The sequence below is a fragment of the Pseudophryne corroboree genome, chromosome 1 (assembly GCF_028390025.1).
Source record: "Pseudophryne corroboree isolate aPseCor3 chromosome 1, aPseCor3.hap2, whole genome shotgun sequence".
NCBI lineage: Eukaryota > Metazoa > Chordata > Amphibia > Anura > Myobatrachidae > Pseudophryne > Pseudophryne corroboree.
This window is the reverse complement of record NC_086444.1, coordinates 976870191-976942279: the sequence shown is the minus strand read 5'-3', so window position 1 is coordinate 976942279 and position 72089 is coordinate 976870191. Positions and strand designations below refer to the sequence as shown.

The window sequence follows — 72089 nt, the reverse complement described above, 5'->3', positions numbered from 1 at the left end:
GCATCTCTCTCTCCCTCACTCCCTGACAGAGATTTTGGAGCCATCTTCACTACTAGCTGGGCTGATCTCCGGGACTGCAGGGCTCTGGTGGTCATTCCGAGTTGATCGCTCGCTAGCAGTTTTTAGCAGACATGCAAACGCTAGGCCGCCGCCCACTGGTAGTGTATTTTAGCTTAGCAGAAGTGCGAACGAAAGGATCGCAGATCTGCTACAAAGTTTTTTGTGCAATTTCAGAGTAGCTCAAAACCTACTCAGTGCTTGCGATCACTTCACACTGTTCAGTTCCTATTTTGACGTCACAAACCCGCCCAGCCACACCTGCGTTTTTACTGGCACGCCTGCGTTTTTTCGAACACTCCCTGAAAACGGTCAGTTGACACCCAGAAACGCCCACTTCATGTCAATCACTCTGCGTCCACCAGTGCGACTGAAATGCTTCGCTAGACCCTGTGCAAAACTACTTCGTTCAGGTATGCCCGTTTAGCCTGATCGCTGCGCTGCAAACAAATGCAGCTAGCGATCAACTTGGAATGACCCCCTCTGTCTACTCTGTAAAGCCACCTGTCTCATCAGCGCTGTGCTTTTACAGACACTTAAGTATTCTACATGTCATTTTAGACAGTGGGGCAGATGTATTAACCTTGAGAAGGGATAAAGAAGTGATAAACCAGTGATAAGCGCAAGGTGATAACGCACCAGCCAATCATTACGGATTTGAAAAATGACAGGAGCTGACTGGCTGGTGCGTTATCACCTTGCACTTATCACTGCTTTATCACTTCTTTATCCCTTCTCCAGGCTTAATACATCTGCCCCAGTGTTAGCTAAGAACAAATGTACTGCTAGCTGAATATTTGGTACAAGTATTCTGTGATATACATCCAGTATCTACTGTGTATTGTTATATCTATACTCACACATAGTTATATGTAAATTACTAGTCCAGTGCAGTTTTACTGTTTATATGTAATAACTTCTGCATTGTACATGTGACCGAGTGTGCCTATTGCTGTTGTGTGGGATTCCATTCTCCTGTATCACATATTGCTATCACTATATTCTGTACTCTGAGGGGCTAGGTGCATCAGTGTCCCATATATATATATATATATATAAGATTCCAATATTGGATACCTATGCAGGCAGACCTATAGGACAACTGCTGGAAAATTAAAGGGATATTTTTATCCTAAGTTTACAAGTGGATCCCTTCTGTTGGACTTCACTGATACTTTGAAAAACTGAGGAAATGCCAACCCAATGAGCCAAGAAAAATGAATGAAATATATATCTACATGCTGGAGAAGAATATAATTCATTAGGTGGCCTATAATAAGGAATCCCAATAAACGCTATCATATTCTGGGAATAATTTTCTTCAACTTTTTTTCAACTTGGTAATAAATATTTTTCAGTACAACTTTGGTTCAATTAGAACTTCATACCTTTTGAATACTACAGTTATTCCAATATAAACAGAGAGCTGTTATTTAGAAAACACCCCTGAAGAAGTCGATATAGACTAAACGCGTTGGGTGAAAGCTCATTATATTGTTGTTTTTTTCCTTATACAAATAATGTTGAAATATACAATTGTATCTCCAATGTAAAAGAAAAGGAAAAGTTTTATGATAAGTTTTAAATCAAAATCTTTTAATAAAGAGATATATGTGATTCTAATATGGGTGTATAAATGTGTAAGGTCATCCTCTCTTTATATAACATCCACCAACAGTCATCTAATTATATCAGATTATAGAATAAGAGCGCTCCATAGAGATATTTCTTCTTTTATCTATTTTTGATCCTTACCGACAAAGGATTCTCTCTGTGTTGAAGCTTGCTTTCCCGTTTGGAAATATAATAGTATTTATGTTAGTAAACTCAGACACTAACTGACATAAAGTAATTAGACATTTCAGTAGTGTATAATAAGAGCGCACTAAGGGAACATACTAATATATATATATATATATATATGTATGTATGTATGTAGTGTTGCACAGAATATACAATTTGGTATTTTTACTGTGTGTTTCAGTGACCTCATATTGCTTAAATCCTCTGTTTTGTGTCCTGTGTTTACTGTCACATAACATACTGTAGGTTTTTTTTTTTTTTGCAGATATTGGGTTTGTCTGGCTATATTGTACCATTACGCCCTACGGCTACATTCCCTATAATGTCTGCTACACAGGGCGGGAACTCCACGGACGCTTTTGTATCCTGCATTACTGGCGCCACGGATTTACCTGAGGGGGAAGTTTTGGTTGCTGGTTCAGGCGCTGAGTGCCATACACCCAGTCTACCTGCAGTACCTGTGGCCAATCAAGACCCACCTTGGGCAGCGTTCTCAAGTATGCTGAGTCCACTTGTGACACGTCTTGCGCCCCCTGTGGGACCTCCTGTGCCATTGCAGCCTCATATTGTCCCTGTAGTTAATCCGCCCTGGGCGGATACTCTGTCTACCCAGTTACAACAATTAAAGCAATCCTTGGTTAGACAAAAGTCTACCCCACACCCCTCTGGGGCCAAGGGGTCATCTAAAAGGGCCATTTCTTCCTCACAATACACTAATATTTTGGATAATTCTTCTGATAAGGATGGGGAATATACTGATCCGTCAGACGCTGATACAGTTGCTTCTGATGAGGAATCTACAACCCAGGTTGATGTTCCTGACCTGGTAGAGGCTATTAAGTTAATTCTTCAAATAGATGATGTCATTGAGCCTACTACTGCATCTAAGACAGCTGATAAGTTCAAACGTCAGAAGGTTGCTAAGGTAGTCTTACCACATTCTGACCACTTAATTGACATACGTCAGGAATCCTGGTCGTCGCCAGGAAAGACATTTTCCCTGTCTAAAAAGATGCTAGCTCGTTATCTTATCCCTGCGGAGTTGAGTAACAAGTGGAAACTCCACCGGCGGTGGACTCTCATGTCTTGTAATGTCATCTACTCTGCCTGTCACCACCGTCACCTCACTGAAGGAACCAACGGATAAGCTCGTGGAGGGATGCCTGAAGTCTATTTACTCCCTCACTGGTGCTGTACATAGTCCCACTATGGCAGCCTCCTGGGCTGCAAAAGGTATTGAAGCATGGGTTCAGGCAACTGAGGATGAGCTGCCTCAGGATTCTTCTGACACTGCCAGACAATATCTGTCTTATATTACCACAGCCTCCCACTATATTCAGGAGGCGGCCTCTGATGCAGGTGTAATGGCGGCCAAGGCATCTACTACGTCCATCCTGGCTCGTCGAATTATGTGGTTGAGGTCCTGGAAGGTGGACCTGGACTCAAAAAAGACCTTGGAGGTGCTCCCTTTTAAGGGAAACATCCTATTTGGGGAGGATCTGAACAAGATTGTAACTGACTTGCCAAGACTGCGTGTCTCCCAAATACTAATCCTTCTGTTCCGAAGGCTAAAAGTACCATCTTTCGTTCCTTTTCGACCTCCAGGAAAAGCAAAGTATCAGGCGTATCAGCGACAGGCTCGTGCTTCCAAAACCACTAAGCCTAAATCTAAACAATCCTGGGCCGCTCATCAGCCTGCTTCCAAACAAAACAAGCCTGCTGCATTATGGGGACCCCAGGGTGGGAGGCCAACTTCTGCAGTTCACCCAGGCCTGGTTAATGACCACTTCAGACGCCTGGGTGCGAGAAGTTGTCTCTCACGGGTACGCAATCTCTTTCAAGAAACGTCCCCCTCGCCAGTTTTGCACAACGGTTATCCCTGCGGGTCCGTTAATAGCGCAAGCTCTACACTTGGTTGTACAATCCCTCCTGGATACAGGAGTGGTAGTTCCGGTACCTCTGTCTCAGAGAGGCAGGGGATACTATTCGACCCTGTTTCTAGTTCCGAAGCCAAATGGGTCCTTTCAGCCTATACTCAACCTCAAAACCTTGAACAAGTTTGTGAGAGTATCCAAATTCCATATGGAAACTCTGCGCTCTATAGTGCTGGCCATGGAACCCAAAGACTATATGGTATCACTGGACATACAGGATGCTTACCTGCACATACCTATTGCCATGTTGCATCAGCAATACCTGTGGTTTGCTATTGGCAACCTACATTATCAATTCCAGGCACTGCCTTTTGGATTGGCTATGGCCCCTCGGATCTTCACCAAGGTCATGGCCGTAATGACGGCTCTTCTCCGCCGTTGGGGAATCAGGATCCTGCCGTATCTGGACGACTTGCTAATCCTGGCGAACTCCCAAGAGGTTCTCCTTATTCATCTGCAACGGACGGTCCAATTCCTACAAGCCCACGGGTGGCTCATCGACTGGAAAAAGTCCTCGCTGGTCCCGGCTCGGAGCATGGTGCACCTGGGGGCACTACTGGACACACACAACCAACAATTTTTTTTTTCTCCAGAGAAAGTCCTGAACTTCAGGACAGGATCAGATATTTCCTCTCTCGCCGAAGAGTGTTGATACACTCAGCGATGCAAGTACTAGGCCTCATGGTGTCGGCTTTCGACATGGTAGAGTGGGCTCAATTTCATTCCCGCCCTACGCAGAGGTTAATCCTTTCCAAGTGGGACGGCCTGCCTCATCGGATCAGGTCTCAAATGATCTCCTTGACTCCGGAGGTTTGTCTATCACTGAGCTGTTGGCTACAGGACCAACAGTTGAGCAGGGGCCGTCCCTTCTTGATCTCCAACTGGGTCCTCCTGACAACGGATGCCAGTCTGCAGGATTGGGGGCGCTGTGTTGGAGCAACACTCTCTCCAAGGTCGGTGGACCAGGGAGGAATCTCTCCTCCCGATAGATAAACATTCTGGAATTGCGGGCAGTGTTATATGCGTTGACACTGGCCCTGCCTCTAGTACAGAACTGTTCAAGTACAGTCAGACAACGCCACCACGGTGGCGTACATAAATCATCAAGGTGGCACTCGAAGCCGCATGGCAATGACGGAAGTATCAAAGATCCTCCATTGGGCGGAACGCCATCTGCCAGCAATATCAGCAGTATTCATTCCCGGTGTCCTCAACTGGGAAGCGGATTTCCTCAGTCGTCAGGACGTTCACGCCAGAGAGTGGAGTCTTCATCCGGAAGTCTTTCAACTCCTAGTGCACAAGTGGGGCATACCAGATGTAGACCTGATGGTGTCTCAACACAATCACAAGGTACCGGTCTTTGGATCAAGGACAAGCTATCCTCAAGCAGCGTTCGTGGATGCACTGGCAATTCCATGTAATTTTTGGCTGCCATACGTGTTCCCTCCAGTGTCACTCCTGCGCAAGGTACTGCGGAAGTCCAATCAAGAAAGAGGAATACTTCTTCTAGTCGCTCCAGCTTGGCCCAGACGGCATTGCTTCTCAGACATGCAGGGTCTCTCGACAGAGCGTCCTCTTCTACTTCCTCAACGCCCAGATCTCCTCGTTCAGGGCCCTTGTGCCTACCCAGACTTAGCCAGACTGGCTTTGACGGTATGGCTCTTGAAGCTTCACTCCTGAGGGCCAAGGGATTCTCTGAGGCGGTTATTCAAACTATGTTGAAAGCCCATAAACCGGCTTCTGCATGTATTTATCATAGGGTCTGGAATTCTTAATTCACCTGGTGTGCTGGTAAGAATTTTGATGCATATACTTTCAAAACTTCCAGACTTTTGGCTTTTCTGCAACAGGGCCTGGACATAGGCCTTCGTCTGACCTCCCTCAAGGTTCATGTTTCTGCCTTGTCGGTATGGTTTCAGAGGAAAATGACGTCTATTCCTGACGTTCATACTTTCACTCAGGGTGTTTTAAGGTTTCAGCCTCCCTATGTCCCTCCTGTGGCTCCATGGGATCTGTCTGTTTTCTTAAATGCCCTGCAAGAGTCTCCATTCGAACCTCTTGAGTCTGTGGATCTTAAATGTTTTACACTTACGGTCGTGTTTTTATTGGCTATTGCCTCTGCTAGGGTGGTGTCGGACGCTTTGTCCTGTTGCCCACCCTTTCTGATTTTTCACCGTGACCGGGTTATCTCCCTAAGGTGATATCATCTTTTCAACTTAACCAAGAGTTTGTGGTTCCGGCCTTTATCTCTTCAGGTTTTTCCTCCAAAGAGCGTTCTTTGGATGTGGTACAGGCTCTCCGTATTTACGTAGAGAGGACTGCCTCCCTCAGGAGGTAAGATACCCTTTATGTACTTTTTGGTTTTCACAAACATGGCTGGTCTGCGAATAAGCAGACCTTGGCCATATGGATTAGAATGGTGATTGCACAAGCCTATGCGCAGGCTGGTCTCCCAGCTCCTGCTGCTATCAAAGCCCATTCTACTTGGTCTGTTGGACCTTCTTGGGCGGCCCACCGTGGCGCGTCTGCTGAACAATTGTGCGGCCCACCGTGGCGCGTCTGCTGAACAATTGTGCAAGGAGGCTACATGGTCCTCAGTTTACACGTTCATCTGGTTCTATGCCTTTGATACTTCCGCCTCCCAGGATGCTTCCTTTGGACGCAGGGTTCTTGTACCCGCTACAGTGCATCCCCTCCCATGAGGAACTGCTTTAGGACAGCCCCGATGTTATTCCCTGTGGAATACCAGTGTACCCCGCTACAGAAAAGGAGATTTATGGTAGACTTGCCATTGTTAAATCTCTTTCTGCAAGTCTCCTGTCATGAGAATGTGGGTCTATGTGACTAACATCTACCGTCTCTTTTTCCTGCTACTGCATTGGACTGGTTAATGAACTGAGCTCCAGTGCCTGGAGGCGGTGCAATGCATCCTGGGAACAGTCAAAGCTTTAACCTGTTTGTGCCTCGGCTCAAGATCCAACTCTACACCCTGATGTTATTCCCTGTGGAATCCAGTGTGCCTCGCAGAAAGAGATTTAACTATGGTAAGTCTACAAGAATTCTCCTTATATATCACACGGTATATCACAATGTAATTATTAGTATCTTTAATGACACCTCGTTTCTCACTTCCTGGTGCCCCTTCTACTACTCCTCTCCTGTAGTGAAATAACGCTCTTCTCTCCTCAATTACCAGAGACAGAGCACAAATACAGTAGGGAGTGGAATCTGAGGCGTGTGCGGTTCTGCCTCCTCTAATTAATATATCTATATCTATCTATCTATCTATCTATCTATATATATACACACACACATGTGTCTCTCTCTCTATACACACACACACACACACACACACACACACACACACACACACACACACACGGCAGTACGGGTGGTGTAATGGTTAGCATTACTGCCTCACAGCACTGAGGTCATGGGTTCGATTCTCACCTAACTGTGCGTGGGTTTCCTCCGGGTGCTCCGGTTTCCTCCCACAATCCAAAAATATACAGGTAGGTTAATTGGTTCCCAAAAAAAATTAACACTAGCATGAATGTGTCTGTGTGTACATGTGATAGGGAATATAGATTGTAAACTCCACTGGGGCAGGGACTGACGCAAATGACCAAATATTCTCTGTAAAGCGCTGCGGAATAGGTGTGCGCTATATAAATAACTGGTAGTAATAATATTAATAATAATATAGCATACAGTACATGCATATGCCCCCCAGCAAATATTGGCTGCTGCAGTCATCTATTGTAAAACCCACCCATCACGTACACATATTCACCCACCCTCCCCCTCTTTCCCCTAGCAAATATTATCTAACACAATCATTTATAATAGATACCACCACTCCTAACCCCCCCCCCTTTCACCCTCACCCCACACACACAGCAGCAACGTGCCTGGGCCAACGGCACCTCTGCATGCGCCATACAGAGTGCGAGCACCTCCTTACCTGTGGACCAGCATGGAGGAATTGAGTGTGTGTGTTGCACAGCTCTCAAAGCCCCATCCAAAGCAACTGTAGGAAAAGAGCTGCGCGCTGCCGCTTCGGCTCCTCCTGCAGTAGAATCAGCCAGCTACATGCGTTACATGAGGAGCGTCATTTATTCGTGGCAGCTCACTGGAGCTCTGTTTAAAAAAAATAAAAAATCGGCTGTGGCAACCACCCCCCCTCCACCTGCATGCGCGTATGCTGCCTTGTACGTGAGTGTGTCACCGGCAGCAGCATCTCCTCTTCCAACACCTACAATCACTGCAACCACGCACAATGGCCCTCATTCCGAGTTGATCGCAAGCTAGCTGCTTTTAGCAGCAGTGCAAACGCTAAGCCGCTGCCCTCTGGGAGTGTATATAAGCTTAGCAGAAGTGCGGACGAAAGGTTAGCAGAACAGTGCTGAAATTTTTTCAAGCAGTTTCAGAGTAGCTGCAGACCTACTCCTTCCTTGCGATCACTTCAGTCTGTTTAGTTCCTGCTTTGACGTCACAAACACGCCCTGCGTTCGGCCAGCCACTCCCCCGTTTCCCCAGGCACGCCTGCGTTTTCACCAGATACGCCTGCGTTTTTTAGCACACTTCCGGAAAACGGTCAGTTACCACCCAGAAACACCCACTTCCTGTCAATCACTCTCCGATCAACAGAGCGACGAAAAAGAGTCGCTAGACCTTGTGTAAAACTGCATAGTTTTGTGTGAAAGTATGTTGCGCGTGCGCACTGCGGCCCGTACGCATGCGCAGTTTTGCCGTTTTTTTTACCTGATCACTGCGCTGCGAAAATCGGCAGCGAGTGATCAACTCGGAATGAGGAACAATGTATGAGCGCTGGAGGGGATTTGTAGCCGATGGACTTACAGGCATGAGTCAGTCACTCTGACTCATTGCGGCCAGCACGGAGGCGAGGTGCCCCCTTGAAGTCAGGAGATCGGTGGCAGCCAACTCCGTTGCCTCCCGGAGTTACGCCACTGTTCTCCGGTGACTCGCTATTCCTTCTGCATCACTGCAATAAGCAGCCATGTAGAACATCTGTTAGCTCAGTGAACAGGGGCATGTGTTATGAACCCTCTAGGTGCTGGTTAAACCACAAGTCACAGATTGAAGCAGTGAACACAGTATGTTTATTGTGGGAAGTTACAATGGCAGGCGGATGCAGGTAAACTTGATATGCAGACAAACTTATCAAACACAGTTTACTGGAAACTGCATGAATACAGGAGATGTAGATACATAAGAAATGCAGATATATTTTACGAACTTGACAAGGCTGATGAACTTGATAAAGTAGACCTTGAAAATAGGATTTTAATTACCTACCGGTAAATCCTTTTCTCGTAGTCCATAGAGGATACTGGGGTCCATTTAGTACCATGGGGCATAGACGGGTCCACTAGGAGCCATGGGCACTTTAAGAATTTGATAGTGTGGGCTGGCTCCTCCCTCTATGCCCCTCATACCAGACTCAGTCTAGGAAACTGTGCCCGAGGAGACGGACATACTTCGAGAGAAGGATAGATAAGGATAGTGGTGAGATTCCGAACCAACACACAACAAGAGGAAAGCCAAGCTAACCAAACTTGGAACAGGAACAGCAACGGCTGAATCAACATTACTTAACCAAGTAACGGTTCAGGAAGAACGAAGCACTGGGCGGGCGCCCAGTATCCTATACGGACTACCGGTAGGTAATTAAAATCCTATTTTCTCTTACGTCCTAGAGGATACTGGGGTCCATTTAGTACCATGGGGATGTACCAAAGCTGCCAGACCGGGTGGGAGAGTACTGAGGTTCCTGCAGAACTGACTGACCAAACTGAAGGTCCTCAGAGGCCAAAGTATCAAACTTGTAGAACTTTGCAAACGTGTTCGAACCTGACCAAGTAGCTGCTCGGCAGAGCTGTAAAGCTGAGACAACCCGGGCAGCCGACCAGGAAGTACCCACCGACCTAGTAGAGTGGGCCTGTACAGATTTTGGACATGGCAAGCATGCCGTGGAATAAGCATGCTGGATAGTTAGTCTGCGTGCAATTGTCTGCTTTGAAGCAGGACACCCAATCTTATTGGGATCATAAAGAACAAACAGTGAGTCCGTCTTTCTGTGACAAGCTGTTTTTTTCCCATACACCTTCAAAGCCCTCACAACATCCAAAGACTTTGAAGTAGCAGAGGTGTCGGTGACAACCGGGACCACAATAGGTTGGTTCATGTGAAACGCAGACACCACCTTAGGAAGAAATTGCTGACGAGTTCGGAGTTCAGCTCTGTCCTCATGGAAAATTAAATAGCTCCGACACACGTCTTGCTGAAGCCAAGGCCAACAGTGTGACGGTCTTCCACGTAAGAAATTTTACGTCCACCTCCTGCAATGGCTCAAACCAGTCCGATTGGAGGAAATGCAGCACCACATCGAGATCCCAGGTGCCGTGGGAGGCACAAAGGGAGGTTGGATGTGCAGAATGCCTTTCAAGAACATCTGGACCTCAGAGAGAGAAGCCAATTGTTTCTGAAAGAGAATGGACAAGGCCGAAATCTGGACTTTTATGGAGCCCAGACGTAGGCCCACATCCACTCCTGCTTGTAGAAAAAGAAGGAAACGTCCTAGATGGAATTCCACCACAGAAAATGTTTTGTTCTCACACCAAGAGACGTATTTCTTCCAGATACGATGGTAATGCTTAGACGTTACCCCATTCCTGGCTTGGCTCATAGTCGGGATAACCTTGTTAGGGATCCCTCTCATGGCTAGAATCAGCCGTTCAACTTCCATGCCATCAAACGTAGCCGCGGTAAGTCCTGATAGACAAACGGGCCCTGTTGCAGAAGATCCTCGCAAAGAGGTAAAGGCCACGGATCTTCGAGGAGAATCTCCAGAAGGTCCGCATACCAGGCCCTTCTTGGCCAGTCCAGAGCAAATAGAATTGCTGGAACCTTTTCCCTTTTTATTCTCTTTAGAATTCTTGGGATCAGAGGAAGTGGAGGAAACACATACACCATCTGATAGACCCATGGAGTCGTTAGGGCTTCTACCGCCAGCGCCTGGAACAATATCGCTTGAGCTTCTTGTTGAGATGAGAGGCCATCTTGTCGTTCTGTGGATATCCCCATCGACTTGTCAAGCACCTGAACACTTCCGGGTGAAGTCCTTACTCCCCCGGGTGCAGGTCGTGTCTGCTGAGGAAGTCTGCGTCCCAGTTGTCTACTCCTGGAATGAAGACCGCTGACAACGCCACAGTGTTTCTCTCTGCCCAGAGGAGAATTCTTGACACCTCTGACATTGCTGCTCTGCTTTTCGTTCCGCCCTGTCGGTTTATGTATGTCACTGCTGTCACATTGTCCGACTGGACCTGAATGGCCCAATCTTGAAGAAGATGTGAGGCCTGCAGAAGGGCGTTGTATATGGCCCTGGGTTCCAGAATGTTGATTGGAAGGACGACTTCCTGACTTGACCATCTTCCATGAAACTGCACCCCCTGAGAGTGGCTGCTCCCCAACCTCTGAGGCTTGCATCTGTGGTTAGGAGAATCAAGTTCTGAATTCCGAACCTCCGACCCTCGACGAAGTGAGAAGTCTGTAGCCACCACAGAAGGAGATCCTGGCTTTTGGCGGCAGACGGATCCTCTGGTGCATGTGAAGATGTGATCCGGACCATTTGTCCAACAGATCGAGCTGGAAGGGTCTTGCGTGAAACCTTCCGTATTGAAGAGCCTCGTAAGAGGCGACCATTTCCCCCAGAAGGCGAATGCATAGAAGCACCGATATCCGGGTTGGCTTCAGGACATCCTGAACCATCGACTGGATTACTAATGCCTTTTCCAATGGAAGGAACACCTTCTGCAACTCTGTATCCAGTATCATTCCCAGGAATGGGAGCCTCCGTGTTGGCTCTAGGTGAGATTTCAGAAAATTCAGAATCCACCCATGATCCTGGAGAAGTTTGTTTGAGAGAGCAATGCTGTCCAGCAACCTTTCCCTGGACGGTGCTTTTATCAGGAGATCGTCCAGGTACGGAATTATGTTCACTCCCTGTTTGCGGAGTAGAAACATCATCTCTGCCATCACCTTTGTGAACACCCTCGGTGCCGTGGAGAGGCCAAATGGCAGGGCCTGGAACTGGTAGTGACAGTCCTGCAGTGTAAACCGTAGATAAGCCTGATGAGTCTGCCAGATCGGAATGTGAAGGTACGCATCCTTGATATCCAGAGACACTAGGACTTCCCCCTCCTCCAGACCTGAGATCACCTCTCTCAGAGACTCCATCTTGAATTTGAACACTCGCAAGTACGGGTTCAATGACTTGAGGTTCAAAATTTGTCTTACCGAACCATCCGGTTTCGGTGCTACAAACAAGTTGGAATAGTACCCCTTGTTTAGCTGATGAGGTGGAACTGAAACAATGACGTGAGTCTGTACCAGTTTGTGGATGGCATGTTGTAAAGTTATACTTGCCTGTTGTGAAACTGGCAAGCCTGATTTGAAGAATCTCTGAGGTGGGAGCTCTTGGAACTCCAGTCTGTAGCCCTGGGAAATAAGATTTATGGCACGAATTTGACCAGATTTGACTGAAGAATTGTAGGCGAGCTCCCACCTGACAGCCTTCCAGGCATTGCGGTCCACCGTCATGCTGAAGTCTTTGAGGAAGCAGACCCTGAGGTCTGTTCCTGAGCGGCAGCTGTCGCTGGTTTGCGTGGTTTACCTCTTGCGCCGCTGGAGGACGTAGAAGCACCTCTGGATTTGCCCTTGAACTTGGCCGTCCGAAAGGACTGTAACTTAGAAGCTGAATAAGTCTTCTTAGTTGGGGGGCTGCGGAATGAAGATACGTAGACTTACCCGCAGTAGCTGTGGAGATCCATGTGTCTAATTAATCTCCGAACAAGGCCTCTCCTGTGAATGGTAGGCCTTCCATGCCTTTCCTGGAGTCCGCGTCAGCAGTCCACTGGCGTAGCCACAAGCCTCTGCGTGCCAACAGTGGCATATCGGTGGTGCGTGCATTAAGCACGCCTATTTACTTTATGGCTTCCACCATAAAGTTTGCAGAGTCCTGTATATGCTGCAGGAGTAAGACAACTAACCCCTAGATAAGGAATCTAACCCCTCAATGAGGTTACCTGAACATTTCGCAATGGCTTTAGTGATCCACGCACATGCAATAGTTGGTCTTTTGGCCACCCCAGCAACTGTGTACAATGATTTGAGTGTAGTCTCAAATATTACGATCAGCCGTGTCTTTCAGGGAGGCTGCACCAGGAACAGGCAATACAATTTTACGTGACAGCCTAGTGACTGATGCGTCCACTAATGGTGGATTGTCCCATTTTTTCCTATCCTCCAGAGGAAAAGGAAAAGATGAGAGCAACCTTTTAGGAATCTGAAACTTCTTATCAGGATTAACCCATGGATCTTCAAACAGGGTATTCAATTCCTTTGACGCAGGAAAAGTTGCTGAGGACTTCTTTTTTACATTAAAATAAGATTCCTCAGACTCCTCTGACACCTTATCAGGAATATGCAGAACATCTCTGATAGCCTCTATAAGAGCCTCTATTCCCTGTGACAGAGCTACATCCCCCTCCCCCCTCTGAGTCCACCTCCCCCTCCTCCATGTCTGACCTGTCAGCGTCAGAGCCAGACTGCAGGTTACGGGCCAGAGATTGCTTTTGCGGACAAATGGGAGGGGATTGAGACGCTGTCTTGGGGACTGAGGGGGTCATTCCGAGTTGATCGCTAGCTGCTCTTGTTCGCTGCATAGCGATCAGTGAGAAAAATGGCTAATCTGCGCATGCGTATGCACCGCAATGTGCACGTGCGATGTACGGGTACAAAGAGCATTGTGGTTTTGCACAGGTTCTAGCGAAGCTTTCAGTCGCACAGCCGATCGCAAGGAGATAGACAGGAAGAGGGCGTTTCTGGGTGTCAACTGACCGTTTTCTGGGAGTGTTTGGAAAAACGCAAGCGTGGCCGGGCGTTTGCTGGCGGGTATCTGACGTCATTACCGTGTCACTCGCCGCAGCAATCATCGCACAGGATAAGTAACTACAGGGCTGGTCTTGTTTTGCACAAAATGTGTTTGCAGGCGCACTGCTGCACAGGCGTTCGCACTCCTGCAAAGCGAAAATACACTCCCCCGTGGACGGCGACTATGCGTTTGCGTGGCTTCTAAAAACTGCTAGCGAGCGAACAACTCGGAATGACCCCCTTAGTACACTAGTAATCGCTCCCCCCCTGCTATGACCCCCTGGTACCGCTGAGGTAATTTGGAGTCACACTGGAGGAGCTGCGCGTCCCTGTCAGTCAGTGCCTGTGTCCACTGCAGAGGGAAAATGGTGCTGGTGAGCTGCTGGATCCTCTCATAGTGAAGCCCGGCCCCTTCAATGGCACGTGGTGTTCCCGCTTTTTTATACTGGCTGAGGAATCTGGTGCTTAAAATGGAGAAAACCGTTTTAAGGCTGTGGCGCATATGGGTACTGTGTACAGTATACAGGGACACAGTTGTGTACTGTGTCCGGAGACGCATTCTGCCCCGTTTAGTAGCCGCGTGTCTCCGTACCCTCATGCAGCCATAATGGTCGGCGCCCCGCTAGCCGGGACGCCGGCTGAGTATTCACCACTTTTCATTCTTCTGGCTCTGTTAGGGGTGGCGGAGTGCTGCGGGACTGTACACTCGCCATGGTGGGCTTGCGAATAGGTCCCTCAGGAGCTCAGTGTCCAGTCAGTGGGGAACGGGGCCATTAACCCTTCAAGAGGTTGGGCCGTTCCACCCCCTAAGTCCCACGAAGCAGGCAGGCTGGTGCCATCCAGCCCTGCCTGAAAATAACAAACAAAATAAATGCAGAAAACTCTTCAGGAGCTTCCATGCGACGTGACCGGCTCCTCCGGGCACATTTTCTAAACTGAGTCTGGTAGGAGGGGTATAGAGGGAGGAGCCAGCCCACATTATCAAATTCTTAAAGTACCCATGGCTCCTAGTGGACCCGTCTATACCCCATGGTACTAAATGGACCCCAGTGTCCTCTAGAATGCAAGAGAAAACTTGAATAGTTATGACAGAATCAGAGTCCAGAAATAAAAAGCAGAATGGTAACCTGTTTAATGGCAGCCACAGAAGCTCACAGGAACAGGTATCCAGGAATCTTGGCAAAGCAAAACGTGAAACAAAAGTCCAAACAAATTTTTTTTGGCTTGGCAGAGCCAGAACCCACAAACCGATAACAATCAATATCAGTGAACATCAATGACTGAGTGCTGGAATTACACAGACTAAACAGGCAACTCCCAGGTGTAGTCAATGCCAGTAATGAAAACATCCATTATCCAACACCTGGGCGCAGAGTGCAAAGAGCAGTACTTCTGTTAATGAACAGTACTGCATTACAGTGTGGGGGCATAATATGGTGCAAGGGGCATTACTGTGTGGGGCATAATATGGTGATTTTTTTTTCTTTCCTGTGGTGGCCGAGGTCTGAGGGTGCAGGGTCAAAAACAGGGGTGTAAGGTAGTCTTTTCCTGCACGCCCACGCCGTGTCGTCCAAACATGGACGTTTTCTACTAAGAATTCTGCTGCTGAATACCCTACACTCCTTCAAAGAATACGCCTACTGCGGTGGTGTCGTGGTGCTAAACTCGGGACCTTATTGCTTGTTAAGTAGTTGCCCACCGCAGCACCTTTTGGAGGGTGAGAACGTTTATCAAATTTGGGATCAGTGCAATTCTTCTGCTGTACATGTTTTTTATGTCAATATTTTGTATCTTATCAGTGTGATAAAAAAAAAAAAAGATGTTATACTTTTACACTGTATTATTGCACCTTTGTTTTATGTGCACATATATTCTATATTGTTTACATTTCTGGTCTTTAGGAATGTGGTGTTCCCTTTTATATATGTGACGGGTGCCCTCAATACATTGCGCACCATCGATATATCTTTCTTTATTTAAGATGTATCTTTAAACCCCACATTTACTCTCTTTCCTGCACACTCACATAGAGGAATGTCCAATGCAATCCTTTGGAATCCATTTTTAATTCCTGCTCTGCAGGTTTAGCATTATACTCACCGACAGTGGAATCTTAACAGCTACCATTCTTTGTTCATTCTGTGTTTCTTAAAGGGGGCCTTATGGCCTAGACTAGAGGTATCACTTTGGTTAAAGTGATTACATATACAAACTACCTAGGGCCAAATTCAACCAGGCAGGTTAACCTATTAATGCAGGTAAATGCAACTAAATGAGGTTGGATGCACGTGTCTTGCTACAAGCCGCACGTTCCATTAGAAATAATGTGGCTTTTTGTTTGCAGCCAGTGTGCAGGTGAGCAAAATCCCTATTTTAAGGTAAAAATGTTGCAACTTGTTTTGGAACCCCTGGGATACCCCTCAACTATTAATGATTAAATAGATACTTAGATGTTTTTAATTAGCTTAATTCAGCAAATAATGATGCAATTTTTGAGTTGATATTCTGCAAATAGAGAAGGAGATGTGGGACAGGTGTAAAGGTTGTTGTATTGATGGGACAGGTGAGACTACTGGGATTATGCATGCACGTGGTTAGTGACATTACCACATCGTATGCAGTGCTCAATGTCAAGCTTCGGTGAACCAAGAATTTACAGCGAATAGAGAGCACGTTTTATGGCTAGATTTACCAACCCGCACTTTGTTGAAGCTGCCAATGTTGGGCGGCTTTGTAAGATTAACGGATAGTTAATATGCCCCTTAGTGCTTTATTAGTCTCAACATAGCAAACTTTGGGGGGGGGGGGATGGCGGCTGTCAAGTTGCTAGGCCACGCCATCACCATGTAAATGTCACGATGCTCAGATCCGCGGACAGGAATTAATGACGTAATTCACATTATTTAGCTCCACCTCTTCCATAAGGTGCTTGCAATTACGGTGCATTTTGTCCACTTACTGCTAGCTTCACTAGGAAGGGGTGCCTACTCTTCTGCATACCTCCCAACAGATCCTCTCCAGGAGGGACAAAATGCTCTGCTTCTGGACTTTTCTCTTAAGGCCCATACACACTTGCCGATAAAATGAGCAACGTCGCTCATTTTCCCCCTCCCTGTGCGACGTCGCTCATTTTATAGGCAAGTGTGTATGCCGCCAGCGACGACCGATGCGCGGCACGGCAACGATCGTCGCTGTCGGCAGTGCATACATGCTCGATCTGGACTGTAGTCCAGGAGCTGCATGCACGACCGGTGGAGGCGTGACATCACTGAGTGATATGAGCGGTCATATTGCTCAGTGTGTAAAGGCGGCCGACCGGCCATCCCGGGAGGGGGAAACACTAGACGTCTAATGTGTATGGACCTTTAGTTTGTGATTGCCAGCACCTGTTTTGAACAGATTAATGGATCAGAAAGGTGTTTCGGCACAGGTGCCGGCAAGTATACATTAAGAGGGAAGGGTATCCGGTCTCTAGGTTGACCACACTTAGGTCGACATGCATTAGGTCGACTACTATTGGTTGACATGAGTTTTTCAATTTTTTTTTACATTTTCATACTTTACGATCCACGTGGACTACAATTGGGAACGGAAACCTGTGCTGAGCGCATCGAGGCACCTTGCCCGAAGTATGGCGAGCTAAGCAAGCCATGCGAGGGGACACGGTGCACTAAATGGGGTTCCGGCTCACTCTACGAAGAAAACGACACCAAAAATTAAATAAAAACTCATGTCGACTTAATGCTTGTATCGACCTATTTTAGGTGTTGACTTAGTTACTGTCGACCACTAGTGGTCGACTGTATGAATCATACCCGAGGGAAATCCAGGAGCAGAGCATTCTGTCCCTCCTGGAGAGGGTCATTTTGGGAGGTACACAGTATGTTCTGGATGTGCGGGGGACTACCTGAAAAATCTGGAATTCCTACAACTTCCAGGAAAGTAAGCAAGTATGCCCCAGAGACAGCTGTCAGATTTACCAAGCTCTGGAATGCGAACAGCTCAAGAAGTGTCCTCAGCCCGAGCCTGGTCACTTAGCTGCTGCAGCCTTGTAACGTTTGCAAGGAAACAGGGTGCTATTCCCATTATGTTTCCTTGCAAACGCTCCCTTAAGGCTGTATGCCACATTAGGCACTAGATGGATTATCCATGGTGCTATAGTACTGTAACTATAGTTTACACATCTATACGTCGTAGTAATGCGGGAGACACTGCTACCTACTGTAGCAACGATTAGTGACTGGGACTGTGGGAGCCGGGAGCAGACATGTCACTAGTAGTCTAGATCCTGAGCGACAGACAGGAGACGCTGTCAGCCAGGGCCGGCCAGCGCCACCCAGCGGTGCAGGCGAGTGTCGACAGAGCCAGCAGCAGCTGCCGGGGCGCGTTCACACTCACACACACACAGCCCCACCACGTGTGCACGGGGCCCGCCCGCTCCTCCGCTGCTGACACCCGAGCACAGAGCGCCCGAGACACAGCAGCAGCAGGATGGTGGTGCTGCTTCTCCCTCACGGGGGCGGCCACTGCTGTGCGGCCACGGCCGTCAACATCATGCTGGGGGTCTTCCACGTCTTGCTGCCCTGCTTTCGACAGGGAGGGGGGCAAGGTGAGGGCAGTGCCAAGGGTTATGGATGCACAATGGAGCGTGTGGGTGCCCATTTCACAGTGCGTACTGCTGCTGCATGGGGCGTAGGAGGAGCCGCGCTGGGGAGGATGTGGGCCTCTCTCCGGGGCCACCATGGATGTGCTGTGGGCAGATAGAGTAGGCTCTGTGCTGTGCACCCCGTGTGTTGTGCTTTGTTCCTGTGCAGCGTGTGCATGGCAGTGACTCGGAGCTGGCATGCGTGGGCACTAGCACATGGGGGGAGGACTTGGGAAACCAGGTGTAAAGGAGTTTGTTATCCTGTAGTATATACCCTGTGACATCCTAACTCCTGTATATGATTGTCCCAGCACCTACAGTAGTAACCATTTGTATACATCGCCCTCTTGGCACGTGTGCAGGGCTCCCTCAGTGCCCCATGCACATCTGCTAGGTTGGCTCGTTGGTTGCTATGCCTGTATAGATGGGACTAGGCCTTGCTGGGGTGACTCTTTGTCCAGATGACAGAAATAAAATGAGCCCTTTTGTTTTGTGCCACCTCTAGTGATCGAGCCTGTCCCCAGCATGGTGGAACTGTGGCAAGCCGAGGACGCTGAGCTCATGCTTCCTACTCAGGTGAGAACCAGCGCTGAGTATCTGCTCCACCCAAAGCTGACAGTCTACCATCATTTCTCTTATAGACCGTACGCTATAGAGCAGTTTTTGGTTATAGTGGGACCTGTTTAGATGTAGGAGCTGTGCTTTTATGAAATGGTGTGTATAGTGTAATTCCTGTAACATGGAGAATAACATGCATTCAACGTGACAATGTACTTCCAGGATGATGCTTCTGTAAACAAAAGGAGTATCCTCACGACACAATAGGGTCTATGTGTGAGGCAGCCCCTTGTTTTGGAATGTAGGAGAATCTTCACTGTCTGCATCACTATGGAAGTGTTGTGTGTATTATTTTGGTTTTTACTTTATTTTTGGCAAGTGTGTTTTGACCTAAGATCAACAACGGCAGATTATATGCACAGGCTGTAATAATTGCTTCATGCTCCTCTTTATAAAAACAAGCCTGGTCTTCTTGCCAGAATTGAATTAAACTTGTCCATGAGTCATTTCATTAACACAGGAGATGTATTTTTAATATACTTAAAGGAACACAAAACTATTGAAAATCTTACATTTGTTTAACGAACCCACATGCTCCATGTCTGCATAGAATATATTTTATATAGTATATGTAGTAAAAAGTAAGTACAGAACCATTCCTTCCCTTATATATGTTTCTAAATAAATGGTGGTCATTCAAAGTGGTTTTGGACTTGCTACAAGCCTTTCAGCTTGGCTTCAGGTGTCTGGAGCAAATTGTGTGTATTTATAGAGGGGAGGCGTTGCAAGAGAAAGAGTAGGTGCACCAGTGAGCCACGGTTGTAGCGTAGTGCAATGTAACAATACATTACACTCCAAAGAGGTTCCTGTAACAAAGACACTCAATAAGAGAAGCCATATACTCACACAACAAAAACTTGCCATTTAGAACTGTATGAAAAAAATGAAACATTATTTTAGGACAAAATGTGACGTTTTGTGATTGACGGGAGTAGTAATCATGGGGTAAGCCATTGGCCTTTGATGTGACATTTACACTTGCATAGTCTACCCCTCTGTTTCAGCCTCTTGATTTGCGTACACTTTTAATTTGTGGAAGATGTTACTGAGTGTGGAAAGGGGGAATACCTTTTGAATTTAGGAATATTGGAGCACAGCCTTTCAAAACTAAGATATGTAAATGAGCTGCATTGACCGTATCTGTCTTCTCAGGTCCACGCACAAAATTGTTGTGAGGTAAATGCTCAAAGCCATTGTTCTTGACATTTCCACAGAAAATTTCATTTGAATAATTTCTCAGCATTGGCTTTTATTTTCTGCTCTTTTTTTTTTTTTTTTTTTTTATACAGCCTACATTTCTCCATGCTAAGGTCTCTTTAAATTGGTATATCTGCAAGGCTAAGCTTGTGAGCAGGGCACGCTTACCTCTTTGTTCTGATTGTCTATTATTACCCTGTGTCATTTTTATTATGGTGGTCCCAATTGCGAAGCTACAAAATATTCTGGCACCATAAAACTGTTAATGAATAAAACTACAGTATTTTCTCTAACGTCCTAGTGGATGCTGGGGACTCCGTCAGGACCATGGGGGAATAGCGGGCTCCGCAGGAGACAGGGCACATCTAAAAAGCTTTTTAGGTCACATGGTGTGTACTGGCTCCTCCCCCTATGACCCTCCTCCAAGCCTCAGTTAGGTTTTTGTGCCCGTCCGAGAAGGGTGCAAACTGGATGGCTCTCTTAAGGAGCTATTTAGTAAAGTTTTTTTTTAGGTTTCTAATCAGTGATTCCTGCTGGCGACAGGATCACTGCAACGAGGGACTTAGGGGAGAGACTGGCAACTCACCTGCGTGCAGGAGGATTGAAGTCTTAGGCTACTGGACACTGAGCTCCAGAGGGAGTCGGAACACAGGTCAGCCTGGGGTTCGTCCCGGAGCCGCGCCGCCGATCCCCCTTACAGACGCTGAAGAAAGACGGCGGAACGGAGGTCCGGAAACAGGCGGCAGAAGACTTCACAGTCTTCAGAGAGGTAGCGCACAGCACTGCAGCTGTGCGCCATTGTTGTCACACGGCTCACTGACACGGTCACGGAGGGTGCAGGGCGCAGCTGGGGGCGCCCTGGGCAGCAATATAAATACCTATTTGGCAAATAAATACATCACATATAGCCATTAAGGCTATATGTATGTATTTTAACCCAGGCCAGTTATTAAAAAACCGGGAGGAAAAGCCCGCCGAAAAGGGGGCGGAGCTTATTCTCCTCAGCACTCAGCGCCATTTTCCTGATCAGCTCCGCTGGTGAGGAAGGCTCCCACTCTCCCCTGCACTGCACTACAGAAACAGGGTTAAAAGAGAAGGGGGGCATAAATTGGCGATATAATGATATATTAAGAGCGCATATATAGAAACAACACCTTCTAGGGTTGTTATATACATTATAGCGCTTTTGGTGTGTGCTGGCAAACTCTCCCTCTGTCTCCCCAAAGGGCTAGTGGGTCCTGTCCTCTATCAGAGCATTCCCTGTGTGTGTGCTGTATGTCGGTACGTGTGTGTCGACATGTATGAGGAAAATGTTGGTGAGGAGGCGGAGCAAATTGCCTGTAATGTTGATGTCACTCTCTAGGGAGTCGACACCGGAATGGATGGTCTACTTATGGAATTACGTGATAATGTCAACACGCTGCAAGACGGTTGACGACATGAGATGGCCGGCGGACAAATTAGTACCGGTCCAGGCGTCTCAGACACCGTCAGGGGCTTGTAAAAACGCCCATTTACCTCAGTCGGTCGACAGACACAGACATGGACACTGACCCCAGTGTCGACGGTGAAGAAACATACGTAATTTTCCTTTAGGGCCACGAGTTACATGTTAAGGGCAATGAAGGAGCTGTTACATATTTCTGATACTACAAGTACCACAAATAAGGGTATTTTGTAGGGTGTGAATAAACTACTTGTAGTTTTGCCTGAATCAGATAAATTAAATGAAGTGTGTGATGATACGTGGGGTTCCTCCGATAGAAAGTTATGGGCGGTATACCCTTTCCCGCCAGAAGTAAGGGCGAGTTGGGAAACACACCTTAGGGTGGATAAGGCGCTCACACGCTTATAAAAACATGGCGTTACCGTCTCTAGATACGGCCGCCCTCAAGAAGCCAGCTGATAGGAAGCTGAAAAATATCATGACAGTATATACACACATACTGGTGTTATACTACGACCAGCAATCGCCTCAGCCTGGATGTGCAGCGCTGAGGGGGCTTGGTCGGATTTCCTGACTGAAAATTTTGATACCCTTGACAGGGACAAGATTTTATTGACTATAGAGCATTTTAAGGATGCATTTCTATATATGCGTGATGCGCAGAGGGATATTTGCATTCTGGCATCAAGAGTAAATGTGATTTACATATCTGCCAGACGAAGACACGACAGTGGTCAGGTGAGGCAGATTCCAGACGGCATGTGGAAGTATTGCCGTATAAAGGGGCGGTCCATCGGACCTGGTGGCCATGGCAACAGCTGAAAAATCCACTTTTTGTTACCCCGAATCACATATCGGCAAAAAAGGACACAGTCTTTTCAGTCTCAGTCCTTTCGTCCCCATAGGGGCAGGCGGGCAAAGGCCAGTCATATCTGCCCAGGGGTAGAGGAAAGGGAAGAAGACTGCAGCAAGCAGCCCATTCCCAGGAACAGAAGCCCCTCACAGCTTCTGCCAAGTCCGCAGCATAACGCTGGGGCCGTACAAGCGGACTCAGGTGCGGTAGGGGGTCATCTCAAGAGTTTCAGTACGCAGGGGGCTCACTCGCAAGGGAACTCCGGGATCCTACATGTAGTATCCCAGGTGTACATTGGAAATTCGAGACATCTCCCCCTCACACAATTCACAGGCTGTATTCCCAGCAGGTGATAATCAAAGTACCCCTCTTACAACATGGAAGGGGGTAGTATTCCACACTATATTGTGGTACTGAAGCCAACCGGCTCGGTGAGATCTGAAATATTTGAACACTTACATACAAGCGTTCAAATCAAGATGGAGTCACTCAGAGCAGTGATAGCGAACCAGGAAGAAGGGGACGATATGGTGTCACTGGATATCAGGGACGCTTACCTACAGGTCCAAATTTGCCCTTCTCACCAAGGGTACTTCAGGTTCCTGGTACAGAACTGTCACTATCAGTTCAGACGCTGCCGTTTGGGTTGTCCACGGCGCCCCGGGTCTTTACCAAGGTAATGGCCGGAATGATGATTTTTCTTAAAAGGAAACATGGACGCTTTCCTGATAAGGGCAAGGTCCAGAGAACAGTTGGAGGTCGGAGTAGCACTATCTTAAGTAGTTCTACGTCAGCACGAGTGGATTCTAAATATTCCAAAATTGCAGCTTTTTCCGATGACACGTCTACTGTTCATAGGGATGATTCTGGACACAGTCCAGAAAAACGTGTTTCTCCCAGTGGAGAAAGCCAGGGAGTTATCCGAGCTAATCGGGATCCTCCTAAAACCAGGAAAAGTGTCAGTGCATCATTGCACAAGAGTCCTGGTAAAAATGGTGGCTTATTACGAAGCAATTCCATTCGGCAGATTTCCCGCAAGAACTCTTCGGTGGGATCTGCTGGACAAATGGTCCGGATCGCATCCTCAGATGCATCAGCGGATAACCCTATATCCAAGGACAAGGGTGTCTCTCCTGTGGTGATTACAGAGTGCTCATCTTCTAGAGGGCCGCAGATTTGGCATTCAGGATTGGATGCCGGTGACCACGGAGGCCAGCCTGAGAGGCTGGAGAACAGTCACACAGGGAAAAAATTTCCAGGGAAGTGTGATTAAGTCTGGAGAATTCTCTCTGCATAAATAAGCTTAGAGCAAATTTATAAGGCTCTAAACTTAGCAAGACCTCTGCTTCAAGGTCAGCCGGTATTGATCCAGTGGGATAACATCACGGCAGTCGCCCACGTAAACAGAAAGGGCGGCACAAGAAGCAGGAGGGCAGTGACAAAACTGCAAGGATTTTTCGCTAGGCGGAAAATCATGTGATAGCACTGTCAGCAGTGTTCTTTCCGGGAGTGGACGACTGGGAAGCAGACTTCCTCAGCAGGCATGACCTCCACCCGGGAGAGTGGAAACTTCATAGGGAAGTTTTTCAGCATGATTGTGGACCGTTGGCAAAGACCAAAGGGGGACATGATAGCGTCCCGCCCGAAAAACGGGACAGGTATTCCGCCAGGTCATGAGACCTTCAGGCGATAGCTGTGGATGTTCTGGTAACACCGTGGGTGTACCAGTCAGTGTATGGGTTCCCTCCTCTGTTTCTCATAACCAAGGTATTGAGAATTATAAGACATAGAGGAGTATGAACTATACTAGTGGCTCCGGATGGGCCAAGAGGGACTTGGTACCCGGAGCTTCAAGAGATGCTCACAGAGGACTAAGGGCCTGGGGAGCTAAGAAGGGACTTGCTTCAGCAAGTACCATGTCTTTTCCAAGAATTACCGCGGCTGCGTTTGACGGCATGGCGGTTGAATACCGGATTCTGAAGGGAAAAAGGCATTCCATAAGAGGTCATACCTACCTTGGTCAAAGCCAGGAAGGAGGTGACCGCACAACGTCATCACCACATGTGGTGAAAATATGTTGCGTGGGTAAGGCCAGGAAGGCTCCACGAAGGAAATTCAACTAGGTCGATTCTGCACTTCCTGAAAACAGGAGTGTTTTGAGCCTCAAATTGGGGTTCATTAAGATTTAAATTTCGGCCCTGTAGATTTTCTTCCAGAAAAAATTGACTTCAGTTCCTGAAGTCCAGATTGTAAAGGGTGTATTCCATATACAGTTCTTTTGTGCCTCTAGGGGCACCGTGAGATCTCAACATAGTGTTGGGATTCCTTAAAATCATATTGGTTTGAACCGCTCAAATCTGTGGATTTGAAATATCTCACATGGAAAGTGACCATGCTGTTGACCAATATCTCACATGGAAAGTGACCATGTTGTTAGTCCTGGCCTCGGCCAGGCGATTGTCAAAAAGAATGGGCGGTTTTTTTGTTTTACAAAAGCCCATATTAGAATTTTCCATTTGAACAGGGCAGAACTGGGACTCGTCTCCAGTTTCTTCCTAAAGGGGTGTCAGCGTTGTCACCTGAAACAACCTATTGTGGTGCCTGCGGCTACTGGGGACTTGGAGGACTCCAAGTTACTAGACGTTGTCAGGGCCCTAAAAAAAAAAATATATATATATATATATATATATATATATATATATATAGTTAGGATGGCTGGAGTCAGAAAGTCTGACTTGCTGTTTATATTGTAGGCACCCAACAAGCTGGGTGCTCCTGCTTCTAAGCAGTCTATTGCACGCTAGATTTGTAGTACAATTCAGCTTGCACATTCTGTGGCAGGCCTGCCACAGCCGAAATATGTAGATGCCCATTCCACAAGGAAGGTGGCCTCATCCTGGGCGGCTGCCCGAGGAGTCTCGGCATTATAACTTTGCCGAGCAGCTACGTGGTCAGGGGAGAACACGTTTGTAAAATTTTACAAATTTGATACTCTGGCTAAAGAGGACCTGGAGTTCTCTCATTCGGTGCTGCAGAGTCATCCGCACTCTCCCGCCCGTTTGGGAGCTTTGGTATAATCCCCATGGTCCTGACGGAGTCCCCAGCATCCACTAGGACGTTAGAGAAAATAAGAATTTACTTACCGATAATTCTATTTCTCGTAGTCCGTAGTGGATGCTGGGCGCCCATCCCAAGTGCGGATTGTCTGCAATGCTTGTACATAGTTATTGTTACAAAAATCGGGTTATTACTATTGTTGTGAGCCATTTTTTCAGAGGCTACTTCGTTTTGTTATCATACTGTTAACTGGGTTCAGATCACAAGTTGTACGGTGTGATTGGTGTGGCTGGTATGAGTCTTACCCGGGATTCAAGATCCTTCCTTATTGTGTACGCTCGTCCGGGCACAGTACCTAACTGAGGCTTGGAGGAGGGTCATAGGGGGAGGAGCCAGTACACACCATGTGACCTAAAAAGCTTTTTAGATGTGCCCTGTCTCCTGCGGAGCCCGCTATTCCCCCATGGTCCTGACGGAGTCCCCAGCATCCACTACGGACTACGAGAAATAGAATTATCGGTAAGTAAATTCTTATTATATTGCCTTTTGTCTGTGCTTGAACATATCATTTCTTTTTGGTGAGGAGGTATTTAGCAAATTTGTTTAAAATGGACTCTTCCCCCCCCCCCAAAAAGTGGGTTTTAAAAATTGTAGTGCATTGTCCCACATGCTGACTGAATAAATATAAGCTACATATCTCCAGTCCTGCTACTGTAATCCTAACAATAGTTCCAGAAACTTTTGTATGTAAACCGTGTAGGCCTGTCTCCTGAGAGCATAGGTGTGCCACCACTCAGTTCTACTGTATCCGCGGTGTGCGTTACTGTTGTAGCACTATGGGGTCTTTCTCAAGCAGTGATCACTCCCTTTTCCAAGTGTTTTCTCTGAAAAGGGAACATCACTGCCTTGGTTAAGTTACCTAAAAGAATACCTCAGAGAAATCACTGATGTCCCTATATTTTCGTATTGTGTTGTGTCACACTGTCCTGGTATAGGGAACTCTTAGCAGTTTATCAAACCATGACAAGCTCTGGATGATATGCATACTTACTAGGCCGACCAGTACACAAAGTCCTCTTCAGATGTACTGTGAATGCACAATCTTCACTTTTGCATATGAGCAGTATAGAAGCCAGTACAAGACTTGATGGGCATGTATGGCCTTATTGCATAGGTCTGCAAACCCCGGTCCTCATTACCCCACACATTGCATGTTTTGCAAGTAACCCAGCAGGTGCACGGGTGTATTAATTACTCACAGACACATTTTAAAAGGTCCACAGGTGGAGTTAATTTTCTCTAACGTCCTAGAGGATGCTAGACGGGCTCCGCAGGAGACATGGGCACTTTAAGAAAGACTTTGACTCTGGGTGTGCACTGGCTCCTCCCTCTATGCCCCTCCTCCAGACCTCAGTTTGATACTGTGCCCAGTGGAGACTGGGTGCATTTCAGGAGCTCTCCTGAGTTTCCTGTAAGAAAGCATTTTTGTTAGGTTTTTTATTTTCAGGGAGCCTGCTGGCAACAGACTCCCTGCATCGAGGGACTGAGGAGAGAGAAACAGACTCACTTCTCTGAGTTTCAGGGCTCTGTTTCTTAGGCTACTGGACACCATTAGCTCTAGAGGGATCGGTACGCAGGTCTCACCCTTGCCGTCTTTTCCAGAGCCGCGCTGCCGTCCTCCTCGCAGAGCCGGAAGAAAGAAGCCGGGTGGGTATGTGAGGAAAAGACCATCTGAGGCGGCAGAAGACACCTTGATCTTCACTGAGGTAATGCACAGCACTGCAGCTGTGCGCCATTGCTCCCCTTCACCTCGCACACCTCGGTCACTGTAAGGGCGCAGGGGGGGCGCCCTGGGCAGCAATATAAACCTCTCTTATGGCAAATACACATATATACATGTACAGCTGGGCACTGTACATGTATATAAAGAGCCCCAGCCATGTTATTGGAAAGTTTGAGCGGGACAGAAGCCCGCCGCCGAGGGGGCGGGGCTTCTCCCTCAGCACTCACCAGCGCCATTTTTCTCCACAGCACCGCTGAGAGGAAGCTCCCCGGACTCTCTCCTGCTTGACACACAGTGAAAGAAGGGTTTTAAAGTAGAGGGGGGGGGGGGGGGGGGGGGGGCACATAATTGGCATGTGTGTGTGTATATATATATATATATATATATATATATATATATATATATATATATATATATATATATATATATATATATATATATATACATACAACAACAGCGCTACTGGGTAAACATACTGTGTTTTTTCCTGGGTCATATAGCGCTGGGGTGTGTGCTGGCATACTCCCTCTCTGTCTCTCCAAAGGGCCTGGTGGGGAACCTCTCTTCAGAAAAGAGCTTCCCTGTGTATCTGTGGTGTCGGTACGTGTGTGTCGACATGTCTGAGGTTGAAGGCTCACCTAAGGAGGAGGGGGAGTGTATGAATGTTAGGTCTCCGTCGGCAGTGCCGACACCTGACTGGATGGATATGTGGAATGTTTTAAGTGCTAATGTTAATTTATTACACAAAAGACTAGACAAAGCTGAAGCTGGGGTACAGTCAGGGAGTCAACCCATGTCTGTCCCAATGTCGCCTGGACCTTCGGGGTCTCAGAAGCGCCCACTATCCCAAATAGTTGACACAGATACCAACACGGATTCAGACTCCAGTGTCGACTACGATGATGCGAAATTACAGCCAAAGGTGGCTAAATGTATTCGATATATGATTATCGCAATAAAAGATGTTTTGCATATCACTGAGGAACCCCCTGTCCCTGACACGAGGGTACACATGTATAAGGAAAAGAAACCTGAGGTCTCCTTTCCCTCCTCACATGAGCTGAACGAATTATGCGAAAAAGCGTTGGAAACTCCAGACAAAAAACTGCAGATTCCCAAAAGGATTCTGATAGCGTATCCTTTCCCGTCGCAGGACAGAATATGGTGGGAATCCTCCCCTAGGGTAGACAAAGCTTTGACGCGCTTATCAAAAAAGATAGCTCTTCCATCCCAAGATACGGCTACCCTCAAGGATCCTGCTGACCGCAAGCAGGAGGTTATCTTGAAGTCCATTTACACACATTCTGGTACATTACTCAGACCGGCTATTGCGTCGGCCTGGGTTTGTAGTGCTGTAGCAGCATGGACAGATTCCTTATCAGCGGATATTGAGACCCTTGATAAGGATACCATTTTAATGACCCTAGGGCATATAAAAGATGCTGTCTTATATATGAGGGATGCTCAAAGAGACATTAGTTTACTGGGTTCCAGGATAAACGCTATGTCTATTTCTGCTAGGCGTGTCTTATGGACCCGACAGTGGACAGGTGATGCCGACTCCAAGAGACATATGGAGTTGTTGCCTTACAAGGGTGAGGAATTGTTTGGAGAGGGCCTCTCGGACCTCGTCTCCACGGCTACGGCAGGTAAATCAATTTTTTTGCCATATATTCCCTCACAATCTAAGAAAGCGCCTCATTATCAGATGCAGTCCTTTCGTTCCAATAAAAGCAAGAGAGTACGTGGATCGTCCTTTCTTGCCAGAGGGAAAAAGCTGCACAACACAGCTAGTTCCCAGGAACAGAAGTCCTCCCCGGCCTCTGCAAAATCCGCTGCATGACGCTGGGGCTCCCCTGAGGGAGTCCGCTCCAGTGGGGGCACGTCTTCGACTGTTCAGCCACATCTGGGTCCACTCACAGGTGGATCCCTGGGCAATAGAAATTGTTTCCCAGGGTTACAAGCTGGAATTCGAAGAGAGGTGCCTCCTCGCCGGTTTTTCAAATCAGCCCTACCGAAAACCCCCCTGGAAAGGGAGATAGTGTTACATGCGATTCACAAATTGTGTCTTCAACAAGTGGTGGTAGAGGTTCCCCTGCTTCAAAGAGGGCAGGGGTACTACTCAACTCTGTTTGTGGTCCCGAAACCGGACGGTTCGGTCAGACCCATTTTGAATTTAAAATACCTGAGCCTTTACTTAAAACGGTTCAGGTTCAAGATGGAATCGCTCAGAGTGGTCATCGCCAGCCTAGAAGGGGGAGATTTTATGGTATCTCTGGACATAAAGGATGCATACCTGCATGTTCCCATATATCCTCATCAGGCGTACCTGAGATTTGCGGTGCAGGATTGTCATTACCAATTTCAGACGTTGCCGTTTGGGCTTTCCACGGCCCCGAGAATTTTCACAAAGGTAATGGCGGAAATGATGGTGCTCCTGCGCAAGCAGGGTGTCACAATTATCCCGTACTTGGACGATCTCATAAAAGCGAGATCACGGGAGAAGTTGCTGAACAGCGTATCACTTTCACTGAATGTGTTACAGCGACACGGCTGGATTCTCAATATTCCAAAGTCGCAGCTGAATCCTACGGCTCGTCTGCCCTTCTTGGGCATGATTCTGGACGCAGACCAGAGGAGGGTTTTTATTCCGACGGAAAAAGCGCAGGATCTCATGACTCTAGTCATGAACCTGTTGAAACCAAAACAAGTGTCAGTACATCATTGCACTCAAGTTCTGGGAAAGATGGTGGCAACATACGAAGCCATTCCATACGGCAGATTCCATGCAAGGACCTTCCAATGGGACCTACTGGACAAATGGTCCGGGTCACATCTGCAACTGCATCAGCGGATCACCCTGTCCCCCAGGGCCAGAGTATCTCTCCTGTGGTGGCTGAAAAGTGCTCACCTTCTAGAGGGCCGCGGGTTCGGAATTCAGGACTGGATCCTGGTGACCACGGACGTGAGCCTCCGAGGTTGGGGAGCAGTCACACAGGGAAGAAATTTCCAAGGCCTTTGGTCAAGTCAAGAGACTTGTCTTCACATCAACATCCTGGAACTAAGGGCCATATACAACGCCCTACGTCAAGCGGAGATCTTACTTCGCAATCGACCAGTTCTGATCCAGTCAGACATCCTCACCGCAGTAGCTCATGTAAACCGCCAAGGCGGCACAAGGAGCAGAGTGGCGGTGGCGGAGGCCACCAGAATTCTTCGCTGGGCGGAGAATCATGTAAGCGCTTTGTCAGCAGTGTTCATTCCGGGAGTGGACAACTGGGAAGCAGACTTCCTCAGCAGACACGATCTGCATCCGGGAGAGTGGGGACTTCATCGGGAAGTCTTCGCGCAGATTGCAAGTCGGTGGGGACTGCCCCAAATAGACATGATGGCATCCCGTCTCAACAAAAAGCTACAAAGGTATTGCGCCAGGTCAAGAGACCCTCAGGCGATAGCTGTGGACGCCCTAGTGACACCGTGGGTGTTCCAGTCGGTATATGTGTTTCCTCCTCTTCCTCTCATACCCAAGGTGTTGAGGATAATAAGGAAAAGAGGAGTGGGAACAATTCTCATTGTTCCGGATTGGCCACGAAGGACCTGGTATCCGGATCTGCAAGAAATGCTCACAGAAGATCCGTGGCCTCTTCCTCTGAGGCAGGACCTGTTACAACAAGGTCCCTGTCTGTTCCAAGACTTACCGCTGCTGCGTTTGACGGCATGGCGGTTGGACGCCGGATCCTAGCGGAAAGGGGTATTGCGGATGAGGTCATTCCTACGCTGATGAAGGCTAGGAAGGACGTGACGTCTAAACATTATCACCGAATATGGCGAAAATATGTTTCTTGGTGTGAGGCCAGGAATGCTCCTACGGAAGAATTCCATCTAGGCCGTTTTCTTCACTTCCTACAAACTGGAGTGAATTTGGGCCTAAAATTAGGCTCCATTAAAGTTCAGATTTCGGCCTTATCCATTTTCTTTCAAAGGGAATTGGCCTCTTTACCTGAAGTACAGACTTTTGTGAAGGGAGTACTGCATATTCAGCCTCCTTTTGTACCTGTATGTTGTTAGCCTTGGCTTCGGCAAGGCGAGTTTCGGAATTGGCGGCTTTATCACATAAAAGCCCCTATCTGGTTTTCCATATGGAGAGAGCGGAGTTGCGGACCCGTCCTCAATTCCTACCTAAGGTGGTCTCATCCTTTTATATGAACCAACCTATTGTCGTGCCTGTGGCTACTCGTGACTTGGAGGATTCAGAGTCCCTTGATGTGGTCAGGGCTTTGAAAATTTACGTGGCCAGAACGGTTAGGATCAGAAAAACAGAAGCACTGTTTGTCTTGTATGCAGCCAACAAGATTGGTGCCCCTGCTTCAAAGCAGACTATTGCTCGCTGGATCTGTACCACGATCCAGCAAGCGCATTCTACGGCAGGATTGCCGTTACCAAAATCGGTTAAGGCCCATTCCACTAGGAAGGCGGGCTCGTCTTGGGCGGCTGCCCGAGGGGTCTCGGCACTACAGCTGTGCCGAGCTGCTACTTAGTCGGGGTCAAACACCTTTGCAAAGTTTTATAAGTTTGATACCCTGGCTGAGGAGGACCTCATGTTTGCTCAATCGGTGCTGCAGAGTCATCCGCACTCTCCGGCCCGTTTGGGAGCTTTGGTATAATCCCCATGGTCCTTACGGAGTCCCAGCATCCTCTAGGACGTTAGAGAAAATAAGATTTTAAACCTACCGGTAAATCTTTTTCTCGTAGTCCATAGAGGATGCTGGGCGCCCGTCCCAAGTGCGGACTACTTCTGCAAGACTTGTATATAGTTATTGCTTACATAAGGGTTATGTTATAGTTTTCATCGGTCTTGGACTGATGCTATGTTGTTTTTCATACTGTTAACTGGGTAGTATATCACAAGTTATACGGTGTGATTGGTGTGGGCTGGTATGAATCTTGCCCTTGGATTACAAAAATCCTTTCCTCGTACTGTCCGTCTCCTCTGGGCACAGTTTCTCTAACTGAGGTCTGGAGGAGGGGCATAGAGGGAGGAGCCAGTGCACACCCAGAGTCAAAGTCTTTCTTAAAGTGCCCATGTATCCTGCGGAGCCCGTCTATCCCCATGGTCCTTACGGAGTCCCAGCATCCTCTATGGACTACGAGAAAATCGATTTACCGGTAGGTTTAAAATCTTATTATTTCACTTGTGATTCTGTGAGGAGACCTGCAAAACATACACTGTGTGGGGTAATGAGGACCGAGTTTGCAGACCTATGCCTCATTGGTTCATACATGCCCAGTATGGAGCTAAGGCAAAATATTGAGCATGCACAGACACACTGGCCCTTGTATTGCAACATTGCTGTATTATTCAATACTGTATGTTCAGTAATGCTGTATGTTAGTATTATTTCATGAATCAAGCGCTATGGGGGAGATTTATCAAAGCTTGGAGAGAGAGAAAGTACCAACTAATCAGCTTCTGTCAATTTTCTCTCTGTACAAGCTTTGACTGTCTGTTGAACTGTGCTTATAAATAAACTAGATTTTGGTACGAGTGCAGTTATGAATTTACTGTTCTAATGAGCACAGTGCTGCCATAGTGCAGGCCACCTGTAGACCACAAATATTGCCACTGTTAATGTCCTTACACTGATTGCTTTTTGTAACCATGTGTTAAATATTAATAACATTCTTTTGTAAACATCCAATAAGCAGAGCATGGCAAGTGTTACTATATTTCCTATAAAGCTTCATAATTAAGGTGTTTTTTTTTTAAATCATTTTTTCTTCAGTGAGTCCTTTGTTTGCCACACACACACACACACACACACACACACACACACACACACACACACACACGTAATATATATCAATGTAGCCTGTATAATATTTAGTCCTGTTTATTCCCAGGCTGTTTCATCATTCCGTGAGACTGTCAGTGCCGCCATTTATCGGAATTTGCATGCATGTGTTTCTACATCGGAGCACAGTATACCTGAGTGTATGCCAGAATACTGGACTGTTTAATAAAAATGTCGGTTCTAGCAATACTATTATTGTGCGATCTTGGGTTGGTTTTTTTCAGCTTTCTGCCATCCATATGTGGAACGCTACAATATATACATTTGATTTGGATGAAAAAAGTCCAATGCTATGTATTCCATTCTAGCATTCCATGGGTGTATTGAAAAACAAACAAAACAACACAGGGATACAAATGTAACAGAGTGTAGCAAACAATTATTGCCATGACCACTTGGTTGCATGTAGCCTGGGAGTGGATCCATGTGACTGTGGCCCAGCCCAGGCAGCCAGCAGCACCCACACTGTGCCAGATAAGATTATAGCTGAGTGGAGACAGGCTCGCTTTACTTAGTTGATATCTTATGTCTATTACTGCTGCACGCTGATGTTAAAACTGTTCTTTTTCGGATACAAGTTAAGCAAAGTGTAATGGGTTGGAAAAAAGTCAAAATCTGACTGCACTTACGTTGCAGTGAATTTTAATTATTTGGGGCTATTATTGTACCATATTAGGGTGTTAGAAACATGCAAATGCTACACACATTTAAATGGAAGCACACTGCAAATGCAGTGAAGGGCAAATATGAGTGTTTAGATTAGGCTTGAACAAGAAAACAACCCCCTGTTTTGTCACAAAATGTGTGTTTGAAAATACACATTTTAAATGTATTTGCAAGTCTAAGTATATAGCAAATACTTTTGTACGCTTCAGTATATCAGGTATCCACATTCCAGACTAAAATGTTTTTTACCAAAGCAGAGGTGCTTTTGTGCATTTACTTTCATTGTGCGCACTGGTAAATAAAAAACATTGTTCTCTCCAATGGCATAGAAAGGGGTCTGGTTCTTCAGTTCATTTTTAGTGCCTTGGCGAGGAAGATGGCATGAATTTAACCTAATTGCCACTTTCCACATGATTGTCTTTGTCATTGCTTTGGAAAAGGTGTCTGACGTAATTTCAGATCTCTCACACAAAGAACGGAGACAAATAAACTTGCTTTTCTCTGAATGGCCAGTAATGCAGCAGACTTCTGGACTGTTAACAAGGAAATAAAACTTCATAGATGGTAATCCTAGATTTAAGAGTTTTAGTTAATCCCAATTAGTTGCTCTTTGTGCTAATACAGTTTTAATTAGTGTAATCTGAAAAAAACACTTTTCTTAGGAATGGCTGTCCAGGCTGTCTGCGGGAAAAGCATGTAAGCATCCTCTGTGCTTAGTTATCTCTGCTAAGGGGATTCCTTTGTCCTCTTTGTAACTCCCTGACCATACCATGAACCTATTTTGAGGTGTGCAGCACTTTGTAAAAGTAGACCGTCATCAACCCATTTTTTTCATTGTGCCCCTCTATTCATTGCAGCAGTGATGATCTGTTTGTTCGATCAGATTACCAGAGGGAAGATGGTTTGCAGCAGCTAGCGAGCGCACAACCCCATCATTGGTGTCTCTATGTAATTGTGAACGAGCTGTCACACAAAGGGAGCAGCAAGATTACTGTACTTCCCTTCCAGTTGCAGGGAGGAGGGGGAGCAGATGCTAAATCCTTGATGTACTCGCTAAAATACCAACACAATGAGCAAAGCCTGCATTCATTGTTCTGCTACGCTGCTGCTAGAGAGTGAGCACAAAAGGTTTGACGCTCTACTTACATTTATTTGTTAGATACAGCATTTAATATTTTCTTTTTTAAATGCTACTAACCACAGAGCAAGTAGGAGTACTAAATTTGCTTTCATAAAATTAACTGAATTCAGCATGTATTGTAAGGAAACAGTGTGAAATGATGCCACATGACATTACCTTAGGATAGGTAGATGTCGCTCCATTGTTTTTTGCTTTGTGCGAAAGTGGATATGTGCTAGCAAGTGTCTTCATGTGCCCAGACACTGCAATATAGCAGCTGGTATCTGGCAATTGGCCCGATATCTCTGGATATGTGGCATGAAAAGGTCTGTGATCTCTGCTAGTAATCCTCTCTCCTCTTCCCGCCATGCTGAGAGACTTTAGTGGACCAAGAACACGCCCAAACAATTGTGACTATATAATTGTTGTTTGGGTGCACATGCATGTCGTGCCCAAACACACCAGGTTTAGCTGCCTAAAACGGTTAAACCCTCTTAGCTCCTGCTTTGGGCATCCAACTCCTGTTTGGATGCCCAAAGTGCCGAGTTTGCACACATTTATTATCGCGCCTCAGGAGGCTGCGAGAATAAATGTGTCCTCTGTGGCTGCTGGACTCCCGAACGGCAGAACAGTTGAATTGCTGCTGTCGGTTGCCATCTAGTGGCAACCACGATAAAAACAATTGAATCTGCCCCAATAAAAGGGATCTTGTCTATTATTGCACAACTACATAATAATCTGCCATGGTCTGTTTAATCTCTATCATGCTGCATGATTGGTCCAACTTTTTTTTCCTGATAGTCCATTTAAAAAAAGTCACCTTAGTTTGAAGATAGATGATCATTCGGATTGGGAAGATAGTAGTGTAGTGTAAAAAAGACTCTTGGATGATTTCTCAAATCTTGCATGTGTGTACCTAGCTTAAGTGTACGGCATTGAGGCTTTTGGCCAAGTCACGTATTTCCTTGGTAGGTGGCTTAGCAGTCCCTGGAAATCTTTATCCTTGAATCCTGGTGTCAGTCTCTGAATTATTTATGACCCAAATGTTGAACAGTGCTCCCTGGATGCTGCAGTGGTCCCAGATAAGGTTCAATTGTTCTGTAGGGTAGTTATACCCATTTTTCACTAAAATCCTAGGTCCGACTGGATTTTTTAACCTGGTTCCAACCCAGGCTGGACCCCATTCACACCGCCCCATTTACACTGCACTCGTGTGCAGTCTTCTGCCAGCGCTTGGAAATGACATCTCCAAGTGGCGGTGATCCAGCTCTCCATAGGCTTGTAAAAGGGGTGGAATTCAGTATGCCGGCTGTCGGGATTCCGGCGCTCCGTATACTGACGCCGGAATCACGAGAACCGGCATACCGACAACTATTCTACCTCTTGGGTGTCCACGACCCCCCTGGATGGAGAATAAATAGCATGCCACCGTGCCCGCAGCATGGCGAGCGCAGCGAGCCTGCAAGGGGCTAATTTGCGCTCACCCTGCTGCTGGCATGCCGGCGTTCAGGATCCCGGCGTTTGTATGCTGGGTGCCAGGATCCCGATCGCCGGACACTCATACCACACCCTTGTAACAGGACCTGGGCCACCTAGAGTATTTACATTGTACCATTACCCAGGACCAACCGTGGTAGTTACACGAGAATCCAGCCCAGGTAACTGGTTGGTTTGATTTTCTAGGACCCTTTTCCACTGAACCGGCAGTCAAAAAGTGACTGCCTTAGTAGTCTCTGTTTCACTTTCTGTTCTCTGACCGCCTCACTATCACTAATACCTATGATTATTCACTTCACTACACTTCCTTTACTGCTCTCTCTATCTCCAATGTTAATCCTAACTAAATTACACCTTGACTAAAATGTTTGTTAGTTTAACTTTCTGTCACTGTCATTTGCATCTAGTTTCTACTGCGCTCTCTGGAGTTTATTTAATGAGGTGTGATTTTACTAAACCAATATTTTTTGCAGTGGGTATTAAAGCAGCATTAATCTTTTTGTTTTCTATAGGGAAATCCACATATTTTTGTTCAACAGTATGTCAGTATGTGGGGCTGTAACCATAGACCTGAATTCTGGTTAACTTAGGCCAACTGCACTGTAGCTTCTGTTTATTTTACGTAGTAGAGAGGTTGCTATATATTAAGTACATATGTTGGTGTGGGTGTGTTGAAATTGTTTGCATGACTCCTTTGCTATCTAGCGCAAAGTGAGATTGCAAAGAGAGTGTATTAAACAGGTTTATGAGCAGGGTCAGGCGTCCTCCGTGCCGCTTTACTTTTGTGCTGGAGAGTGAACCGTTTTCCCAAAGCTTACAATTCATGTGCATGTTGCAAGAAGCCATGTGTGGTTGTGGTAACATCTAAAATTGCCCTTCACAGTACGCATGAACATTTACCATAGAAATTAATTTCTACTGACAAGTCTGTCATGTAGTGTATCTTTATGCTCTGTGAGAGAGGTGAAGCCACTTCCTGTAAATGAAGGAACCCCCAGCATTGCTAGTTTCCTATGTACGTCTTGTATGTTGCTTCTCTTTTCTGTTCTTTGATAATGTTATCCATATTGAGCATTTTCTGCTCTCAATTATTTATTAAAGAGTGGGAATATCTGGGGCAAATGTGGGTAATTAAATCATAATTTAGCAGAATTACATGAAGACCCTGTATCTTGAAATGAACAAATTCCAATTAAATAAATTCCTTACATAGATCCCATACCTGTATAATTGGCAGTTACTGAGATGAGGAGCTCTGGACCTGGTAGGTGTCTCCACTCCAACCCTCAGTTTTTCCAACAGATGATGTTTTGAGGATTTCGGTCAGTGGAAGCAGGTTGGATAATTACTGACCCAGCAATAATAACTTGCCTGATCACCTAAAGGCGCATACACAGGGTGAGATTCGGGGTAAGTCCGATTCTCACTATGCGACAGGGGCTAGGTCGGCATTGCAAGCATATGACTGTGCTTGCGATACTAAGTGCGATTTTGTCTAAGTGTCAATTTTGACTATCTCTTCTATATAGTCAGACTGTGCAGGCAAGTCACTTTTATCTAGTCTTGCGATGCCGACCGATCTGCACTAACTTTCCTTACGATTTTGACTATATAGTCAAAATCGTCAGAAAATATCTCGCTGTGTGTACACACCATAACTCGCCTGTGCATTACTAGAAATTCCCCGAACATGACCTGTTGGGGTTACTTTCAACTGGAGCTGAGAAACACTGGTGTAGGGGGAAGCTGTTTTGGATATGTGAAGCAAGAGTAGGCCGTGCATGGCTACAAGTAGTAGCTTTTATTGCACGCCTGCAGCTTGTAAAGCATGCTCTGACTCATAGTTTCACAACTAAATTAGTAACTCAGGTTTGTGTGTGTAAAAATAAATACATAAAAATAAAACCCAATCTATAAATGGTTAGCTGACATCTGAATGCAAAATATGCAAGTGTTACAGAGTACAATGAAGAAATTTGATATGAGGGGGGTATCTAGTTGGATCGCAGCCCCCCCCCTCCACCCCACCAATACCGGCATTTATCGCAGAGTATAATCCGCAATAATATGCTGCTAGAGCCGCTGTGATACATGGTATCGGGGACTTTTCACTGATCCCATGTGTTTTTGGTCGATCACAGGTCTGTTTTCTGCCAATGAAAACGGCCCCTAATTGGATACCGCGATAATGACCATCTGTAATTAATTGCGATATCCGTCCGTTTTCACCTGCCGAAAAAGGATTTGATCTGATTGGATACTCCCCATAGTGTGACTTCTGGATGACGTTAGTTGAAAGCTAAGTGTATAGATGGAACTGTCACAACACGATTATGCGGAGAGGTTCTTATCCATCATCCTGTTGCTTTTGCCTTTTTTATTGTGCAGATGAGAGTAGAGGGAGAGACTAGAAGCTGGAGCTGTAAGGGCATACAACAGAGAAGATGGTCAATAGAACATAAAGCAGGGGTTGCAAGTGGGTATATGTTCAGAATGTCGACATGACGCAATATAAACATTATGGGTGTTAAAAGACCATTTTTTATTTCTCTATCGTCCTAGTGGATGCTGGGGTTCCTGAAAGGACCATGGGGAATAGCGGCTCCGCAGGAGACAGGGCACAAAAGTAAAGCTTTCCGATCAGGTGGTGTGCACTGGCTCCTCCCCCTATGACCCTCCTCCAAGCCAGTTAGATTTTTGTGCCCGGCCGAGAAGGGTGCAATCTAGGTGGCTCTCCTAAAGAGCTGCTTAGAGAAAGTTTAGCTTAGATTTTTTATTTTACAGTGAGTCCTGCTGGCAACAGGATCACTGCAACGAGGGACTTAGGGGAGAAGAAGTGAACTCACCTGCGTGCAGGATGGATTGGCTTCTTGGCTACTGGACATCAGCTCCAGAGGGACGATCACAGGTACAGCCTGGATGGTCACCGGAGCCTCGCCGCCGGCCCCCTTGCAGATGCTGAAACATGAAGAGGTCCAGAATCGGCGGCAGAAGACTCCTCAGTCTTCTAAAGGTAGCGCACAGCACTGCAGCTGTGCGCCATTTTCCTCTCAGCACACTTCACACGGCAGTCACTGAGGGTGCAGGGCGCTGGGAGGGGAGCGCCCTGGGAGGCAAATGAAAACCTATTTGGCTAAAAAATACCTCACATATAGCCTCCGGGGCTATATGGAGATATTTAACCCCTGCCAGAATACACTAAAGAGCGGGAGACGAGCCCGCCGGAAAAGGGGCGGGGCCTATCTCCTCAGCACACAGCGCCATTTTCCTTACACAGCTCCGCTGGTCAGGACGGCTCCCAGGTCTCTCCCCTGCACTGCACTACAGAAACAGGGTAAAACAAGAGAGGGGGGGCAAAATAGTGGCAAAAATTATATTATAAAAGCAGCTATACAGGGAGCACTTATTATAAGGCTATCCCTGTTATATATATAGCGCTTTTGGTGTGTGCTGGCAAACTCTCCCTCTGTCTCCCCAAAGGGCTAGTGGGGTCCTGTCTTCGTTAAGAGCATTCCCTGTGTGTCTGCTGTGTGTCGGTACGTGTGTGTCGACATGTATGAGGACGATATTGGTGTGGAGGCGGAGCAATTGCCAAATATGGGGATGTCACCTCCTAGGGGGTCGACACCAGAATGGATGCCTTTATTTATGGAATTACGGGATAGTGTCAACACGCTAAAGCAGTCGTTTGTCGACATGAGACGGCCGGACAATCAGTTAGTGCCTGTCCAGGCGCCTCAAACACCGTCAGGGGCTGTAAAACGCCCTTTGCCTCAGTCGGTCGACACAGACCCAGACACAGGCACTGATTCCAGTGGCGACGGTGACGAATCAACCGTATTTTCCAGTAGGGCCACACGTTATATGATTTTGGCAATGAAGGAGGCGTTACATTTAGCTGATACTACTGGTACCACTAAACAGGGTATTATGTGGGGTGTGAAAAAACTACCTATAGTTTTTCCTGAATCAGAAGAACTAAATGATGTATGTGATGAAGCGTGGGTTGCCCCCGATAAAAAGATGCTAATTTCAAAGAAGTTATTAGCTTTATACCCTTTCCCGTCAGAGGTTAGGGCGCGCTGGGAAACACCTCCTAGGGTGGATAAGGCGCTCACACGCTTATCTAAACAAGTGGCGTTACCCTCTCCTGAGACGGCCGCACTTAAAGATCCAACAGATAGGAGGATGGAAAATATCCAAAAAAGTATATACACACATACAGGTGTTATACTACGACCAGCTATAGCGTCAGCCTGGATGTGCAGTGCTGGAGTAGTTTGGTCAGAGTCCCTGATTGAAAATATTGATACCCTGGATAGGGACAATGTTTTACTGTCTTTAGAGCAAATAAAGGATGCATTTCTTTATATGCGTGATGCACAGAGGGATATCTGCACACTGGCATCACGGGTAAGTGCTATGTCCATTTCGGCCAGAAGAAGTTTATGGACGCGACAGTGGTCAGGCGATGCGGACTCAAAACGGCATATGGAAGTTTTGCCGTATAAAGGGGAGGAGTTATTTGGAGTCGGTCTATCAGATTTGGTGGCCACGGCTACAGCCGGGAAATCCACCTTTTTACCTCAAGCTACTCCCCAACAGAAAAAGACACCGACTTTTCAACCGCAGTCCTTTCGTTCCTTTAAAAACAAGAGAGCAAAGGGATATTCATATCTGCCACGAGGCAGAGGAAGGGGGAAGAGACACCAACAGGCAGCTCCTTCCCAGGAACAGAAGCCCTCCCCCGCTTCTACAAAAGCCTCAGCATGACGCTGGGGCTTCTCAAGCGGACTCGGGGGCGGTGGGCGGTCGTCTAAAGCATTTCAGCGCGCAGTGGGCTCACTCGCAGGTAGATCCCTGGATCCTGCAGATAATATCTCAGGGGTACAGGTTGGAACTAGAGACCGATCCGCCTCGCCGTTTCCTGAAGTCTGCTTTACCAACGTCCCCCTCCGAAAGGGAGACGGTTTTGGAAGCCATTCACAAGCTGTACTCTCAGCAGGTGATAGTCAAGGTACCTCTTCTACAACAGGGAAAGGGGTATTATTCCACTCTATTTGTGGTACCGAAGCCGGACGGCTCGGTAAGACCTATTCTAAATCTGAAGTCCTTGAACCTGTACATAAAGAAGTTCAAGTTCAAAATGGAGTCACTCAGAGCAGTGATAACGAACCTGGAAGAAGGGGACTTTATGGTGTCCTTGGACATCAAGGATGCGTACCTCCACGTTCCAATTTACCCCTCACACCAGGGGTACCTCAGGTTCGTTGTACAAAACTGTCACTATCAGTTTCAGACGCTGCCGTTCGGATTGTCCACGGCACCTCGGGTCTTTACAAAGGTAATGGCCGAGATGATGATTCTTCTTCGAAGAAAAGGCGTATTAATTATCCCATACTTGGACGATCTCCTAATAAGGGCAAGGTCCGGAGAACAGCTAGAGAGGGGATTAGCACTGTCTCAAGAAGTGCTAAAACAGCACGGCTGGATTCTGAATATTCCAAAATCCCAGTTAATGCCGACAACTCGTCTGCTGTTCCTAGGGATGATTCTGGACACGGTTCAGAAAAAGGTTTTTCTCCCGGAGGAAAAAGCCAAGGAGTTGTCCGAGCTTGTCAGGAACCTCCTAAAACCAGGAAAGGTGTCTGTACATCAATGCACAAGAGTCCTGGGAAAAATGGTGGCTTCTTACGAAGCAATTCCATTCGGCAGATTCCATGCAGTCAGGGTCGCATCTTCAGATGCACCAGCGGATAACCCTGTCTCCAAGGACAAGGGTATCTCTTCTGTGGTGGTTGCAGAGTGCTCATCTATTGGAGGGCCGCAGATACGGCATACAGGATTGGATCCTGGTGACCACGGACGCCAGCCTGAGAGGCTGGGGAGCAGTCACACAAGGAAGAAACTTCCAGGGAGTGTGGACGAGCCTGGAAACGTCTCTTCACATAAACATTCTGGAACTAAGAGCAATCTACAATGCTCTAAGCCAGGCAGAACCTCTGCTTCAAGGAAAACCGGTGTTGATCCAGTCGGACAACATCACGGCAGTCGCCCATGTGAACAGACAGGGCGGCACAAGAAGCAGGAGTGCAATGGCAGAAGCTGCAAGGATTCTTCGCTGGGCAGAGAATCATGTGATAGCACTGTCAGCAGTGTTCATCCCGGGAGTGGAGACACGACCTTCACCCGGGAGAGTGGGGACTTCATCCGGAAGTCTTCCACATGCTGGTAACCCGTTGGGAAAGACCAATGGTGGACATGATGGCGTCTCGCCTCAACAAAAAACTGGACAGGTATTGCGCCAGGTCAAGAGATCCGCAGGCAATAGCTGTGGACGCGCTGGTAACGCCTTGGGTGTACCAGTCGGTGTATGTGTTTCCTCCTCTGCCTCTCATACCAAAAGTATTGAGAATTATACGGCAAAGAGGCGTAAGAACGATACTAGTGGTTCCGGATTGGCCAAGAAGGACTTGGTACCCGGAACTTCAAGAGATGATCACGGAAGATCCGTGGCCTCTACCTCTAAGGAGGGACTTGCTTCAGCAGGGTCCCTGTCTGTTTCAAGACTTACCGCGGCTGCGTTTGACGGCATGGCGGTTAAACGCCGGATCCTAAAGGAAAAAGGCATGCCGGAAGAAGTCATTCCTACTTTGATTAAAGCAAGGAAGGAAGTAACCGTGCAACACTATCACCGCATTTGGCGAAGATATGTTGCGTGGTGCGAGGATCGGAGTGCTCCGACGGAGGAATTTCAACTGGGTCGATTCCTACATTTCCTGCAATCAGGATTGTCTATGGGTCTCAAATTGGGATCTATTAAGGTTCAAATTTCGGCCCTGTCGATTTTCTTTCAAAAAGAATTGGCTTCAGTTCCTGAAGTCCAGACTTTTGTTAAGGGAGTGCTGCATATACAGCCTCCTGTGGTGCCTCCAGTGGCACCGTGGGATCGCAATGTGGTTTTGGAATTTCTAAAATCTCATTGGTTTGAACCACTAAAAAAGGTGGATTTAAAATATCTCACATGGAAAGTGACCATGTTACTAGCCCTGGCTTCGGCCAGGAGAGTGTCAGAACTGGCAGCTTTATCTTACAAAAGCCCATATCTGATTTTCCATTCGGACAGGGCAGAACTGCGGACTCGTCCGCATTTTCTCCGTAAGGTGGTGTCAGCATTTCATCTGAACCAGCCTATTGTAGTGCCTGCGGCTACAAGTGACTTGGAGGACTCCAAGTTACTGGACGTTGTCAGAGCATTAAAAATATATATTGCAAGGACAGCTGGAGTCAGAAAATCTGACTCGTTGTTTATATTGTATGCACCCAACAAGATGGGTGCTCCTGCGTCTAAGCAGACGATTGCTCGTTGGATCTGTAGCACAATCCAACTTGCACATTCTGTGGCAAGCCTGCCACAGCCTAAATCTGTAAAGGCCCACTCCACAAGGAAGGTGGGCTCATCTTGGGCGGCTGCCCGAGGGGTCTCGGCATTACAACTTTGCCGAGCAGCTACGTGGTCAGGGGAGAACACGTTTGTAAAATTTTACAAATTTGATACTCTGGCTAAGGAGGACCTGGAGTTCTCTCATTCGGTGCTGCAGAGTCATCCGCACTCTCCCGCCCGTTTGGGAGCTTTGGTATAATCCCCATGGTCCTTTCAGGAACCCCAGCATCCACTAGGACGATAGAGAAAATAAGAATTTACTTACCGATAATTCTATTTCTCGGAGTCCGTAGTGGATGCTGGGCGCCCATCCCAAGTGCGGATTATCTGCAATAATTGTACATAGTTATTGTTAACTAATTCGGGTTATTGTTAAGAAGCCATCTTTCAGAGGCTCCTCTGTTATCATACTGTTAACTGGTTTTGATCACAAGTTGTACGGTGTGATTGGTGTGGCTGGTATGAGTCTTACCCGGGATTCAAAATTCCTCCCTTATTGTGTACGCTCGTCCGGGCACAGTACCTAACTGGCTTGGAGGAGGGTCATAGGGGGAGGAGCCAGTGCACACCACCTGATCGGAAAGCTTTACTTTTGTGCCCTGTCTCCTGCGGAGCCGCTATTCCCCATGGTCCTTTCAGGAACCCCAGCATCCACTACGGACTCCGAGAAATAGAATTATCGGTAAGTAAATTCTTATTTTTTCTTTAGGACTAGGGTTATTCATAATCTCCACTGCAACAAAAATCTCATGGTCGACATTCACAGGGCCGACATATTCTACCATACCCCGCAGTTTGGCAGGCTACACCGCATTACAGTTTACTTGGTAAACCGTTGCCATCACACCAACATATAAATTAAAAATAAGGTTGAAATTGTCTAGATTAGTTTCTCAGTTATGTCCAATGTTACTCTTCAGATGTCCATGGGAAACAGTTGAATGATTATTAAGCACACAGGGCTCGATTAAATTGTTTTCCACTGCGGCTATAACTAGGGTGTGCAAAATGGAGCAATTCAATTGTTGCTCCATTTGGGTGCCTATTAGCCGCAGGAAAGACAGACGTCCTGATGCTACGAAAAGTGTGTGGTTTAGGCATCCAAACAGGAGTTTGAGGCACTACCAAAGACTTTAGACTGAATTAGCTGCAAGCCGCGACTAAACCCTGTCTATTTGGTCGTCTAAAAAATAATGGGTGCCCCAACAAAACATTTATATCGCCCCCATGTAACTGCCATAAGCAATTCTACCTACTTACCTCCCCTTTACACAGATCACACAAGGGGATCGGTATGGTATCCCGCCGCACGAGATGCCGAAGGTCAGTATACTGACATCTGCATCCTGACAGTGGAATGCTGGCAGGGCAACGAGCGCAACGAAGCCCGTTGCAGGCTTTTTACGCTGCGCTCGCTACAGTGCGGGCTCAGTGACAAGCTCTGCTTACCACAGGTTCTATTCTCCCTCTATGGGTGTTGTGGACACCATAGAGGTGGAATCGCCTCCCTCGCCACTATTGGTCGACAGTAACTAAGTCGACACCTAAAATAGGTTGACACAAGCATTAGGTTGACATGAGGAACCCCAATTAGTCCACCGAGTCCCCACGCATGGCTTGCCATGCTTCGGGCAACACAGGTTACCATTCCCAGTTGTAGTCCATGTAGATCATAAAGTATGAAAAAGTTCAAAAATGAAAAAAATTGTGAAAAACTCACGTCAACCTAATGCATGTCGACCTAAGTGTGGTCGACCTAGAGATTGGATACCTCGCCAGTATACTGATGGCGGTATGGTGTCCCAGTCGTGATCCCGACGTTGGTATTGTGACAGCCGGGATCGCGACGAGCGGTATGATGACCTCATACCCACACAAGACTGTCCTCTCTCTTTCTACATTCACACAGCCCTCTGACCTCAGATCTGTGTGACTGGACCATAACCCATCACAAACCTTTTATCTTTGCAATCTGGCATGACCAATAAGCAATATGTAGCACTTATCTTAATGTATCATGGGGCCACTCTGTAATAACCATTTCTCTGACGTCCTAGTGGATGCTGGGAACTCCGTAAGGACCATGGGGAATAGCGGGCTCCGAAGGAGGCTGGGCACTCTAGAAAGAATTATGACTACCTGGTGTGCACTGGCTCCTCCCACTATGACCCTCCTCCAAGCCTCAGTTAGATTTTGTGCCCGGCCGAGGTTGGATGCACATTAGGGGCTCTCCTGAGCCTTTAGAGAGAAAGTATAGAAATTAGGTTTTTTATTTTCAGTGAGACCTGCTGGCAACAGGCTCACTGCAGCGAGGGACTAAGGGGAGAAGAAGCGAACCTGCCTGCTTGCAGCCAGCTTGGGCTTCTTAGGCTACTGGACACCATTAGCTCCAGAGGGATCGACCGCAGGCCCAGTCCTTGGTGTTCGGTCCCGGAGCCGCGCCGCCGTCCCCCTTACAGAGCCAGAAGCAAGAAGAGGTCCGGAAAATCGGCGGCAGAAGACATTAGTCTTCACCAAGGTAGCGCACAGCACTGCAGCTGTGCGCCATTGCTCCTCACACACACTTCACACTCCGGTCACTGAGGGTGCAGGGCGCTGGGGGGGGGGCGCCCTGAGAAGCAATAAATACACCTTGGCTGGCAAAAATACCACAATATATAGCCCCAGAGGCTATATATGTGGAAAATACCCCTGCCAGAATATAGAAAAAAGCGGGAGAATAGTCCGTGGAAAAGGGGCGGAGCTATCTCCCTCAGCACACTGGCGCCATTTCTCCCTCACAGCTCCGCTGGAAGGAAGCTCCCTGGCTCTCCCCTGCAGTCTACACTACAGAAAAGGGTAAAAAAGAGAGGGGGGGGCACTAAATTTAGGTGCAGTATACAGTTATATAGAAAAAGCAGCTATAGGGGACATAACTCAGTTAGTCCCTGCATTATATAGCGCTCTGGTGTGTGCTGGCATACTCTCACTCTGTCCCCCCAAAGGGCTTTTGTGGGTCCTGTCCTCTGTTAGAGCATTCCCTGTGTGTGTGCGGTGTGTCGGTACGGCTGTGTCGACATGTTTGATGAGGATAATGAGGTGGAGACGGAGCAGATGCCTTTAGGAGGGATGTCACCCCCTGCGGGGCAGACACCTGAGTGGATGTGCTTATGGAAAGAAATGAGTGCACGTATAGACTCTTTACATAAGAAATTTGACGACATGCCAAATGTGGGACAGCCGACTTCTCAGCTCGTGCCTGTCCAGGCGTCTCAAAGGTCATCAGGGGCTCTGAAACGCCCGCTACATCAGACCGCAGACGTCGACACTGATACTGACACCAGTGTCGATGACGATGAGTCTAACCTGATGCCCACTAAGGCCATTCACTGCATGATTGAGGCAATGAAAGAGGTGTTACACATTTCTGATATAAATACAGGTACCACTAAAAAGGGTATTATGTTTGGGGAGAAAAAACTACCCGTAGTTTTTCCCCCATCAGATGAATTAAATGAAGTGTGTGAAGAAGCGTGGGTTTTCCCTGATAAAAAATTGGTAATTCCTAATAAGGTACTAATGGCGTTCCCTTTCCCGCCAGAGGATAGGTCACGTTGGGAAACACCCCCTAGGCTGGATAAAGCGCTCACACGTTTGTCTAAAAAGGTGGCACTACCGTCTCCGGATACGGCCGCCCTCAAGGAACCTGCTGATAGAAAGCAGGAGGCGATCCTGAAGTCTGTATACACACACTCAGGCATTATACTTAGGCCAGCTATTGCGTCAGCATGGATGTGCAGTGCTGCCGCTGCGTGGTCAGATAAACTGTCAGAAAATATTGACACACTAGACAGAGACACGATCCTGTTAACCATAGACCATATCAAAGACTCAGTCTTATATATGAGAGATGCACAGAGGGAAATCTGCCGGCTGGCATCAAAAGTAAGTGCATTGTCCATTTCTGCTAGGAGAGGCTTATGGACTCGCCAGTGGACAGGAGATGCAGATTCTAAAAGGCACATGAAAGTTTTGCCTTATAAGGGTGAAGAATTATTTGGGGATGGTCTCTCGGACCTAGTTTCCACAGCAACGTCTGGGAAGTCAGCATTTTTACCCCATGTCCCCTCACAGCCTAAGAAGACGCCATTTTATCAGGTTCAGTCCTTTCGGACCCAGAAAAACAAGCGTGGAAAAGGCGGGTCTTTTCTGTCCAGAGGCAGAGGTAGGGGAAAAAGGCTGCAACAAACAGCAGGTTCCCAGGAGCAAAAGTCCTCCCCAGCTTCTTCTTCCAAGCCCGCCGCATGACGGTGGGGCTCCACAGGCGGAGCCAGGTACGGTGGGGGGCCGCCTCAAGAATTTCAGCGATCAGTGGGCTCGCTCACAGGTGGATCCCTGGATCCTTCAAATAGTATCTCAAGGGTACAAACTGGAATTCGAGGCGTCTCCACCCCACCGGTTCCTAAAATCTGCCTTGCCGATTGCTCCCTCGGACAGGGAGGCGGTGCTAGCGGCAATTCACAAGCTGTATTCCCAGCAGGTGATAATCAAGGTACCCCTACTTCAACAAGGCCGGGGTTACTATTCCACACTATTTGTGGTGCCGAAACCGGACGGTTCGGTGAGACCCATTCTAAATTTGAAATCCTTGAACACATACATAAAAAAATTCAAGTTCAAGATGGAATCGCTCAGGGCGGTTATTGCAAGCCTGGAGGAGGGGGATTACATGGTATCCCTGGACATCAAGGATGCTTACTTGCATGTCCCCATTTACCATCCTCATCAGGAGTACCTCAGATTTGTGGTACAGGATTGCCATTACCAATTCCAGACGCTGCCGTTTGGACTGTCCACGGCACCGAGGGTATTTACCAAGGTTATGGCGGAAATGATGATACTCCTTCGAAAAAAGGGAGTTTTAATTATCCCGTACTTGGACGATCTCCTAATAAAGGCGAGGTCCAAGGAACAGTTGTTGGTGGGAGTAGCACTATCTCTGGAAGTGCTGCACCAGCACGGCTGGATTCTGAATATCCCAAAGTCACAGCTGGTTCCGACGACACGTCTACTGTTCCTGGGTGTGATTCTGGATACAGTCCAGAAAAAAGTGTTTCTCCCGGAGGAGAAAGCCAGGGAGTTGTCATCTCTAGTCAGAGACCTCCTGAAACCAAAACAGGTATCGGTGCATCACTGCACGCGGGTTCTGGGAAAGATGGTAGCTTCTTACGAAGCAATTCCCTTCGGCAGGTTCCATGCCAGAATCTTTCAGTGGGACCTGTTGGACAAATGGTCCGGATCGCATCTTCAGATGCATCGCTTAATAACCCTGTCTCCAAGAACCAGGGTGTCTCTACTGTGGTGGCTGCAGAGTGCCCATCTTCTAGAGGGCCGCAGGTTCGGCATACAGGACTGGGTCCTGGTGACCACGGATGCCAGCCTTCGAGGCTGGGGGGCAGTCACACGGGGAAGAAACTTCCAAGGACTATGGTCGAGTCAGGAGACTTCCCTTCACATAAATATTCTGGAACTAAGGGCCATTTACAATGCCCTAAGTCAAGCAAAATCCCTGCTCCTACACCAGCCGGTGCTGATCCAGTCAGACAACATCACGGCAGTCGCCCATGTAAATCGACAGGGCGGCACAAGAAGCAGGATGGCAATGGCAGAAGCCACAAGAATTCTCCGATGGGCGGAGAATCATGTACTAGCACTGTCAGCAGTGTTCATTCCGGGAGTGGACAACTGGGAAGCAGACTTCCTCAGCAGACACGACCTCCACCCGGGAGAGTGGGGACTTCATCCAGAAGTCTTCCAGATGCTGGTAAACCGTTGGGAAAAACCACAGGTGGACATGATGGCGTCCCGCCTCAACAAAAAGTTAAAAAGATATTGCGCCAGGTCAAGGGACCCTCAGGCGATAGCTGTGGACGCTCTAGTGACACCGTGGGTGTACCAGTCGGTTTATGTGTTCCCTCCTCTGCCTCTCATACCGAAGGTATTGAGAATAATAAGAAAGCGAGGAGTAAACACAATTCTCGTGGTTCCGGATTGGCCAAGACGAGCGTGGTACCCGGAACTTCAAGACATGATCTCAGAGGACCCGTGGCCTCTGCCGCTCAGACAAGACCTGCTACAGCAGGGGCCCTGTCTGTTCCAAGACTTACCGCGGCTGCGTTTGACGGCATGGCGGTTGAACGCCGGATCCTGAAGGAAAAAGGTATTCCGGAAGAAGTCATTCCTACGCTTATTAAAGCCAGGAAAGATGTTACGGCAAATCATTATCACCGCATATGGCGGAAATATGTTGCATGGTGCGAGGCCGAAAAGGCCCCAACAGAGGAATTTCAACTAGGTCGATTTCTGCATTTCCTGCAAGCAGGAGTGAATATGGGCCTAAAACTAGAGATGAGCGCCTGAAATTTTTCGGGTTTTGTGTTTTGGTTTTGGGTTCGGTTCCGCGGCCGTGTTTTGGGTTCGAACGCGTTTTGGCAAAACCTCACCGAATTATTTTTGTCGGATTCGGGTGTGTTTTGGATTCGGGTGTTTTTTTCCAAAAACACTAAAAAACAGCTTAAATCATAGAATTTGGGGGTCATTTTGATCCCAAAGTATTATTAACCTCAAAAACCGTAATTTACACTCATTTTCAGTCTATTCTGAATACCTCACACCTCACAATATTATTTTTAGTCCTAAAATTTGCACCGAGGTCGCTGTGTGAGTAAGATAAGCGACCCTAGTGGCCGACACAAACACCGGGCCCATCTAGGAGTGGCACTGCAGTGTCACGCAGGATGTCCCTTCCAAAAAACCCTCCCCAAACAGCACATGACGCAAAGAAAAAAAGAGGCGCAATGAGGTAGCTGTGTGAGTAAGATTAGCGACCCTAGTGGCCGACACAAACACCGGGCCCATCTAGGAGTGGCACTGCAGTGTCACGCAGGATGGCCCTTCCAAAAAACCCTCCCCAAACAGCACATGACGCAAAGAAAAAAAGAGGCGCAATGAGGTAGCTGACTGTGTGAGTAAGATTAGCGACCCTAGTGGCCGACACAAACACCGGGCCCATCTAGGAGTGGCACTGCAGTGTCACGCAGGATGGCCCTTCCAAAAAACCCTCCCCAAACAGCACATGACGCAAAGAAAAAAAGAGGCGCAATGAGGTAGCTGTGTGAGTAAGATTAGCGACCCTAGTGGCCGACACAAACACCGGGCCCATCTAGGAGTGGCACTGCAGTGTCACGCAGGATGTCCCTTCCAAAAAACCCTCCCCAAACAGCACATGACGCAAAGAAAAAAAGAGGCGCAATGAGGTAGCTGACTGTGTGAGTAAAATTAGCGACCCTAGTGGCCGACACAAACACCGGGCCCATCTAGGAGTGGCACTGCAGTGTCACGCAGGATGTCCCTTCCAAAAAACCCTCCCCAATCAGCACATGATGCAAAGAAAAAGAAAAGAAAAAAGAGGTGCAAGATGGAATTATCCTTGGGCCCTCCCACCCACCCTTATGTTGTATAAACAAAACAGGACATGCACACTTTAACCAACCCATCATTTCAGTGACAGGGTCTGCCACACGACTGTGACTGATATGACTGGTTGGTTTGGACCCCCCCCAAAAAAGAAGCAATTAATCTCTCCTTGCACAAACTGGCTCTACAGAGGCAAGATGTCCACCTCATCTTCACCCTCCGATATATCACCGTGTACATCCCCCTCCTCACAGATTATCAATTCGTCCCCACTGGAATCCACCATCTCAGCTCCCTGTGTACTTTGTGGAGGCAATTGCTGCTGGTCAATGTCTCCGCGGAGGAATTGATTATAATTCATTTTAATGAACATCATCTTCTCCACATTTTCTGGATGTAACCTCGTACGCCGATTGCTGACAAGGTGAGCGGCGGCACTAAACACTCTTTCGGAGTACACACTTGTGGGAGGGCAACTTAGGTAGAATAAAGCCAGTTTGTGCAAGGGCCTCCAAATTGCCTCTTTTTCCTGCCAGTATAAGTACGGACTGTGTGACGTGCCTACTTGGATGCGGTCACTCATATAATCCTCCACCATTCTATCAATGTTGAGAGAATCATATGCAGTGACAGTAGACGACATGTCCGTAATCGTTGTCAGGTCCTTCAGTCCGGACCAGATGTCGGCATCAGCAGTCGCTCCAGACTGCCCTGCATCACCGCCAGCGGGTGGGCTCGGAATTCTGAGCCTTTTCCTCGCACCCCCAGTTGCGGGAGAATGTGAAGGAGGAGATGTTGACAGGTCGCGTTCCGCTTGACTTGACAATTTTGTCACCAGCAGGTCTTTCAACCCCAGCAGACCTGTGTCTGCCGGAAAGAGAGATCCAAGGTAGGCTTTAAATCTAGGATCGAGCACGGTGGCCAAAATGTAGTGCTCTGATTTCAACAGATTGACCACCCGTGAATCCTTGTTAAGCGAATTAAGGGCTGCATCCACAAGTCCCACATGCCTAGCGGAATCGCTCCCTTTTAGCTCCTTCTTCAATGCCTCCAGCTTCTTCTGCAAAAGCCTGATGAGGGGAATGACCTGACTCAGGCTGGCAGTGTCTGAACTGACTTCACGTGTGGCAAGTTCAAAGGGCATCAGAACCTTGCACAACGTTGAAATCATTCTCCACTGCACTTGAGACAGGTGCATTCCATCTCCTATATCGTGCTCAATTGTATAGGCTTGAATGGCCTTTTGCTGCTCCTCCAACCTCTGAAGCATATAGAGGGTTGTATTCCACCTCGTTACCACTTCTTGCTTCAGATGATGGCAGGGCAGGTTCAGTAGTTTTTGGTGGTGCTCCAGTCTTCTGTACGTGGTGCCTGTACGCCGAAAGTGTCCCGCAATTTTTCTGGCCACCGACAGCATCTCTTGCACGCCACTGTCGTTTTTAAAAAAATTCTGCACCACCAAATTCAAGGTATGTGCAAAACATGGGACGTGCTGGAATTTGCCCATATTTAATGCACACACAATATTGCTGGCGTTGTCCGATGCCACAAATCCACAGGAGAGTCCAATTGGGGTAAGCCATTCCGCGATGATCTTCCTCAGTTGCCGTAAGAGGTTTTCAGCTGTGTGCGTATTCTGGAAAGCGGTGATACAAAGCGTAGCCTGCCTAGGAAAGAGTTGGCGTTTGCGAGATGCTGCTACTGGTGCCGCCGCTGCTGTTCTTGCGGCGGGAGTCCATACATCTACCCAGTGGGCTGTCACAGTCATATAGTCCTGACCCTGCCCTGCTCCACTTGTCCACATGTCCGTGGTTAAGTGGACATTGGGTACAACTGCATTTTTTAGGAGACTGGTGAGTCTTTTTCTGACGTCCGTGTACATTCTCGGTATCGCCTGCCTAGAGAAGTGGAACCTAGATGGTATTTGGTAACGGGGGCACACTGCCTCAATAAATTGTCTAGTTCCCTGTGAACTAACGGCGGATACCGGACGCACGTCTAACACCAACATAGTTGTCAAGGACTCAGTTATCCGCTTTGCAGTAGGATGACTGCTGTGATATTTCATCTTCCTCGCAAAGGACTGTTGAACAGTCAATTGCTTACTGGAAGTAGTACAAGTGGGCTTACGACTTCCCCTCTGGGATGACCATCGACTCCCAGCGGCAACAACAGCAGCGCCAGCAGCAGTAGGCGTTACACGCAAGGATGCATCGGAGGAATCCCAGGCAGGAGAGGACTCGTCAGACTTGCCAGTGACATGGCCTGCAGGACTATTGGCATTCCTGGGGAAGGAGGAAATTGACACTGAGGGAGTTGGTGGGGTGGTTTGCGTGAGCTTGGTTACAAGAGGAAGGGATTTACTGGTCAGTGGACTGCTTCCGCTGTCACCCAAAGTTTTTGAACTTGTCACTGACTTATTATGAATGCGCTGCAGGTGACGTATAAGGGAGGATGTTCCGAGGTGGTTAACGTCCTTACCCCTACTTATTACAGCTTGACAAAGGGAACACACGGCTTGACACCTGTTGTCCGCATTTCTGGTGAAATACCTCCACACCGAAGAGCTGATTTTTTTGGTATTTTCACCTGGCATGTCAACGGCCATATTCCTCCCACGGACAACAGGTGTCTCCCCGGGTGCCTGACTTAAACAAACCACCTCACCATCAGAATCCTCCTGGTCAATTTCCTCCCCAGCGCCAGCAACACCCATATCCTCCTCATCCTGGTGTACTTCAACACTGACATCTTCAATCTGACTATCAGGAACTGGACTGCGGGTGCTCCTTCCAGCACTTGCAGGGGGCGTGCAAATGGTGGAAGGCGCATGCTCTTCACGTCCAGTGTTGGGAAGGTCAGGCATCGCAACCGACACAATTGGACTCTCCTTGTGGATTTGGGATTTCAAAGAACGCACAGTTCTTTGCGGTGCTTTTGCCAGCTTGAGTCTTTTCAGTTTTCTAGCGAGAGGCTGAGTGCTTCCATCCTCATGTGAAGCTGAACCACTAGCCATGAACATAGGCCAGGGCCTCAGCCGTTCCTTGCCACTCCGTGTGGTAAATGGCATATTGGCAAGTTTACGCTTCTCCTCCGACAATTTTATTTTAGGTTTTGGAGTCCTTTTTTTACTGATATTTGGTGTTTTGGTTTTGACATGCTCTGTACTATGCCATTGGGCATCGGCCTTGGCAGACGACGTTGCTGGCATTTCATCGTCTCGGCCATGACTAGTGGCAGCAGCTTCAGCACGAGGTGGAAGTGGATCTTGATCTTTCCCTAATTTTGGAACCTCAACATTTTTGTTCTCCATATTTTAATAGGCACAACTAAAAGGCACCTCAGGTAAACAATGCAGATGGATGGATTGGATACTAGTATACAATTATGGACGGGCTGCCGAGTGCCGACACAGAGGTAGCCACAGCCATGAACTACCGCACTGTACTGTGTCTGCTGCTAATATATAGACTGGTTGATAAAGAGATAGTGTACTCGTAACTAGTATGTATGTATGTATAAAGAAAGAAAAAAAAACCACGGTTAGGTGGTATATACAATTATGGACGGGCTGCCGAGTGCCGACACAGAGGTAGCCACAGCCGTGAACTACCGCACTGTACTGTGTCTGCTGCTAATATATAGACTGGTTGATAAAGAGATAGTATACTCGTAACTAGTATGTATGTATAAAGAAAGAAAAAAAAACCACGGTTAGGTGGTATATACAATTATGGACGGGCTGCCGAGTGCCGACACAGAGGTAGCCACAGCCGTGAACTACCGCACTGTACTGTGTCTGCTGCTAATATATAGACTGGTTGATAAAGAGATAGTATACTCGTAACTAGTATGTATGTATAAAGAAAGAAAAAAAAACCACGGTTAGGTCACTGGTATATACAATTATGGACGGGCTGCCGAGTGCCGACACAGAGGTAGCCACAGCCGTGAACTACCGCACTGTACACTGGTTGATAAAGAGATAGTAGTATACTCGTAACAACTAGTATGACGACGGTATAAAGAATGAAAAAAAAACCATGGTTAGGTGGTATATAATACAATTATGGTTGGACGGACTGCCTGCCGAGTGCCGACACAGAGGTAGCCACAGCCGTGAACTACCGCACTGTACACTGGTTGATAAAGAGATAGTAGTATACTCGTAACAACTAGTATGACGACGGTATAAAGAATGAAAAAAAAACCACGGTTAGGTGGTATATAATACAATTATGGTTGGACGGACTGCCTGCCGAGTGCCGACACAGAGGTAGCCACAGCCGTGAACTACCGCACTGTACACTGGTTGATAAAGAGATAGTAGTATACTCGTAACAACTAGTATGACGACGGTATAAAGAACGAAAAAAAAACCACGGTTAGGTGGTATATATATTATAATACAATTATGGATGGACGGACTGCCTGCCGAGTTCCGACACAGAGGTAGCCACAGCCGTGAACTACCGCACTGTACACTGGTTGATAAAGAGATAGTAGTATACTCGTAACAACTAGTATGACTATGACGACGGTATAAAGAAAGAAAAAAAAAACCACGGTTAGGTGGTATATAATACAATTATGGATGGACGGACTGCCTGCCGAGTGCCGACACAGAGGTAGCCACAGCCGTGAACTACCGCACTGTACTGTCTCTGCTGCTAATATAGACTGGTTGATAAAGAGATAGTATACAATACTACTAATATACTGGTGGTCAGGCACTGGTCACCACTAGTCACACTGGCAGTGGCACTCCTGCAGCAAAAGTGTGCACTGTTTAATTTTAATATAATATTATTTATCATGTACTCCTGGCTCCTGCTATAACAACCTGCAGTGCTCCCCAGTCTCCCCCACAATTATAAGCTTTATATACAATACATTGATGTGCAGCACACTGGGCTGAGCAGTGCACACAGACTGAGTCACTGTGTGACTGTGTATCGTTTTTTTCAGGCAGAGAACGGATATATTAAATAAAACAAACAACTGCACTGTCTCTGGTGGTCACTGGTCACTGTGGTCGTCAGTCACTAAACTCTGTCTGCACTCTGCACTCTCTTCTAATCTACAGTATCACAGCAATCTCTCTCTCTCTTCTAAATCTAATCTAAATGGAGAGGACGCCAGCCACGTCCTCTCCCTATCAATCTCAATGCACGTGTGAAAATGGCGGCGACGCGCGGCTCCTTATATAGAATCCGAGTCTCGCGAGAATCCGACAGCGTCATGATGACGTTCGGGCGCGCTCGGGTTAACCGAGCAAGGCGGGAAGATCCGAGTCGCTCGGACCCGTGAAAAAAAAAGTGAAGTTCGTGCGGGTTCGGATTCAAAGAAACCGAACCCGCTCATCTCTACCTAAAACTAGGCTCCATTAAAGTACAGATCTCTGCTCTGTCGATTTTCTTTCAAAAAGAACTAGCTTCAGTACCTGAAGTTCAGACGTTTGTGAAAGGAGTGCTGCATATTCAGCCCCCGTTTGTGCCTCCTGTGGCACCTTGGGATCTCAACGTGGTGTTGAGTTTCTTAAAATCACATTGGTTTGAGCCACTAAAAACCGTGGATCTGAAATATCTCACGTGGAAAGTGGTCATGTTATTGGCCTTGGCTTCAGCCAGGCGAGTGTCAGAATTGGCGGCTTTATCATGTAAAAGCCCTTATCTGATTTTCCATATGGATAGGGCAGAATTGAGGACTCGTCCCCAGTTTCTCCCTAAGGTGGTGTCAGCGTTTCACCTGAACCAGCCTATTGTGGTGCCTGCGGCTACTAGGGATTTGGAGGACTCCAAGTTGCTAGATGTTGTCAGGGCCCTGAAAATATGTTTCCAGGACGGCTGGAGTCAGAAAATCTGACTCGCTGTTTATCCTGTATGCACCCAACAAGCTGGGTGCTCCTGCTTCTAAGCAGACTATTGCTCGCTGGATTTGTAGTACAATTCAGCTTGCACATTCTGTGGCAGGCCTGCCACAGCCAAAATCTGTAAATGCCCATTCCACAAGGAAGGTGGGCTCATCTTGGGCGGCTGCCCGAGGGGTCTCGGCTTTACAACTTTGCCGAGCTGCTACTTGGTCAGGGGCAAACACGTTTGCAAAATTTTACAAATTTGATACCCTGGCTGAGGAGGACCTGGAGTTCTCTCATTCGGTGCTGCAGAGTCACCCGCACTCTCCCGCCCGTTTGGGAGCTTTGGTATAATCCCCATGGTCCTTACGGAGTTCCCAGCATCCACTAGGACGTCAGAGAAAATAAGAATTTACTCACCGGTAATTCTATTTCTCGTAGTCCGTAGTGGATGCTGGGCGCCCATCCCAAGTGCGGATTGTCTGCAATACTTGTGAATAGTTATTGTTAACTAAAGGGTTATTGTTGAGCCATCTTTTGAGAGGCTCTGTTGTTTTCATGCTGTAAAATTGGATATAGTATCACGAGTTGTACGGTGTGATGGGTGTGGCTGGTATGAGTCTTACCCGGGATTCAAAATCCTTCCTTATTATGTCAGCTCGTCCGGGCACAGTGTCCTAACTGAGGCTTGGAGGAGGGTCATAGTGGGAGGAGCCAGTGCACACCAGGTAGTCATAATTCTTTTTAGAGTGCACAGCCTCCTTCGGAGCCCGCTATTCCCCATGGTCCTTACGGAGTTCCCAGCATCCACTACGGACTACGAGAAATAGAATTACCGGTGAGTAAATTCTTATTTTATTTTCTATATTGTTCCCAGTTGTAAAGTGCAACGCAATATGCCGATGCTTTATAACTAATTGTTACAATATGGTTATTTGGCAGTTGTCTAGTTTTTTTATTATACAGTATACCTATATATGGGTTACGGTCGTTAGGTTGACACAACTTAGATCGACATGCATTAGGTCGACATGGCCATTAGGTCGACATGAGTTGTTTTTTTGGGGGGGGATTTTTTCATACTTAACGATCCACATGGACTACGATCGGAATGGTAATCTGTGCAGAGTGAAGCGAGCCATGCGAGGGGCCACAGTGCACTAATTTGGGTTCCCTGTCACTTTACGGAGAAAACGACACCAAAAACCTCATGTCGACATTTTTCCATGTTGACCTAGTATATGTCGACCTAATGACCATGTCGACTTATTGTCCTTGTCAACCTAATGCATGTCGACCTTCCATGGTCAACCTTATGACTGTCAACCTAAGTTGTGTCTCTCCAACGACCCATACGCCTATATATGAAGTTCATGTGACTTTTTGTGATTTAGTCTATAAGGCAATGCTTACAGTCTTTGTGTTGTCTTTTCAGACTGATTCCGATCAGAACACAGAGGAACATTTGCAGCAACAAAAGTAAGTATCTGTGTAGTTTTATTCCTCTTGTCAGTCTGCAACTAATAAATGTGAATTAACTTGACAGCTGAGTTCTGTAAACTGTTCTATGACTGATAAATACTTGTTTTGTGGTATAATTTAACTATAGACTTAACTGGTGCCATCAGTGAAATTTGCTCTTTACCTACAGGTGAAACTCAGAAAATTAGAATATTGTGTAAAAGTTCATTTATTTCAGTAATTTATCTTATCTACACTAATATATTATATAGGCTCATTACATGCAAAGTGAGATATTTTAAGTCTTTATTTGTTAGAATTTTGATGATTGTCACTTATAGCTTAAGAAAACCCCAAATCCAAAATCTCAGAAAATTTGAATATTACATAAAATCAATAAAAAAAAAGGATTTTAAATACAGAAATGTCGGCCCTCTGAAAAGTATAATCATGCATATGTACTCAGTACTTGGTTTGGGCCCCTTTTGCATAAATTACTGCCTCAATGCGGCGTGGCATGGATTCTATCAGCCTGTGGCACTTCTGAGGTGTTATGGAAGGGTGGTCTTCAGTATGTCGGCGGTCGGGCTCCCGGCGACCAGCATACCGACACTTATTCTCCCTCGTGGGGGTCCACGACCCCCCTGGAGGGAGAATAAAATAGTGTGGCGCGCGTAGCGCGGCGGGCTCATTTGCGCTCGCCACACTGTCGGTAAGCCGGCGGTCGGGCTCCCGGCGCCGGTATGCTGGTCACCGGGAGCCCGACCGCCGGCATATCGTAGTGAACCCGTTATGGAAGACCAGGATGCTTCAATAGCGGCCTTCAGCTCTTCTGTATTGTTCAGTCTCATGTCTCTCATCTTTCTCTTGGCAATGCCCCATAGATTCTCTATGGGGTTCAGGTCAGGCGAGTTTGCTGGCCAATTCAGCACTGTAATCCCATGGTCATTAAACCAGGTTTTGGTACTTTTGCTAGTGTGGGCAGGTGCCAAGTCCTGCTGGAAAATGAAGTCCGCATCTCCATAAAGCTTGTCTGCTGAAGGAAGCATGAAGTGCTCTAAAATGTTCTGGTAGATGGCTGCGTTGACTCTGGACTTAAAGCACAGTGGACCAACACCAGCAGATGACATGGCTCCCCAAATCAACACAGACTGTAGAAACGTCACACTGGACTTCATGTATCTTGGATTGAGTGCCTCTCTGTTTCTCTTACGTCCTAGAGGATGCTGGGGACTCCGTAAGGACCATGGGGTATAGACTGGCTCCGCAGGAGATAGGGCACCTAAAAGAACTTTGACTATGGGTGTGCACTGGATCCTCCCTCTATGCCCCTCCTCCAGACCTCAGTTAGATTCTGTGCCCAGAGGAGAAAGGGTACAAAGCAGTGAGCTCTCAAGAGTTTGCTGTTTTAAAGAATTTTGTTAGGTTTTTTATTTTCAGGGAGTCCTGTTGGCAACAGGCTCCCTGCATCGTGGGACTGAGGAGAAAGAAGCAGAGCTGGCTTGTAAGGTTGGGCACTGCTTCTAGGCTACTGGACACCATTAGCTCCAGAGGGAGTCGGAACACAGGCCTCACCTGGGGTTCGTCCCGGAGCCGCGCCGCCGTCCTCCTCACAGATGCCGAAGATAGAAGCCGGGTGAGTATTGAGGAAAAGACTTCAGGCGGCAGAAGACATCAGCTCTTCATGAGGTAAGCGCACAGCGGTAAGCTGCGCGCCATTGCTCCCAGTCTCACACAAAAGGCACTGTAAGGTGCAGGGCGCAGGGGGGGGGGGCGCCCTGGGCAGCAATAAACCTCAATGTGGGCATAAATATGTTGGATTAGGCTGTGGGACAGTAAATCCACGGACCCCCGCCATTTTCTTACAATATCATTAGGGGACCGAAGCCCGCCGTCGGGTGGGCGGGGCTTGATCCTCGGCACTAAACAGCGCCATTTTCTCCACAGAGGCTGCATGAGAAAACGCTGGCTCCCTGTTCTCTCCCCTGCTGAGCTTCACAGGCTGGAAAAAAGAGGAGGGGGGCACATTGGCGACGCAGTGAGTGGAGATTAACATTATAAATATATAAAAGCGCTATCTGGTCATATATTCCAGTGTTTGGGCGCTGGGTGTGGGCTGGCATTCTCTCTCTCTGTCTCCCCTAAGGGCCTGGTTGGGGTTTTGTCCCCTTATAGGTAACTCCCTGTGTGTGTGGGGTGTCTGTAAGTGTGTGTCGATATGTCTTAAGCGGAAGGCTTCTCCAAGGAGGAGGTGGAGCAAATGAGTGGTGTGTCCCCGTCGCTGGTGCCGACTCAGGATTGGATGAGCATGTGGCATAGGTTAAATGCAAGTGTGACATCTTTACATGAGAGGCTTGATAAGGCTGAATTAAGGGGAACATCAGGGGGTCAATCCTCGGATTGGACCGATTCACAGGGCCCGTCGGGGTCTCAAAAACGTCCCTTAACACAAGACACTACTACCGACACGGACTCTGATTCCAGTGTCTACTATGACGAAGTAAAATTGCACCCTAGGGTGACTAAAACCATTCAGTGTATGATTGTGGCAATTAGGGATGTCTTGCATATTGAGGATGAACCCTCGGTCCCCGACACAAGGGTACACATGTTGAAGGAAAAGAAACAGATTATTAATTTTCCCACATCTCATGAATTAAATGAATTCTTTATAAAAGCTTGGGAGACTCTGGAGAAGAGGCCGCAGATCCCCAAAAGAATTTATATGGCATACCCCTTCCCTAAACAGGACAGGGGGGAGATTTGGGAATCACCTCCCACTGTGGACAAGGCCCTGACGCGCTTGTCCAAGAAGGTGGCGCTACCGTCTCCTGACACAGCTGCCCTTAAGGACCCTGCAGATCGCAGGCAAGAAACTACCTTAAAGTGTATTTATTCTCATACGGGTGCTGTACTACGACCGACGATTGCGTCGGCATGGGTGTGTAGCGCAGTTGCAGCTTGGGCAGATGAGCTGACAGATAATTTTGATAATATGGATAAGGATACTATATTCTTAATTATAGCCCATATAAAAGACGCAGTCTTATTTATGAGGGATGCTCAAAGAGACATTGGATTGCTGGCTTCTAGGGCCAATGCCATGTCGATCTCAGCGAGACGATCCTTATGGACTCGCCAATGGACGGGTGATGCGGATTCCAAAAAGCATATGGAAGTACTACCCTATAAGGGTGATGTATTGTTTGGGGATGGGCTGACGGACCTGGTTTCCACAGCTACAGCAGGTAAATCAAATTTTTTACCATATATTCCCCAACAGCAAAAGAAAATGCCACCCTATCAGATGCAGTCCTTTCGGTCGCACAAGTCCAGAAGAGGTCGGGGATCCTCCTTCCTTGCCAGAGGTAAGGGCAGAGGCAAAAGAGCACCTGCTTCGGCAGGCGCCCAGGAACAAAAGTCCTCCCCGGCTACTCCAAAACCCACAGCATGACGCCGGGACTCCCCTGAGGGAGTCCGCACCGGTGGGCGCACGTCTTCGACTTTTCAGCCAGGTCTGTGTCAGCTCAGACCTGAATCCCTGGGTGTTAGAAATAGTTTCCCGGGGTTACAAACTGGAATTCGAAGAGGTGCCCCTGCGCCGATTTTTCAAGTCGGCCCTACCAGTTTCCACGTCTGAACGGGATGTAGTGTTAGCTGCAATTCAAACGCTGTGTATACAGCAAGTAATAATCAGGGTTCCCATGAACCAGCAGGGAAGAGGTTACTACTCAACCCTCTTTGTGGTCCCGAAACCGGACGGTTCGGTCAGACCTATCTTGAATCTGAAATCCCTAAACCTGTACATAAAAAGATTCAAATTCAAAATGGAATCGCTCAGAGCGATAATAGCCAATATGGAGGAGGGGGAGTTTATGGTGTCTCTGGACATAAAGGATGCGTACCTTCATGTCCCCATATATCCCCCCCATCAAGAATTCCTGAGATTCGCTGTACAGGATTGTCATTACCAATTTCAGATGTTGCCTTTTGGACTTTCCACGGCCCCGAGGATTTTCACCAAGATAATGGCGGAAATGATTGTGGTCCTGCGCAAGCATGGAGTCACAATTATCCCATACTTGGACGATCTCCTGATAAAAGCGAGATCAAGGTAGAAATTGCTGAGCAGTGTGGCGCTCTCTCTGAGAGTGCTCCAGCAACACGGTTGGATTCGAAATCTACCGAAGTCACAGTTGATTCCGACAACTCGATTACCGTTCCTAGGTACGATACTGGATACGGAACAAATGAAGGTCTTCCTTCCAATGGAGAAAGCCCAGGACATCCAGAACATGATCAGAGACCTGCTGAAACCGAAAAGGGTGTCTGTTCACCAGTGCACTCGAGTTCTGGGAAAGATGGTGGCGGCCTACGAGGCCATTCCATTCGGAAGGTTCCATGCAAGGACTTTTCAATGGGACCTTCTGGACAAGTGGTCCGGGTCCCATCTACACTTACATCCTCTGTCCCCAGGGGCCTGGGTGTCTCTCCTGTGGTGGTTGCAAAGTGCTCACCTACTGGAGGGTCGCAGATTCGGAATTCAGGATTGGATCCTGGTTACCACGGACGCGAGCCTCCGAGGATGGGGAGCAGTCACACAAGGAAGAAATTTTCAGGGACTTTGGTCAGACCAGGAGTCATGTCTACACATCAATGTGTTGGAACTCAGGGCCATATACAACGGCCTTCGACAAACGGAGAGTCTTCTTCGAAACCTACCGGTTCTGATTCAATCAGACAATGTCACAGCAGTGGCTCATGTGAACCGCCAAGGCGGGACAAGAAGCAGAGTCGCGATGGCGGAAGCCACCAGGATTCTTCGCTGGGTGGAAAATCACGTGAGCGCTCTGTCGGCTGTCTTCATTCCGGGAGTGGACAACTGGGAAGCAGACTTCCTCAGCAGACACGATCTCCATCCAGGAGAGTGGGGACTTCATCAAGATATGTGTACTTTTGCCAAAAGAGGTCCATATGCTGCCCAGGGCGGCGCGGCGCCCTGGGCAGCATATGGACCTCTTTTGGCAAAAGTACACATATATACATTTGGGGACTGTATATATGTATGAGCCCCCGCCAAGAAAATGTATATTTAAGCGGGACAGAAGCCCGCCGTAGAGGGGGCGGGGCTTCTTCCTCAGCACTCACCAGCGCCATGTTTTTTCTCCACAGCACCGCTGAGAGGAAGCTCCCCAGCCTCTCCCCTGCAGATACACGGTAGAAGAGGGTAAAAAGAGAGGGGGGGGGGGGGGGGGCACATAATTAGGCGCAAAAATCAATATAAACAGCAGCTACTGGGTTAACATAAAGTTACTGTTATTCCTGGGTTAATAGCGCTGGGGTGTGTGCTGGCATACTCTCTCTCTGTCTCTCCAAAGGGCCTTGTGGGGGAATTGTCTTCAGATGAGCATTCCCTGAGTGTGTGGTGTGTCGGTACGTGTGTGTCGACATGTCTGAGGGAAAAGGCTCCCCTAAGGAGGAGATGGAGCAAATGTGTGTGTGAGGGGTGTCTCCGTCGACAACGCCGATACCTGTTTGGATATGTGTAATCAAGTGCCAAGGTGAATTTATTGCACAAAAGATTAGAGAACAGACAGGGAATCTACCCATGTCTGTCCCTATGTCGCAGAGACCTTCAGAGTCTCTCAATGCTCACTATCCAAAATAATAGACACTGATATCGACACGGAGTCTGACTCCAGTGTCGACTACGATAATGCAAAGTTACAGCCAAAATGGCAGGAAAGTATTCAATATATGATTATTGTAATAAAAGATGATTTGCATATCAGTGATGACTCATCTGTCCCTGACACAAGGGTACACATGTTTAAGGGGAAGAAAGCTGAGGTAAATTTCCCTCCTCTCATGATGAAAAAGAGCGGGAATCTCCAGACAAGAGACTGCAGTTTCCCACAAAGAATTCTCAGGGAGTATCCTTCCCCTACTAGGGCCAGGATACGATGGGAATATTCCCCTAGGGTGTCACATTTGCCCAAAAGGTAGCCCTGACTTAACAGCTATCCTCAGGGATCCTGCAGATAGCGTGCACATTCTGGTACACTACTCAGACCGGCGATTGTGTCGGCATGGGTGTATAGCGCTGTAGCAGCGTGGACCGGTACCTTATCAGCAGAGATTGAGACCCTAGTATGTATGTGTATATATGTGTGTATATATATATATATATATATATATATATATAATATATATATTAAAGATGCTGTCTTAAGATAGGTGTGTGTATATATATATATATATATATATATATATATATATATTAAAACAAAAACATGCCCAAAGAGACCATTAGTCTACTGGGTTCTACAGTCAACGCTATGTCTATTTCTGCTTGACGTGTCATGTAGAATATGCAATGGACCGGTGATGCCGACTTAAGAGGCATATGGAAGGCTGAGGATTGTGTGGAGAATGGATCTTGGACCTGGTCTCCACAGCTATAGCTGGTAATTCTGATCTTTTGCCTTATATTCCTGCACAGCCTAGGACAGCACGACATTATCAAATGCAGCCTTTCGATCACAAAGAAACAAGAAAGTCCGAGGTGCGTCCTTTCTTGCCAGAGGCAGGGGCAGAGGAAAGAAGCTGCACAACACAGCTAGTTCCCAGGAACAGAAGTACTCCCCGGCCTCCACAAAATCCACCGCATGTCGCTGGGGCTCCACAGGCGGAGCTAGGCCCGGTGGGGGCATGTCTTCGTAATTTCAGCCACAAGTGGGTTCACTCCCAGTTGGATCCCTGGGCAATAGATATTGTATCTCAGGGATACAAGCTGGACTTTGAGGAGATGCCCCCTCACCGACGGCCCTGCTGGCTTCCCCCCACGAGAGGGAAATAGTGTTAACTGCAATTCACAAATTGTATCTTCAACAGGTGGTGGTCAAGGTTCCCCTCCTTCAACAAGGAGGGAGTTATTATTCGACCATGTTGTAGTCCCGAAACCGGATGGTTCGGTCAGACCCATATGCCTGAAAAGGTTCAAGTTCAAGATGGAATCGCTAAGAGCGGTCATCGCAAGCCTGAAAGGGGGAGATTTTATGGTGTCTCTGGACATAAAGGATGCATACCTTCATGTCCCCATTTATCCACCTCATCAGGCGTACCTCAGATTTGCGGTACAGGATTGTCATTACCAATTTCAGACGTTGCCGTTTGGTCTCTCCACGGCCCCGAGAATCTTCACCAAGGTAATGGCGGAAATGATGGTGCTCCTGCGGAAGCAAGGTGTCACAATTATCCCGTACTGGGACGATCTCCTCATAAAAGCGAGATCAAGAGAGCAGTTGCTGAACAGCGTATCACTTTCTCTGGAAGTGTAACGGCAACACGGCTGGATTCTATATATTCCAAAGTCGCAGTTGGTTCCTACGGCTCATCTGCCTTTCCTAGGCATGATTCTAGACACAGACCAGAAAAGGGTTTATCTCCCGATAGAGAGAGCTCAGGAGCTCATGACACTGGTCAGGAACCTATTAAAACCAAAACAGGTGTCAGTGCATCACTGCACTCGAGTCCTGGGAAGGATGGTGGCATCATACGAGGCCATTCCCTTTGGCAGGTTCTATGCGAGGACCTTTCAATGGGACTTACTGGACAAGTGGTCCGGATCACATCTTCAGATGCATCGGTTAATCACCCTATCCCCCAGGGCCAGGGTGTCTCTCCTGTGGTGGCTGCAGAGTGCTCACCTTCTCGAGGGCCGCAGATTCGGCATTCAGGACTGGGTCTTGGTGACCACGGATGCAAGCCTCCGAGGGTGGGGAGCAGTCACACAGGGAAGAAATTTCCAAGGTCTGTGGTCAAGTCAGGAGACTTGCCTTCACATCAACATCCTGGAACTAAGGGCCGTATACAACGCCCTACGTCAAGCGGAGACCCTACTTCACGACCAACCGGTTCTGATTCAGTCAGAAGCCACCAGAATTCTTCGCTGGGCGGAGAATCACGTAAGCGCACTGTCAGCAGTGTTCATCCCGAGAGTGGACAACTGGGAAGCAGACTTCCTCAGCAGGCACAACCTCCACCCAAGAGAGGGGACTTCATCAAGAAGTCTTCACGCAGATTGCAAGTCGGTGGGAACTGCCACAGGTGGACATGATGGCATCCCGCCTTAACAAAAAGCTACAGAGGTATTGCGCCAGGTCATGAGACCCTCAGGCGATAGCTGTGGACGCACTGGTGACACCGTGGGTGTTCCAGTCGGTCTATGTATTTTCTCCTCTTCCTCTCATACCCATAAGAAAAAGAGGAGTGAGAACAATACTCATTGTTCCGGATTGGCCAAGAAGGACTTGGTATCCTGATCTGCAAGAAATGCTCACAGAGGACTCGTGGCCTCTTCCTCTAAGACAGGACTTGTTGCAACAAGGGCCCTGTCTGTTCCAAGACTTACCGCGGCTGCGTTTGACGGCATGGCGGTTGTACGCCGGATCCTAGCGGAAAAAGGCATTCCAGATGAGGTAATTCCTACGCTGATAAAGGCTAGAAAGGACGTGACAGCTCAACATTATCACCGTATATGACGAAAATATGTTGCTTGGTGTGAGGCCAGGAATGCCCCTACGGAGGAATTCCAGCTGGGCTGTTTCCTTCACTTCCTACAGTCAGGAGTGACTTTGGGCCTAAAATTGGGTTCCATTAAGGTCCAGATTTCGGTCCTATCCATTTTCTTTCAAAAAGAGCTGGCTTCTCTACCTGAAGTTCAGACGTTTGTGAAGGGAGTTCTGCGTATTCAGCCCCCTTTTGTGCCCCCGGTGGCACCTTGGGATCTTATTGTGGTGTTGAGTTTCCTGAAATCCCACTGGTTTGAACCACTCAAAACGGTGGAATTGAAATATCTCACGTGGAAGGTGGTCATGCTACTAGCATTGGCTTCGGCTAGTCGTGTGTCAGAATTAGCGGCTTTGTCACATAAAAGCCCCTATCTGGTTTTCCATGCGGATAGAGCAGAATTGCGGACCCGTCCTCAATTTCTGCCAAAAGTGGTTTCATCCTTTCATATAAACCAACCTATTGTGGTGCCTGTGGCTACTACTGACTTGAAAGATTCCGAGTTACTTGATGTGGTCAGGGCTTTGAAGGTTTATGTAGCCTGACCGGCTAGGGTCAGGAAAACAGAATCTTTGTTTATCCTGTATGCTTCCAACAAGCTTGGTGCTCCTGCTTCAAAGCAAGCTATTGCTCGCTGGATCTGTAATACGATTCAGCAGGCTCCTTCTGCGGCTGGATTGCCGCTGCCAAAATCAGTTAAGGCCCATTCCACTAGGAAGGTGGGCTCTTCTTGGGCGGCTGCCCGAGGGGTCTCGGCATTACAGCTGTGCCGAGCGGCTACTTTGTCAGGTTCAAACACTTTGCAAAGTTCTACAAGTTTGATACCCTGGCTGAGGAGGACCTTGTGTTTGCTCATTCGGTGCTGCAGAGTCATCCGCACTCTCCCGCCCGTTTGGGAGCTTTGTTATAATCCCCATGGTCCTTACGGAGTCCCCAGCATCCACTAGGACGTTAGAGAAAATAAGATTTTACTTACCGGTAAATCTATTTCTCGTAGTCCGTAGTGGATGCTGGGCGCCCGTCCCAAGTGTGGACTTCTTCTGCTATACTTGTATACTTTGTGTATGTTATTGCTGCAATAAGGGCTATGTTATTGTTGCATCAGGGTTGAACTGATGCTCTGTTGTTGTTCATACTGTTGACTGGGTAAGTTTATCACAAGTTATACGGTGTGATTGGTGTGGCTGGTATGAGTCTTGCCCTGGATTTCCAAAATCCTTTCCTTGTACTGTCAGCTCTTCCGGGCACAGTTTTTCTAACTGAGGTCTGGAGGAGGGACATAGAGGGAGGAGCCAGAGCACAACAGAATCCATATTCTTTCTTAAAGTGCCCATGTCTCCTGCGGAGCCCGTCTATTCCCCATGGCCCTTACGGAGTCCCCAGCATCCACTACGGACTACGAGAAATAGATTTACCGGTAAGTAAAATCTTATTTTCTGAGTTTCACCTGTATATTCTTTTTATTTTTTGTTTCACTGAATGAATATTATGGAGACAAAAATGTAACCAGCTGAGAGAGAATTGCATAATCTCCCTATAGATTGTAAGCTTGCAGGGTGTGCCTACCTCTATGACTGTCTGTAATTACCCAGTTTGGTTTTATTATTGTTGTTTCCAACTGTAAAGCGCAACAGAAATTGCTGTGCTATGTAAGAAACTTAATAAATTAAAATAATATGTTCTACTACTGTTGCTTATAAATGTCTTTATCAGATGTGACCGCTCCGCCAAGTGGACATGGAACAATCAACACACAATAGTACATGTTTATAGAACATGCACACTTTTCACTATATTCTTTTATAGTAAAGGCTTACCTTATAGTTTATTATGTGAATAGTGTCTACTTGCTCCACTAAATTATAGAAAATGTATGTACTCTATGTAAAAATGTAAATACTTGTATGACACACTTGTAATACAACCTTAGAACGGTGTCCAATTTGCCCCAGTCTGTTTTCGGCTGATAAAAACAGCCAGATTTGCGATTAATGACCGATGGTCATTATCGCAGTATCCAATTACACCAGGCCTGGCCAACTTGTGTATCTCCAGCTGTACTGAAACTACACATCCCAACATGCCCTGCTAAAGTTTGTGCATTCCCTAATAACAAAACGGTGGTAGTGCAAGCTGTGACTTGTAGTTTTAGAATAGCTGGAGATCCACAGGCTGGCCAGGCCTAAATTAGAGGCTATTTTCATCGGCTGAAAACGGACCCGCGATCGTGCGATAACACGTGGGATCGGGGATATGTCACTGGTTCCATGTGTTATTGCGGCTCTGGCAGCCTGCTTGTTGCGGATTATGCTTCATAATTCCCGATAAGTGTCTATTTTCTCATTTAAAGTGGGACTTCTCTATGAAACAAACATTGATTGTGCTGTTCACCATATTTGGTTTAAGTAGAAATTATTCAGTAGTTCTTAAGGACATGCTGCCAATTTTATAGAGTGGTCACTCCAGCATTAAACTTCTTTTTGATATATATAGATATATATATAGATATATATAGATATATATATCAATAGCAATGAGAGCGGCACTGGGAGACGTGATGAACAAATTGAAAAATAAAGTGCTTTTATTGAATCTACGTTTCGGGGACGCAGCCCCTTCGTCAGGATATGGTGTATAGCAATGTACAGTGTTTAAATACCTGTGCAAATAGAGGTTACTCACCGCCTCCAGCCATCACGCCGCCCAGGTCCCGGAACTGACGTCACTCCCCTCTCAGGAAGTGACGCGTCACCGGTCCGTCTAGCCGGCGTTCTCGGGCTGTGGGAAATAGGTAACTATGACAACGTAAACAAAGATCGTGATAACTCAGTAAAATTCAAACATAAAGTGCAGTGTAAATTACTCAAACCGCGTTGTCATTGTTACATATATGTGCAATCGATTTAAACCAAACAATAATTATGGTGCTCACTGATATATATATATATATATATATATATATATATATTTTTTTTTTTAATAACATGATCTGTGTAAATGCCCCGAGCTTTTACTTTGTCATTTCCAGGAACTTTGGGGATTAATTGCTGTTTGCTATATGAAACATGCGCAGGCATTTGTAACATTAGTTTCCAGACATTTGTCATACTGCTTTCAGATCGCAAATGCCGGATCCCACCCGGTAAGAGAAACGTGTCCTTACCGGGTGGGATCCGGCATTTGCTCTGCTATGGTAGCTTTCCGACCCGGCAATATACCGGGTCGGTTGCCATAGCAGCGCAGCAGCAGCAGGGGCGCGGGTGGAGGCGGCGCTGGGAGATGAGCTAATCTCCTGGGCCGCCTCTCCCTATGCTGTGAATGGGAACCGTGTCGCATCGACACGGCTCCCATTCACACTGCGCCTGACCCGGTATTCAACCCGGGTATAATCCTTCTTTTATACCAGGTTGAATTACCGGATCAGGCGACCTGCTAATTCGGCGCAAGTGCTTTCACATCGCACACTGACCCGTTTCGACGCGGCAATATGCCGTGTCGATACCGGGTTATTTGTGCGATGTGAAAGGGGTATATGTGACTGTTATTTTTTGGAACTCGTTTGGCATGTGTTGATTTGCAAGCATATATTACTAGAATTTCAAGCTCCTACAGTACATTGGGCTGCGATCATCCCATGCGGATAGAGCAAGCTGCGATCTGAGGGGGGTTATTCAGATTTGTTAACAAACCAAAAAAAGTACACTAATGGGCAAAACCATGTTGCCCTGCTGGTGTAGATTTGTGTGGGTTATATTGTGACTGTACATGGTAAATACTGTCTGTTTTATGTTTACACTGCAATATAGATTTCAGTTTGAACAAACCCCACCCAAATCTAACTCTCTGCACGTGTTCTATCTGCCCCACCTGCAGTGCACATGGTTTTGCCCATTAGTGTGCTTTTTTTGGTTTGCTAGCAACCTTGAATAAGGCCCTGAGAACGCTAATGCAATGCAAATAGCAGAGGTAGTATGTATGGTGACACTAGAAACAATGGTTTGTAGTAGTGTTGTGCCTGTTCATGTGTGTTCATTAGCATTAACATAACATTGTGTCTGAGGCTTCTAACTGTGTTTTTTTTGTTTGTTTTTTTAACATTCAGCTGTGTAATGCAAGAGATAAACTTGCTCTGTTTTGATTCCCTTGCACTGAATTGTCTGGCGTTTGTGTGTCATTAACTGATTCATCCCATAAATCTGGCACAGAGGCCATTATGTAACAGCAGGCTCTCTGCGTTACGTGTTTCTGATTACTGTAATACAGTTCTAGATGCTGCTGTTTGTGGTTGTGTACGCATCAGCACCTGTAACCATGACGTTCCTTCATGCAGTGTAGTAACTTAAAGTAAAAATTATCTTAAAGTGCAAAGAAAAATGACTTCCTATAGTATATTGAAATTGGCAAAAACAGTATCAAGAAAAAGGAGTAATGTGGTAAATGTATTACCTTCCGTTATGCGGGAGAAGCAGTATCGGCGCACGTTATGTGCACGGATACTGCTTCTCTCCTACGTACCACAGCTGTGGTGCCGGCACAGTGACAGGAGTGCTATGTGCCCCTTTCCATATCGGCGCTGCTATCGAAGAGAGAGCACGCCGATATGAGGGGGCAATGTATGGCCGACACCTGCAGCTGTTGATTCCGACAGCTGCAGTTGCCGATGCCCTATCTCCACAGCAGGGAGAGAGCTGTCCTTGTCTGCGGCGTGTGCTGGCTCTGGACTGCGTAGCGAGATCCTGCGCATGCGCAGAGGACCCGGCCAGTCAGGGAGATATAGCGCATCAGCACTAAGCTGATGCGCTCTGTGCTCGGGGGGCATCG

General features: G+C 47.3%; 1 protein-coding gene across 1 annotated transcript; it reads left to right on the top strand.

The window, feature by feature from the left end:
• Positions 1 to 18096: 18096 nt before the first annotated feature.
• On the top strand, positions 18097 to 58891 carry LOC135050275 (transmembrane protein 131-like). Its single transcript, XM_063956660.1, has 4 exons — positions 18097 to 18357; positions 18899 to 18969; positions 58672 to 58715; positions 58888 to 58891. The coding sequence occupies exons 1-4, from the start codon at positions 18240 to 18242 to the stop codon at positions 58889 to 58891; spliced, it is 237 nt and encodes a 78-aa protein (XP_063812730.1). The 5' UTR covers positions 18097 to 18239.
• The last annotated feature ends 13198 nt before the right edge of the window (positions 58892 to 72089 follow it).

Bases quoted from the DNA above. Each gene is read 5' to 3' on its own strand.
- LOC135050275 (XM_063956660.1), top strand. From the start codon at position 18,240: ATGGTGGTGCTGCTTCTCCCTCACGGGGGCGGCCACTGCTGTGCGGCC. The intron at 18,358-18,898 runs GTGAGGGCAGTG...TGCCACCTCTAG, and splicing joins TCGACAGGGAGGGGGGCAAG to TGATCGAGCCTGTCCCCAGC. The intron at 18,970-58,671 runs GTGAGAACCAGC...TTGTCTTTTCAG, and splicing joins AGCTCATGCTTCCTACTCAG to ACTGATTCCGATCAGAACAC.